This window comes from Schistocerca piceifrons, chromosome 2 (assembly GCF_021461385.2).
Source record: "Schistocerca piceifrons isolate TAMUIC-IGC-003096 chromosome 2, iqSchPice1.1, whole genome shotgun sequence".
Lineage (NCBI taxonomy): Eukaryota > Metazoa > Arthropoda > Insecta > Orthoptera > Acrididae > Schistocerca > Schistocerca piceifrons.
Window position 1 is genome coordinate 1020933947 of NC_060139.1, and position 72089 is coordinate 1021006035.

General features: G+C 41.1%; 2 protein-coding genes across 2 annotated transcripts in view; both read right to left on the reverse strand.

Moving 5' to 3' along the window:
• Positions 1–24316: 24316 nt before the first annotated feature.
• Positions 24317–35257, reverse strand: LOC124777154 (hexamerin-like). Its single transcript, XM_047252456.1, has 10 exons — positions 35101–35257; positions 31487–31620; positions 31240–31398; positions 30304–30481; positions 27206–27513; positions 26952–27110; positions 26702–26866; positions 26484–26612; positions 26080–26395; positions 24317–24831 (listed from the first exon to the last, which is right to left on the reverse strand). Exons 1-10 carry the CDS (start codon positions 35174–35176, stop codon positions 24434–24436), a joined length of 2022 nt encoding a protein of 673 aa, XP_047108412.1. The 5' UTR covers positions 35177–35257; the 3' UTR covers positions 24317–24433.
• Positions 35258–62106: 26849 nt separating this feature from the next.
• Positions 62107–72089, reverse strand: part of LOC124777155 (hexamerin-like) — a 10978-nt gene continuing 995 nt past the window's right edge. The window contains exons 2-10 of the mRNA XM_047252457.1: positions 69332–69465; positions 69085–69243; positions 68111–68288; positions 65014–65321; positions 64760–64918; positions 64510–64674; positions 64292–64420; positions 63888–64203; positions 62107–62621 (exon numbers count right to left, since the gene is read on the reverse strand). Coding sequence (XP_047108413.1) covers positions 62224–62621; positions 63888–64203; positions 64292–64420; positions 64510–64674; positions 64760–64918; positions 65014–65321; positions 68111–68288; positions 69085–69243; positions 69332–69465 — 1946 coding nt within the window. The 3' untranslated portion in view covers positions 62107–62223. The remainder of the gene's footprint in view (positions 62622–63887; positions 64204–64291; positions 64421–64509; positions 64675–64759; positions 64919–65013; positions 65322–68110; positions 68289–69084; positions 69244–69331; positions 69466–72089) is intronic.

Here is a 72089-nt window from a genome sequence, read left to right on the forward strand (position 1 = left end):
ACTAAACTTACACTCAATATCTTAGCGCAACATAATCTGACTTTCAGTAATCTCTACAAAAGAATGGTCTTGACTAACAATAACCTATACCTTTCATGAATCACTTACCTCACAAAAATCTTCGTTACTCGAACTACTGCAATACAGCGAGCGCCAATACTGCCAGCCAAATAAAAGATTCTAACTACTGAAGGCACTAACTACTGATAGGCATAGATAGCAAATGAAAGATTTTGGTAGAGAACACGCAATGTATTTACCTTAATAGAGTTCAAAAGTTCAATAAATATATATATATATATATATATATATATATATATATATATATATATATATATATATATATATATAAGCTCATGGCATCCAGTCTTACAAATTTCGTTTTTCTGACGGACACACGTCCAGATCGACCGCTCTCAAAACTCTCGCATCTCTCTCCCCACATCCAACACTGCTGGGGCCACCTCCAACTGCGCAACGCTACGCGCTGTTCACATCCAACTGCCCAATACTACAATAGCGAATATTCCAAGAATGCCAAGCAGCCACAAATTGCACACAGCACAGTCAGTGATTTTCATACAGAGCGCTACGTGGCGTTACCAGCATAACAACCTAAACAGCCGACTTACATTGCCCACATGCTCCCCACAAAAATTTTACAAATTGTTTTGGGCAGTGCCCAATACATATTTATTAAAATTTTTATATACAATAACAAATATATCAAATGCACGCAATTTTTGTTACAATGTTGGTCAAAAGCAAAAATTGTTCTCATAAAGACAGTCCTGAGCATTCATCACAGTAGTAATTGAATTGCACAATTCTGATCAGTAAAACATAATTCACACGGAAATAGTGTATTTCCATGCAGTCTTGAAGAAGTAGTGTTGTTCTTCCGATGGAAAGACAGTGCTGACTCTTGACATGCAGGCGGGTAATGGGCCACAACAGATCAAACACACAGCAGAGTCAGTCGAAGTTTTGAAGAATATTGGTAGGTAAGTCATCACAGAGCATACCCACTGTATTCCTGGTAGAGATTATGGTATTGGTTTACCACCGCAGGTGCAGACCCACTGTAGTCCTTGTAGAGGCAAAGGTATTGGTGGGCCACCAATGGTGCAGTCCCACTGTAGTCCTTGTAGAGATAATGGTATTGGTGGGCCACCACTTGTGCAATCACAAACAAAATTTTTGAAATGTCCTGAAAACCAGCAGTGCTGTTAACGAGTCCCTTGCTGAATTATCAACATGCGTGCAAGCAGTAACAGTACCCATTTTTAACTTCTCACATATTATGCTTATACTATGACCAACAGAAAAGTGTGTAGTGAAATGAAACTTAATTTGAGGAACTGGTGTCTATACAATTATAAATTTACAACATAAGAATACAATTACAGCCGGCCGCAGTGGTCTAGCGGTTCAGGCGCTCAGTCCGGAACCGCGCGACTGCTACGGTCGCAGGTTCAAATCCTGCCTCGGGCATGGATGTGTGTGATGTCCTTAGGTTAGTTAGGTTTAAGTAGTTCTAAGTTCTAGGTGACTGATGACCACAGATGTTAAGTCCCATAGTGCTCAGAGCCATTTGAACCATTTTTAGCCAATACAATTACAGAGGTACAAAATACATAATTAAAGAACATAATAGTACAGATAATATTTGTAGTAATAAGGGCTTTGCAAAAGAATAGAAATAAACATATACATCAGTGTTACAAGAATTATGACATAATACATAAAAGATCAGAATAGCTTTCGAAACATCAACTTTATGCATGAGCATTGAAACAGAACAGAATAAATAATGCCTAAACATCTTTACAAAGTAAATAATACAGTATTAGAAAGATTCTACAATATAACTTTTATCAGATAAACACATAAAGACAGGATGAACACAAATACACAAGGGTACACAAACACATAGCTGGATAACACAAAAGGAAAGGACAGGGTTTGCTCTGCTGCAATATTTATAGTATTTGATTTGCAAACAAAATTTTCTTTACTTCTTGGAGATCTCCCTTAGATCATGATTATTCCCAAAAAGTCCTATCTATACCTGTTGTCCCTAAACCCTACTGTTTTCTTCATATCCTCTTTCAAAATAATTATTTCTCATTGTACAATATTCCCTTTGGCCCAAATATTTTTCGTATAACTTCTCAATGCGTTTCTTCCCTTTTCTCCATAGTTAGTTTCTTATATAGTATCCCCACCCCCCCTCTTAGGCTAACTTAAATCTACTGAGCTCAGACAGATATACTAAGGGAAGAGGCAATGCAACAGCACGTACAGCAATGACAAAAAATGGAAATTGGCAAAGCTAGCAGAACTATACCTAAATTAGCAAAGCAAATGCAACATTACAACTAATATGAGCCAATGAGCAGCAACAAGAAAAATAAATCAGTAGTAGAACTGGCTTAATACAATATAAATTCAATAGAACTATGCCTGGCAAACAGCAGCAGCAAATGCAATATCTTGTATCTAAACATGACAAAGCTCAAATAGAAAAACTATTACAATAAAGATAGTAAATGTCTAATACCTATGTCAGATCTTAACACTAGAGTGATGCATCACAAAACTCACTCTACAAAACAAGTAACCAAATCGTTGAAAAGATTAGGTACGCAATTCCTGTGAAGGGAAATGCCTATTTGTGCTCTCTTTTTTTTTAGGAAAGTAGATCATAAAGTTATTATTTACTGGGTTTGTAGACAGAAAACGTTTCTATTCGTAAATATATTAAATTTTATTTCAACCAATGCTGCAGTGCAGCTAGAAACTAGATATTAAACAAAATAGTCAAATGTGTACATAAGACAAGGTGTGAAACGTGATTCACTAGCCCTATGGCATCTCCCAAGGCACAAAAAAATCTCTCAACTAGCAAGACAATAGACGTAAAATGTTTCTCATCATTTCGTCAGGTATTTCAGTAAATATCAGAAATTATGAGTTCCAAAGTCTAATCATATGTTTTCAAATATGAGCGTGTCGTATTTGCGATGCTTTCTCCAAAGAAATGTCAATAGCGAGGTTAATGGCTCTCCTTTTTTGTTTTTGTTGTGCCTCTGAAAGGCACGGCTTTTTTTTCCAGGTGACTGTTGCATAGCTGGGCGCCTACAGCGCATTACATCAAGATCACTTAGCTTTCTTACCAAAATATTTATGACAGCAGTTTCCGCTACAGTGACAGTTTGATGCAAATAAAGTTTCACAGGTCGAGAAATTACAGACGAAATGTGTAGAAACGAAATCTCATGAATAGCAGTGTTGTGATACATTCACGCATGGACACACATGTCAAAACTCTTAATTTATGATTCTTGGTTTCCAGCATCCTTTTTCACAAACCAGAGTCTCTAACTTCTATTCATTATTCATATACACATAAACATGTAACAACATTCCTCATATAGCATCATTGATCATAAACATGTCTCACCAGCATAATAAACATTGTCATTGTAATAACATCATCATAAATAAGCAAATACCATATCAGCAAGGGCTCCTAGCGCTTGTCATCCGCTTAATACACAAAGTAGGCGTGTACCCCCTGAGGATTAATGTAACTATTCCCTCAGGTGTTACAGATCACAACAATGGAATGAAATGTATCATGGAAAACCTTTGTATCTTTGTAATTCAGAAATCTTTAAAAATGTTTTAAGTACAAAATTAATTACTCAAATACGTGTACTGTAGCGCTAAACTGTGTGTCTTGTTGTAAGATGACCTCTGTCATAACTTAAGGGTAAAAGTGAGCCAAGTGTCGTAATTATAGTCGCCCATAAGCATAGTTCTGTAGATGTCAATGTACTTACCTCGTCTTAAACAAAAGTGAAATGCTTTGCGTATAGATATCGTAGTTATTACGTACATTACTGTGATCAAGAAAGTACTATACTGTAACGTGTTGTTGTGCTACGGAAAAGGCTGCCTCATTGTAGGTATACCATCAAAATTACTACTAAAACATGTTTTACTTTTCAAAAGAATTCAGAAATACTGTGTAGATATAAAACAGATACAGCACAAAAGCAATAATATAAATTGTATCTCTCATTAGTAGCGTCGTGATATAATCGTATAGCTGTCAAACAGACAAAATACTAAGTCATCTGTAATCTCACAGAAACTACTTTAAATCCAGAATGTATCTTCCAGTAAACCATAATGTTACATTAAAATCTCATTAGCAGTACCGGTATATGCTCTAAATATGTCGTTACATAGTCATGCAACGAACAAGCCAGAATGTACACACAGTAACACAGTGTCGTCGGTTCACTATAACAATGCAATCATAATTACTGTTTAAATAGGTTCTCTAGGTTCTTGATAGGATAATTAAACATAAAGCATAGTTACAAGTTAAAAGTTTCTAAGTGTGACAAAGAGTACTAGTAATGTGAAGTGAAAGATTTTATGGAAAGTACCAAGTTAAAAAGTAGATTATCTCTCAAGAAACGGTTTTACACGTGAAATGTGGTGCAGTCCTTTACTCTTCCTAGTACGCAGAGTTTCAACTTCAACGCAATTGTCATGTGGTATACGTCGGATTCTGTAAGTTCCATTGTAGATCAGAAAGAATTTGTGACTCAAGTGTTTCTTCTTATGTGACAATGAATGAGCTTTAGTGAGAACTTTCTGACCAGTATACTATTTCTTTGCATTTGCTGTACCGTGTAGTTTTCTCCTTTTCTCTGCTGCAGAATTTATATTTTTAATAGCCAAATCAATTATGTCTTTGTGTCGAAGTTTACGTGTATTAGGAAAAGGTACAAGCTCTCTGGTTCTATTCGGTGGTTCTTCATTCTTCAGTACAAGAATACGTGGTAAAGCAGTGGAGTCATGAGGCATTTCATTCAGCACGTTTTGAAATAAGTGTAAATATCTGTCCCAATACTGATGCTTTCTGTGACAATAAAGTCCGCAGAGCTTATTCATTTCTTTCACAATCCGTTCAGACGGTTACAATGTGGTGAGTACAATGAAATAAAAGCAGGTTTGATTTTATGATTCCGAAGCATGCGTGACCAAACAGTAGATCTGAATTGCGGTCCGTTATATAAATGGAAATGTCGTGTGACTAGGGCCTCCCGTCGGGTAGACCGTTCGTTATATGAAATGACTTTACTAATGTGTCCAATTTCAGGTAAGAAATCTTTAACAAACACGTTGGATACAGACCGTCCAGTGGCTTTATGTAACGGTGTGAAACAAACAAATTTTGAAGTAAGTTCAACAGCGACTAAAACGTACGAAAATCCATTCGATGTTCTGACAAGGGGTCCCAAGAGTTCAACATAAGCAAATTCTTTTAATTTAGAAGGAATGATGGGAATCAACGGAGCACGATGTGAGATGGTACATGGTTTAGCTTTTTGACTAAGTTTACAAAGAGACAAGACTCTTCGAATTCTCTTTTCCATATTGTTAAAATAACAAGTCGTCTGAAGAATACGATAACATTTTATTAGACAAAAATATGCGTAGCTGAAATGAATGTACCAGATGAGTTTATTAACAAAATCGTCAGGAATGTAAAGTACCCATACCTTGTCATCAACAGTGCAGCATTTGAAGAGTATGTTGTTTCTAACCAGGTAATAATGCCAAATCTGTGTGTGTGTGTGTATTTTCATGCAATTTACTTTTGATGTCTTTCCAAATCGGATCTTTATCTTGTTCATGAGTAATGTCCTTTAAAGACGTGGTGATGAAGTTTTCAAAAGCGACTTCCTGAATATAAAGAATTCTGAAATTTTTTTCGAGGTTGCCGCCTTCTGTGTTACTTTTCTCAAGCACACCCAATGCACGTGATAGTGCATCTGCAACAATGTTGTCCTTCCTGGGAATGTAGACTATTGTGAAGTGGAATTCTTGCAGAAACAATGCCCAACGTTTTAACCTGTTATGATTTAATTTTGAAGACACAGGAAATAGTAATGCACGGTTATCACGGTATACTTTTACGTGTTTACCAGAAAGAAAGAAATGGAATTTGTTAAATGCCCTAACGATATGTAAAGCTTCTAATTCAGTAACGGAATAATTTTTTTCAGATTTTGTTAGCACTCGGCTAGCAAAAGCAATGGTTTTCTGAACAGTAGTGTCATTTTCTATGGCTTCTTGAAATAAATGGGCACCAAGACCGACTTTAGAAGAATCCGTGCTAAGGCAGAAATCTTGTGACAGATCTGTATGAGCTAGTATTGGCGCGTAAGTGGCACTTCTTTCAAAGAATTGAATTCCAACTGTGCCTGTTCGTCCCAGTTCCAAACAGTATTTTTTCCAGTGAAGAACAATGTTTAGGTGTAACTAGAATTTGCATATTCAGAACACGACAGTAAAAATTTACGAGGCCAAGAAATCTGAGGGCTTGTTTATTTGTGGATGGAACTGGAATCGCTCTGATTGCTTCTAACTTTTCAGGATCCGGCTGAATGCCTTCAGAAGAAATAATATGTCCCAAAAACTTCACCGTTGTCCTACCGAATTCAGACTTTTCCAACTTAACTGTAATTCCAGATTCTGCAAAAATACGTAACACACTGTTGAGGATGCGATTATGTTGTTCCCATTGTAGTGTTGGCAGAAGAGCCAACACTGTTTTTCTAGAGGAGGCCGAAATGCACGCGTTTAATTACACGCTGACTGGCGTGAGGTCTGGAACAGGACAATATCTTGAGAATTGCAAATAAAGTACGTAGTTGATATAATACTTAACTTTAATCCACAATTGTAGAACATCTCTCGTTACGGTACATGCTTCATAATATTAATTATCAATTGAATACGGCGCCTTGGTAGATCGTAGCAAATGTAGCTGAAGGCTATGCTAACTATCGTCTCGGCAAATGAGTGCGTAGTTGTCAGTGAACCATTGCTATGAACGTCGGCTGTACAACTGGGGCGAGTGCTAGTACGTCTCTCTAGACCTGCCGTGTGGTGGCGCTCGGTCTGCTATCACTGACAGTGGCGACACGCGGGTCCGCCGTATACTAACGGACCGCGGCCGATTTAAAGCCTACCACCTAGCAAGTGTGGTGTCTGGCGGTGACACCACACCCATGAGGCTTGTGCTATTAGAATATCGTCCACATATAAGGTGATGTGACGTTTTAAGAACCCAGGTAATATGGAATTTAGCCCACGAATGAATGCTGCCGAAGAAATGTTCAAACCAAAAGGAAGTTTCCGAAATTGATAACAAACGCCGAAACAAAGAAAAGCTGTGTATTTCCTACATTCTGGATGAAGTTCGATCTCATAAAAGCTGGATCTGAGATCAATAGTAGACACCACTTTTACACCATTAAAATTTTGAAGAAGTTCTTCCAACGTTTGCGGCCTGTTTGTTTCAAGAATGATGACACTATTGATTCGTCTCGAATCTAAGACAAGCCTGATCGATCCATTTTTCTTCTCAACAACATGTAATGGATTGTTGTATGAGCCTACTGCAGGCTCAATAATTCCCTCGTCAAGCGTAGATTGTATTTCTATTCTAACACGGTCCCTATAATGTGCCGGAATTACGTATGGTCCAACACAAAATTTAGTATGTTCACAAACACAAAATTGCTATTGAAATCCCTGGGTTGTTCCTGTTTTGTGAGTAAAAACTGTGGAATGTGCTTGTAAGACCTCAAAAAGCTGCTACGTATCAGTGTCATTACATTTCTCAATTGTTTGAATTTTATTCTGAATGAATTCATTAGTATCAAACAAGCCGTCAATATAATCCCTGTCAATACTTGCAGAGTGATTGTTAGTGTCAAGTTCCGTCGAAAATTCCGAACTGTTGTCTAACAGGAGATAAAACCGATTAATTTCCTCGTAATGGTTTGAGAGCCAATCTTAAAATTTCAAAGCTATTGACTTACCTTCTTTCTCTAAACTTATTTCAGCATCGAGAGAATTTAAGATTGCTTTGTATTCATTCACGAAGTCTATTCCCAATATAACTTCTGTTGACAATAATCTGTGAATCTGTGGTTTTGACAAAAGAATTCTAAGTTGGTTTGTTGGCGTACATCTACAGTTTTTCCAAAGATTGCACCTTGTAATTTAATCTTACGTAACGGAAGTGTGCGGCAACCGTTCGATTTGTTGCATTTGCTAAAGGTTGTTTCACTAATTACTGTGATGGGACTGCCAGTCAAGGAATGCCGTAAATTTTACATCATTTACTGTAATGTGAATTATGGGATATGCAATGTTGTTCTGTTTTAGGTCGTGTTCCCGGAGTAAGATGTCCCCAATGTCTTCCATTTTTACATAATTAATAGCCACGGCAGCTGTGTCGTCAGCTTCATAAGTACGTTGTGTTGCTGCCAGTGGTGTGAGTCATTGTCTACTGTCTATCTGTTGTCAAGCATTGTTATTGGGATTTGGATATCTAACCTCTACAACTTAGGTTGTCGAGAGAGCCCTGCCCTGTTTGAATACCGCCAGTTCTGATTAAATTCTGGTTTGTTGTTAAGGTTATATCGTCTGTCGTCATGTCGGTAGTTTCTGTAATTTATTTCTTGTCAGTCACGTGGTGGAGAACTTCTCCCTGAGTCATAACTGCGCGCTGGACTGTTGTGTATGAAATTGTTTCGTCTCCCTTGATAATAATAGTTCTTGTTCCCATATTGTCTGTTTCTATGATTCTCTCTGTTATAGTCATTACAGCGGAGAGGTGATCTTTCCCTGTAATTATTACTACTTTGCCACCGGTTGTCATACGGGTAGTGTCTGTTTTGGTCACGATTTGCGTTGTAAGAATAGCCTTCTCGCGTCCAGTTATTTCAGTCATCACGGAGTTGTGACGGAAGTGACCTGTAATTATTATATTCCTGTTTTCGTGTCCCGCAATTGTAAGTGTCAATTTCCAATTCTTATAACAGTCCCTGAAAAGCTTCGATGTTGTTTTTGCAACGTCCTGCCAAAATAATATGTCATTAATGTTCAGGCAATTTGATTAAGCAAATGCGAATAAGTTCTGAGGGGCTGTATGGGTTTGACAGATATTTATTCTTATGCAACATGTGCTCAAAATATTTGACTAGACTGGAAAATTCAGATAGTTCGAAATGTTTCATCATTATGATGCTATGTTTTACACGATCTTGAGACCAATATGCTGAGAGGAATGCATGATAAAATTCTCCTTTACTGTGATAATCGTGAATCACCGATCGTATTCTTACAGCTAGTTCATTCTGTAATTAGCCACACGTAAATTCTAATCTGTGCTCCAATGACCAGTTGGGAGGAAAAAAATGAGAGAATCGGTGAAGCCATGTTTATGGATTAATGTCGTTGCCGAAATTCTTAAATGTTTTGCATTTACGTGTAGTAATAAATAGCTTGTAGTCAAAGTCATCATGATGGCGAGTCGCATATCGGTCATTGTTACGTCGTGTCGGCGGTTCCGTCTCAAAATTTGGTGTACCATGCCGATTTCTATCATGATTTCCGATAGGCCCTGTGTTTTTTTGTGGCTTTTCCGTATTTCTATGTCCCTCTTCCCGTATTGGAGCGGTAGTGTCATCTGAAATATGTAATTCCTGTGTTACTTGTGCCAACTGATCCTGTACTTCCCGGATTTCTCTTTTGTGTTGCGTATTAATTTGATTTTGATTTTGTTTAAATTTCTTAATTTGTTCATACTCTTCTGTGTCAGTGAAGGCTACGGGTCTTGTGTCATTCAACTCAACATTTACCATTGTATATAAGTTGGTGAACTGATCCGAAAGTTGGGCAACTTTGTCCGATAGTGAACTGATTTCCTTAGTGTGCTTTTCTGAACCAAGTTTCAGAGTGTCCATTTGTGTTGAAATCATGAACAATAGTTTGCAGTTCTTTTATGGCTGATTCGTGATTCTGTAATGCATTATCATGATGCAAAAAAATAGGTTGGAAATGCTCACAAATTTGTGTTTTTACGTCATTTCAGACTTTTTGACATTTATATTCGATTTTAAGTAACTCTGCAGTTAAATCTTCACGTGTTTATTCAAGCGTTTGTTCTATTCAGTCCAAATTTTGTAGCTGTTGCTATGTTTTCTCTGATTTTGTTCCATCGTTTCTAACTGTTGCTTTGTTTGCCTCTGATTTTGTTCCATTGTGTCTAACTTTTGATGCTGTTGTCCCATTTGTTGCATTAATTGTAATAATAATGCTTTGGTGCCTAAAACATGTTCCTCTGTACTTTTCGGCAGTGCATTTGCTCCGGCGCCGGCCAGTGTGGCCGAGCGATTCTAGGCGCTTCATTCCGGAACCACGCGACCGCTACGATCGAATCCTGTCCCGGGCATGCATGTGTGTGATGTCCTTAGGTTAGTTAGGTTTAAGTAGTTCTAAGTTCTAGGGGACTGATGACCTCAGAAGTTAAGTCCCATAGTGCTCAAAGCCATTTGAACCATTTGCTCCGGCGACATTCGCATTTTGAATAGCACAAAATGTGTCTTGACTTGATTGAGAAACGGGTAATGACGCAAAACCTGAATCTACTGTATTTGCAAAATTGTGTTCTGTCATTTTGGGTTCCTGGGGCTAGCTGTTGCCGACCGATCGGTCGACAATACTACCCTGTTCACTAGTTGTTTCACTGTCTATTTTATTGTCTGGTCTATTCCCCTATGTACAATTACCAAGTTACTATGTTGAACCTTAGTTAATTCATTACACGGTGACGCCAACACACTACTTTCGTCTTTACTGTCATTTCTCAGTTTACTTTGGAGTCTAGTATTAAGTTTTTCACACGCCATAATTGTCACAATATTTCACACAATAACACAGAAAAGCACAATTTGAGGAACAAAATAAGAAAACACATTATCATAGCACTGAAAATAATATCTAATTAATTGCAAGCGCAGCTGCGAAATACTTGGTGCAAATCTACATGCATGCCACAACTGTTTTAGTGTACAACAATGAAAACCTATAACCACAAAGGAGATTCTCTCTACAATTACGCGCTAGTAATAAACAATAATTAATTACATAAACTACAAGAAAAAATCAGAAGATTCCAGTGAGGCATCCTCGGCTAAGGGTTGACATATGAAACATCCCCTTAGAAAAATTAAGAAAGATTTTGCCGGTAAAACCTCTTGCGTTATTTGATTTTCAAACAGCTGAGCATAACTGAACGTACTCAGACATTTCTCTCTTTACTTATTCTGATCAACACTAAACTGACACACAATATTTTTAGCGCAACACAATCTGACGTTCAACAATCCCTACAAAATAATGGCCCTGACTAACAATAACCTATACCTTTCATGAATCACTTACCTTACGAAAACCTTCGTTACTCGAACTACTGCAATACAGCGAGTGCGAATACTGCCAGCTAAATAAAAGATTCTAACTACTGAAGGCACTAACTACTGATAGGCATAGTTAGCAAATGAAAGATATTGGTAGAGAACAAACAATGTATTTACCTTAATAGTGATCAAAAGTCATAATCATGACATCCAGTGTTACAAATTTCGTTTCTCTGACGGACACACGTCCAGATCGTCCGCTCTCAAAACTTTCCCATCTCTCTCCCCGCACCCACCACTGCTGGCGGCTCATCTCCAACTGCGCAATGCTACGCGCTGTTCACATCCAACTGCCCTACACTACAATAGTGAATATTCCAACAATGCCAAGCATCCACAGATTGCACACAGCACAGTCAGTGATTTTCATACAGAGCGCTACGTGGCGTTACTAACATAAAAACCTAAAGAGCCTACTTATAAGACCGTGTCCTACGTGAGTGACAGAAGCGACCGACAGCGAGCGACTTCTGGATACGCGACACTCTAGCGACAAGCTGCAACATCGGGAGAAAACCTTCGGTGTCCCGCGTGCGAGCGACCACGTCGCACTTCAAGATCGCTGCTTTGAGCCAACCAGCTGTTTCTATAAAACGGCGCCCCTGAACTATATGATATTGTAGCTGGATTGTAAAGGTAGAAAACCAGGTTTACTAAAGAAAATAAAGCGAAAAGGAATGTTGTGCATGAAATTTACGAAGGGAGGAATCTCCATGGAGAATTCCATAAATATCATAAACTACGAAGATCACCATACAAATTCTTCGAATAATGTGAATATGCAGAGGAGCATTCGACTATCTCATCACTAAATTAATTACAAATGGTTTTTACATGACCAAGAACTTTCAACAGCCAGTAAATGCGGATGATGACTGACTACAGGACTAACTACCCTAAATACATACGTAAATACGCTGGTTGACACAAGGATATAACAGATGCCTGTGGTGTATAGGTAGCGTTAGCGTCTCGTGAATGAGTTCTGTGAGAATGTCGTGTGTTCTATTACTAATTCTTCTTGTAGCTTAACTGACTCAGTTGCAATTCTGTACACTAAATTTTATTTACACGGCATCGCTATGTGTATTTTTAAGGCCTTGCCAAAGAACTTGACCTTTAAGTCCATACATACCTACCCCAGTACATCCCATATATTGAATTCCTAATAAAATACAATAAACCATGAAATTTTACAGATATTTCATGATGCGAACGTAATTCATCAGCAGTCAGTGTTGAGGCCAAGCGTTTCAATTAATCTACATAGTCTGTAAAAGTAAAGCATACAAAATTTTTGAAAAAACAATCAAACGTTTTGTGTAATGATTTGTCTCAAAGTGTGAAATAAAAAATATTAGGGAAACGTTAGGTGCCCTTCAATTTCTATTCATGATTTCGAGCATCATTCAAAGGCCCGTAGAACGTTTCTCTCATCTACTTATCTCTTTTACACAAATCATTTTATAAAATATTTGACTGAGTTATTTGATTTTTTATTTTCAAGTTTTGTTCAAAAAGCATTATCTTACAGGCTTCTCGTTTGCCTTCCTAACGTACATGATTCGAAGGAAGCCTTCTTGACTTTTAAATACCGCACCAATGTATCTTTTTGTGGGCAAAACAGCTAGGCCTTGAACAGATGAAATTTTTGACCCTTCATTTACATAGCTTGGCAGCATCTTTTTCAGTTTTTCCTCAACTCATTAATTAAGTTATCTTAATTACCCCGATTACTTTCAAGCAGTTAAATATTTTAATGCGAAACCAGACCTCACGCTTGTCATTTTGTACCCCGTTCATCTGTTTCTCTCCCCCTGTTTAGCTTTGCAAATTCGGAGAAAACCTCATGGTGTAATTTACAGGAATTTTGTTATCGCACTGCTCACTCGTTTACAAAAACGTATCAAGTATTAATCATACAACAAAAAGTCCATTCTGCGTGCTATCATTACCAAAAATCGTCGTTTCGATGTATTGAATCGGTTATGAGATACGACGGTATTTATGACCACTTGATTCCCGAAGCGCAGGAAATGTTCGGGCGCACCGCGAGCGATCCGTCCGCGGATATAACAACTAATATCTCAAGAATGAAAAGAGATACATCCCGATGTCAACTTTAAATACAATTTAGATATTGTGGTGTCACCGCCAGACACCAAACTTGCTAGGTGGTAGCCTTTAAATCGGCCGCGGTCCGTTTGTATACGCCGGACCCGCGTGTCGCCACTAGCAGTGATTGCAGACCGAGCGCCGCCACACGGCAGGTCTAGAGAGACTTCCTAGCACTCGCCCCAGTTCTACAACCGACATTGCTAGCGATGATTCACTGACAAAATACGCTCTCATTTGCCGAGGCGATGGTTAGCATAGCCGTCAGCTACGTCATTTGCTACGACCTAGCAAGGCGCCATGTTCAGTTACTATTGATATTGTGAATAATGTACAGTCAAGAGCGACGCTCATCATTTATGGATTAAAGTTAAGTATTCCACCAGCTACGTCCATTTTTTTTTAAATTCTAATTTCCTTGACCTGTTCCAGACCTCACGCCAGCCTGCGTGAGCTAAAACGCGTGCCTTTCGGCTTCCTCTAATAACACGGTGTTGGCTCTCCTGCCAACCCACAACATTGGCGACGAGACAATACCGCGTTCGTAACTATACTGCCCTGATTTACTTGTGTAATAGCTTCGCCAACCTCTCCAGATGTACTGTCCGAATTTTATCGCTTACAGAATCAGTAGACGCAGGCCTTACTGGATGCCCTTGGACAGCTTGTCCAGGGTCAACATGCACTGCAAAACGATGCGGCGGCCGTCGCCCCACCGCTAACGCAGCCACAACACGCAGTTGCACCAACTTTTCGTCCTTTTGATGCTGCACTGGAAAGCTGGACGGAGTGGTCATGCCAATTTGGATTCCATCTCCTGCCTACAGAATTCAAGGTAACAAGCGGCAGCCTTTTTTGTTATCATCCGTTGGGGTGACCACGTACCGTGTGATAGTCAAATTATTTCCCCGACGCGACGTAGCAACTCTGTCCTACGAAGAAATTTTGTCTGCATTAGTTGCATATTTCAAAGAATCAGTCAATGTAGTTGCGAAAAGGTATACCTTCTTTCGTGCAAAACGTACAGCAGGTCAGACTAATCGCGAGTGGGTTGTAACCTTGCAAGGCCTTACTAGTGATTGTGCTTTTGAGTGTCAATGTGGACTCCCTTATTCAGATACCATGGTATGTGATGCAACGGCACAGAACGTTTCTGATGTTTGTATATGGGAACAGATTTTGAAACTAGTCAATCCCTCCCTTCAACAAGTGATGGACATATTGGATCGGCAGGACACACTTGACATTGCTCAGGAATCATTTGAAACTTGGCCACCCGTGTGTCAGGTTAACTGGCCCTCCGGGCGAGCTGCACGGAACAGTAAACAGTCCTCGCGCCCGGCCGCGCCGCTGCCGCCAGGCTCTCAGCCACGTGTAGCGCGCCGGCAACCAAATGCAGTGCTAAAATCATGCCCGCGGTGTGCTACTAGACATTCGCGTGAAAATTGCCCGTCACGCCAAGCTATTTGCTTTTACTGTAATAAAAAAGGACATGTTCAAAGTGTTTGTCAGAAAAAGCTCAGATCGGAAGCTCAAAACCATTCCAGGCCCTTTGCTTCGCGCCGGAATCGGAATCAAACCAAGGATACTGAGGCTCGCGAAACTTCGCCCATGGAAATTCATATAGTTCATTCCGCTCCACCCAGTGCCACTCTCTCTAACAGTGACTGTATTCGTCCCAAAAATAGTGTGCGTTGACATCGCTCTTGTCGTCAGCAGGGCAATAAACTTTTTGTGGACTTGGACAATAACGGCAAAGTGACACCATTCCAGCTCGATACCGGGGCTGCAGTTTCACTGATCAATCAAGAAACTTTACAAAGTGCGGGGCACACCTCCGTTGCATGCCGCAACTGTTAAGTTAACTACCTATTCAGGTCACAAGATCCCTGTGTTAGGACAGTGCAGCCTTCTTGCAACATACAAGGGACAAACAAAACTTATGTCATTTTACGTCCTTCGTTCTTCTTCTGCAGCGAACTTGTTTGGTTTCGATTTATTTCAGTTGTTTAACTTGTCTATAGTAAATCAGGTCCTATCAGTGAACCAGACTGTGCCTTCAGACAGTGTTTCTCGTCTATGTGAAGAATTTGCAGACATTTTTGCACCGGGCCTCGGTTGTGCTAAGAACTATAAAGCACATTTGGAACTGAAAGTAAAGGCACAACCGAAATTTTTCAGAGCGACCAATGTTCTCCACGCATTGCGTGATGAGATCGAAAAAACATTACACGATTTGGAATCACAAGGTGTAGTTGAACGTGTGCAGACTTCCCTCTGGGCATCACCCTTAGTAATTATGCCAAAACCTTCCAGAAAATTGAGACTTTGTGTGGACTTCAAGGCAACAGTGAATCCACAGCTAGTGATTTCAACTTTTCCTTTACCCCGCCCAGAAGATCTTTTTGACAAACTGTGCCTGGGTAAATATTTTTCGAAGTTGGACCTAGCAGATGCGTACTTGCAAATACCGGTGGACGAAGAATCCCAACGAGTTTTGGTGGTTACCACGCATCTTGGTTTGCATCGATTCAAACGACTTCCATTCGGGTGTGCATCTGCCCCTGCATTGTTTCAGCAATATCTACAAACTGTTTGTGCGCTGGTCTCTACTGCAGCAAACTATCTGGACGATATTGTGATCTCCGGAAAAATGGAAGAAGAACATTTAGCCAATCTCAGAACATTATTTCAGGTCTTGCGACAAAATGGTCTTCGCCTGTGGAAGGACAAATGTCTGTTTTTTGCTCGTGTCTTACCCTACCTGGACATGTACTCAATGCCCAAGACATACATCCCAGTCCTGAGCACCTCCATGCCATACAAGACTTGCCTTCGCCGCAGAATTTGAAGCAGCTACAGAGTGTGCTGGGAAAAATTAACTATTATCATCGCTATGTTACACAGGCCTCTTCCATTGCAGCTCCGCTTCATCGCTTACGCCGTAAAGGTGTTCCGTTCGTCTGGATGACAGAATGCGAACGCGCCTTTCGCCAGTTGAAATCGGCGTTGCTTTCCAATACTTGCCTTACGCCATTCGATCCCCAGTAGCCCTTTTGTTGATGGTCGATGCATCGGATTTCGGGATCGGATTGCGCACAAAGATGAATCGCACGATCGCCCTATTGCCTTTGCGTCCAAATTTCTCTCGTCTGCGCAGAGAAATTATTCACAGATCGAGAAAGAAGCATTGGCTCTCGTATTTGGTGTTACAGAGTTTCATGATTTCTTGTATGGTCGTCACTCTACCATCATCACAGACCACAAACCTTTGACATCGCTTTTTCATCCAACCAAGCCTGTTCCTCCACGTACAGCGCAGAACTTCATTCACTGGTCTATTTTCCTCTCGCAGCACTGCTACGACATCTTGTATCGGTCCATTGCTAAGCACGGAAACGCCGATGCGTTGTCCCGTTTGCCTGTTGCAGAGGATAGAGCATTCGATTCCTCCAAAGTTGCTTGCATGTTCATTGATTCGGAAACCGATGACGTGGTCGAATCGTTTCCGATTGATTTTCGTCGGGTAGCTACAGCCATAGCTGGCGACCCTGTCCTTACTACCGTTCTGCGTTTTGTTGCTACGCAATGGCCCTTGTCAAAGTCACGGATCGGGGATCCGTTGGTTCGCCGATTTTTTGCTCACCAGGAGAGACTTTTTGTACGACGTGGTGTTATGCTGTTGCGTTCAGATGATGATCAGTCCAGGGTCGTGGTCCCACGTTCGTTACAGTCCTCTGTGTTACAGCTTCTCCACCAAGGACATTGGGGTATAGTGAGAACGAAACAACTTGCTCGTCATTACTATACTGGGTTCGGAATCGATGCCGCGATTGCGAAAATGTGCTCTTCTTGCATGGTGTGTGAAGAACAACAATCAGCACCACCACAGAAATTCTTTGCATGGCCAAAAGCCACTTCCCCTTGGCAACGCTTACACAACGATTTTGCTGGTCCATTCAGGAATGCTCGATGGTTGGTTGTGGTAGATTCATTCAGTAGTTTTCCTTTTGTTGTCCAGATCTCTTCAACGACGTCATCTGCCGCCACCCAAGCGTTATCTGCTATCTTTTGCATCGAAGGTCTTCCACAGACTATTTTTTCCGACAATGGCCCACAATTCATGTCTGCAGAATTTCAGTCATACTGCAAGGCCAATGGTATTCAACATCTGACGTCCACGCTGTTTTCGCCACAGTCAAAAGGTGCCGCTGAACGATTGGTCAGGACTTTCAAGTCACAGATGTTGAAGCTGAAAGAGTTGCAATCTCGGGAGGACGCGTTATTGCTCTTTTTTGTCCTCATATCGCTCTCAGCCCCGAGATGGTCGCTCGTCGGCTGAGTTGCTCCACGGTCGCCCTCATCGAACCTTGATGTCTTTGCTACATCCGCCGCATCAGGTTCCTGTGCAGCGGCAGCCACCTGCTTTTGCCCCAGGCGACGTTGTCTACTACCGCCACTATCGAGGTTCACGGCGTCGGCTCGAAGGGCGCATTCTTCGCTGCCTTGGCCGCGCTATGTATCTGGTTTTGGGGGACTCAGGTGAGGTGCGTCGGCATCTCAATCAGCTGCGCCTCTGTCGTCCCACAGGATCTGCCGCTCCTCGTCTGCTTTCAGCGACGGTGCTGTCCGGTCAGCGCCCTGGGGACCCATCTACCGGCTCGCCTCGGCCCCACGTGTTACCGATGCTGCCTTCCATTTTGCCCCATGGCGACGCGCCGCCGCCGCCGCCGCCCCCGCCGCCTGTTCTCCCGCCGGCGATGCCCGCAGTGGACGCGTCGCTGCAACCGCCGGGCGCCTCCCTGGGTCACGCGCCGCCGATCGTTTCCCATGACCAGTTGTCCTCCGACATGGAACTCTTGACCGCTCCCGACCATATGTCGTCTTCGCCCGTCGAGTGCCCCGGCCCGATGGAGGTCCACCCTTCGGGCCCTCCTGTCTCTCTGCGGGCGCATACACCGCATGTTGGCGTGCACCCTGGAGTGGGTTTTCAGGCGTTTCCTAGCTCCCCGCGGTCCGAATGGCAGGGGCCGGGTGGCACAGCCTCGCCTGTTGTTAGGCTCTCCACCTCGTTGCATACGTGAACATGGGGTCCTCCCCACGGCGGGCGGAAGCCTTATGCCACAACCGTCCGCCGATTTGCGGGGGAGGAATGTGGTGCCACCGCCAGACACCACACTTGCTAGGTGGTAGCCTTTAAATCGGCCGCGGTCCGTTATATACGTCGGACCCGCGTGTCGCCACTAGCAGTGATTGCAGACCGAGCGCCGCCACACGGCAGGTCCAGAGAGACTTCCTAGCACTCGCTCCAGTTGTACAACCGACATTGCTAGCGATGGTTCACTGACAAAATACGCTCTCATTTGCCGAGACGATAGTTAGCATAGCCTTCAGCTACGTCATTTGCTACGACCTAGCAAGGCGCCATGTTCAGTTACTATTGATATTGTGAATAATGTACAGTCAAAAGCGACGCTCATCATTTATGGATTAAAGTTAAGTATTCCACTAGCTACATCCGTTATTTCTAAATTCTAATTTCCTTGACCTGTTCCAGACCTCACGCCAGCCTGCGTGAGCTAAAACGCGTGCCTTTCGGCTTCCTCTAATAGCACGATGTTGGCTCTCCTGCCAACCCACAACAGATATATTGGTTACATTTGATACGCAATAATGTATGGCCTTAAATCTAGTATATAGAAAGTCTACAAAAGTGATTTTACCTCTCCAAATGCTTAATAATTTCGTGCAGCCATGTACTCCATTTCGTGCAGCACAGTAACTAAGTCGAATAAGGAAAATAAATTCAGACCTTTCTCGTTTATAATATCAAGGTATAAGATGCGGAAGAATCATTCTTTTTTTTACCGAACTCTTTTCTTAAAATTGGATGATAAGTATTTCATAGCTGCCATCGCATCCGTTCCATTGCTTTACCGAGCAGACACGTGGCTGTCGCTCTGTGTCGCGCATGCTACAAGATGCAAACACGTTTGAATTCAAACGTCGCCAGTTGCAACGGGAGACAGGCAGCGACATAGATGTCGCTCATGTAGGACATTTACGTAACTATACCTGCGGTTGTGTTTTGTCGCCTGAAGCTATCGCGCGCTGTCGGTCGCTTCTGTCGCTTCTGTCGCTTACGTAGGACACGGCCTAACTGTTTCTCAATCTACACCGTTATTTACTGCCTGGTCCATCTCCCTATGCTCAATTACCAAGTTATTTTGGACATTTATCACTTCATTCCTAGGTGGTGCTAACACGCTACTCTCGTTTTCACTGTCATTTCTCAATTTACCTTGGAGCCTAGTGTTGCGCTTTTCAGATGCCATGATTATCACAGAATTTCACACGATAATACAGAAAAACACAATTTGAAAAGCAAAAAATAAATAAATAAATAAATAAATCAAAAATAAAAAATCAAAAATGAAAGCCAAATTAAAAATAGCACTGAAAAAAATAGCTGATTAATTGCAAATGCGGCGACGAAATACTTGGTGCAACTCCACATTCATTCCACAACATGCTCACTACAGTGTTAAACAACAAAGAAGAACTACAACTGCAAAGGAAATTCTCTTTACAATTAGACACTAGCAGTAACAATAATTTCTAATCATGCACTAATTATTCAAACTACCAGAAAAATCAGAAGATTCCAGTGAGGTATACACGGCTAAGGGTCGACAGATGAAAATTCTTTATTTAAATGTGTTAATCTGTACTTTAATTGCTGAATGACTGAGACCCACAATATCCTAGCGCAACGCAATCTGACTGCTCAAAAAAGATAACCTGACTTCAAATAATTAATTCAAAAGAATGTCCCTGACTAAAATTAAATCCTAACACTGACCTATACATTTCATTAATCGCTTGTCTCACAAAACTTTCATTACGTGAACTGATCTACAAGGAACATTGTCTGAAGCTGAAGCAGAAAGTATCCTCCAGAAACTGCCTTCTTCGTAAACTGGCGGGATCAAACTGGAGTACACATCCACAAACATTAAGAACAACAGCTCTTGCCTAATGCTATTCTGCAGGAGAGTATGCTAGCGCAGTGTGGTACAATTCAGTACATGCAAAGCAGGTCGATGTAGCCTTAAATGACAGGTGTAGGATTGTTACAGGCTGCCTAAGGCCAACCCCCATGGACAAAGTTCATTGTCTCTCTGCGATTGCTCCATGTGACATCAGAAGAGAGGTCGGCGCTAACATCGAGACGCATAAATCAAACACGGTGACCTCACATCCACTCTTTGGACATAATCTGCTAAGCCAAGACTGAAGTCCAGGAAGAGTTTCCTAACAACGTCACACCCCTTAGAAGGATCAGCTGCGGCTACCCGACTCACCAAGTGGAAAGAAAGATGCCAACACTTGTCAAACTGGATGGCACCACAAGAATCCCTGCCGCCTGGACACATGGAAAGGTGGGTCATCTGGAAGTCCTTGAACAGACTACGGACCGAAGTCGCAAGATAGAGGGACAGTTTCCTTAAATGGAACTTCCAACTGGCAAATGCTCACACAACACTGTGCGAATCCGGTGAATTGCAGACAACCCAGCATCTCTTCAAATGTAACTCTTGGCCTACCAGCTGTAGCATGAAGGACTCAACGTCTGCAGCACCCAATGCTACCAAAGTTGCCCAGTTCTGGGTGAAAGCTGTATAATTTTCTTTGTATGTATTGTATATGTGTTCATTTTAGTGCACCTCTGACACGAATAAAGAAGAAATACCAAAGATTCTAACTACTAAAGTCACTAACTTCTAATAGGCATATGGTTAGGAAAGGAAAGATTTTGTTGCTAACCAAATAATGTATATTTTTTACCTCAATAATGTCTCATCCAATTGAAACAGGAAAATAAATCTTGATTCACACCCAATACGATGCTATATAATCATGACTAATATACAATCGCCAAGTCAGATACTTCCAGATCGTTAGCCTACGTTAACGCTTCAGACCTCTACCCTTCATCAATGTAACTTCTCACATCTGACATCCATCGCTGCTGGCTGTTCACCTCCAACTGCCCAACAGTACTTCCATCACTGCTGGCGACTAACTTCGAACTGCCCAACAATACTGGCGATTAGCTTCCAACAACGAGTCCAAACAGCCACAGAGTATCTTACTAAAAAAAATCGCAGTCAGAGATCCAAAGCAAAGTGCTACACACCGCTACCAACACAGAACCAGCCCACTGACATAGTGAGTAGGAGACCCAGGTTTAAATCCTGGCCTTGGTACAAATTTTCATTCATCTCTTCGGTCTGCATATATACATCATGTATGATATGGACATGAAGTGTGTTGTTTGCCATGTCTTTCAATATTTATTCATGTCGGAAATTTACTTCCTTTTAGGTGCTCAATTAACTGAAGTCAGTCATTATATTGCTCATCCAATCCATAAACTGTTTGTTGACTGTAAATTGTTATTTGGTGTGTATTAAGAAGGTTTTCGGCAAGTGTTGCTGATAGTCGGAGGGAGAAGGAACTTAAAGACGTTCTGTAGATCATATCACTTATTCAGACCTCTGTTTCAGACCGAAGTCGATTGTGCCATGCGTTTGTCTTCAAATCTCATTGACTCCGGAATTCACGCCGCCGTTTGCACCGCCGCCACACTGGCTTAGCTGGATGAAGTTCTGGATGACGTCTGGTGCCATGTGCACTCTGAGGACATTGTGTGGTAGAAATCGAAAATGGTGCCCTTTCCAAACTAAAATTAAAGCACTGAATAAAGGACATTGTTTTACCATGACCTACTGTGCCAAAGATAGCTCTGTTCTCCACTTCCCAGACACATTGAATTGGTTTACCCTTATTGGTGGCGCCATCGCAGCAGTCGTACCAACAACAGCTCTTATGTCATTCACACATACCTGTTCAGTGCATTTGATGAGACGCTGATGATAAGATACTGATGATAAGATACTGAATATGAAGATAACAATATGTGTTCTGTAATGAATGGTAATATAGGATTTGTGATATCCGTAGAACAATATTGAAACGAATATTATATACGAAGAGTGTGTATGGGGCTAGGAAGAAACAGGACGAGGACATCGCTAAGTGAGTAGGGTGCCAGGAATTGGAGCCTTCAGCTGGGAAGGGATGCGTAGGTTAGATTAGCCTTGATTGCCTGGTGTGGGATATGTTGATACATATGTGGCAGCAGGTTGGAGTTTTCGAGGATGGGTAACTCCTTGCTGTGAGATATAGAGAGGTGGATATGGAAAGCAACGTGCCGTGGTGATGCGAGCGAGGAGGGGTGTTCCAAGCTAGCTGAGGAGTGGTGAGAATGAGATGGAAATGTGTTATGATCTGCCGCAGAGTAGAGTAATGCGCTTTGTTTTTGATAGGTAGTAGCTAGGGATTCTTAACAGGTTTTCCATCAGACTAGTAAAATTATGCGTTGATGACAGGAAATGGAATCATAGATACGTAATCTGTATTGTCATATTGGGCGACAGTGGTACTGCCGGTGAGACCGAATGGTTGGTTGGTTGATTTGGGTGGAGCGGACGAAACAGTGGAGTCATTTGTCCTATCAGAGTAGGGAAGGATGGGCAAGGGAGTCGTCCATACCACTTCAAAGGAACCATCCTGGCATTTGCCTCAAGCAACTTAGGGAAATCATGGAAAACCTAAAGCAGGATGTCCAGACTCGGGTTTGAACCGTCGTCCTGCCGAATGTGAGTCCAATGTGCTACCAACTGCGCCACCTCGCCCGGGGATCTGTATTGTGCTAATAATAAAGCGTCACTCTGTTCCCCGGTGCTATTCAATCATACACCAGATGACTTTTATCAAGCCAATCACAAAGATATCTGCTGTGTTCTCAGTTATAGTAGATAGCTGCTTTTTGTCTCCTATTATTAGTTTAAAATTTACTTATGTAGGTATTCTGCACAGAAAAAATTTACCTACACTGTGAATAATGAGTCCTATATGCAGCACATTATCATCACGCAGATTTACAACGAAAACTGATACTTGCTCTTGACCTAGCAGGGCTTTTCAGTCCTTGAATCTAGATATTCAGAAAATTTGTAGAGAGAGTAGATAATTAGCATTTTTGTAATTTTTCTTCGAAGGGGTACGAATTCTGAATCTCTTGCTTTGTATTAATTGAGAGGTTTTTGGATACCTTCCCAACAGCGAATATGACTCTAATTTGAGCTATAGACAAGAAAAAAAACTTACACTAGTGTCTGTCCGTAGTATTTAGTGAGGTTATGAAAGCAGCTGTAGGTAGGTGGATGCCACAGGGGAGGCTTTTAGATGGCTTTTCCTGTGATTATTGACTAGATTAAATGAGAGATATTTCCTTCTATATAGCTTGTTAACTCTCGGCCGATCGGCAACATGCACCTGAATCGGCTGATAGTCAATTTGTCTTCGGATGTAGCGGCCGTTATCCTACCAACACTTTTGCGTGAGGTACCCATTTCTGTCTGTTGTATAACAGTTCTGTACTCCACTCCATTTGATACGGCTTTATTTTCTTGTGATGAGTATATTAATTTACATGATTATATGTAAGACGATGTCAGTTTTAATTACGAAAAATGTCTAGCGATTTTGAGCTCTGTGCATGATTTCGGGTCTCGTGGACGCATAAACCACTGGTTAACGTCCTATCCTGCAGGCGATAGCCACGGCTTTTCACCCAACATTGGTTCTGGGTGTACATCCTCTGTTGCCCTCCGTCCATTCATCCAATTGGCCAACTTACAGTTATCACACAGTACATTCTTCTTGTCGTTGGTAGTTGAGTGAGAACGTAAAAGAACAAAGACACAGTGTTTTAGGTTCAAATTTTTATTTTTTGCGAAAAAGTAAAAAAGGCATGTAAAAGAGCGAGTGATAGTCGATGAGCAAGTAGGTCAGTCTGATGGAGATGCTCGAGGAACTCTGCCAATTCAAGCGGTGGCGTTGATGTCCTCCTCGCGGCGGTGCACGACGAACGTCTCGTCGAAGTGCGCGTTGGGCACGTCGAACTCGAACTCGACGACGCGCCTGTCGAACGGGAATCCGGCGGGGTGGTTGTCGCCGTGCTCCAGGATGGGGTGCTTCTCCTGGGAGACGGCAGGGGTGACGATGGCGAAGACGCTGAGTGGCAGCCCACTGCGGGTCCCGCGGGGCAGCGCCAGTCGCTGGGGGAAGCCGAAGTGGGAGCGGAACTCGTCCAGGAAGAACTTGCTCTCGCCCTTGATGGCGGCGAGGGTCGACTGGTGCAGGTCAGAGTAGCTCGGCGCCTCCTTGCCGTACAGCGAGAAGTCTCGGGAGCTGCGCTTGATGTCGTTCTCACCAACGGACACTGCAAAAGGCGAAGGGTACTGTCAGCACCAGTTATCAACTGATTCTAATAGGGCAAGCTTCATGTTATTGGCTTTGGGGAGGGAACTATTCAGCCATCTCAATAACGAAATGTCAGTTACTAGGATATGAATATATGGACAATGGACCCTGATCAGAGAAATCTCCTAGCGAGCCAGGAATCGACCACAGGTCTCTTCGCATAGGGATCCGGTCAAGAATATGTATCGTCTAAGAGTAAATTTTAATGTACTGGCCCCACTGGGCAGGAAACTGGACTGGATGCCCAGTGCTGCAGAGTGTAATGACGTTAGGACCAAACTTTTCGTGTTTTTTTCTCGGTATTTAGGGAAGAAAGTGGGACTAGCTGAAGCATTCTGTTTAATTTTGACATCTAAGAACCAAAAATGTCACTTTTCACCCCAACCTAGATCTTTGGCCACGCTACAGTACACTAGGTAAGTTCCTCGAAGAATTTGTTTTCATGAACTCACAACCAAGCTGTATCCTTACACCATCACAAAGACCTTAGGATATGCTACAGATGAATATACCACCACAAACCTACATTCCAAAAAATAATATATAGTGTCATACCCAACTTTTCATGTATTATACAGAGTGTAACCCGTATAAGTGCAGGTATTTTTAAGTGTAGCGGCTTAATACATACACAAATCTGTGTATTTTTTTTCTCTCTGTGTCGAACAGTCCTGCTACAAACAAATCAAAAACTTTACGACCTGATGTTTTATGCATGATCGTAACTGCCCCACTAAGTAGACTTCAACTGTCAGTATAGACTAAACGTTTTGTGCCAATGCATCCACACTTCAACACATGACTTGCTGCCCAGGGGAAAATAAGCATTACTACCTTGCTCTTGACACACGTGATTGAAGGTACTAACCAACCTAAAAACATGCAGTTAAATAATAGCTTTAATTACGTGTCAGCAAATGATGTAAATACTGATGTTATATTATTCAGGTGCCGACCTCAGTTACCAACGGAAATATCTACCTTTACACCCGTTAAATCTTGTATAATGTCAGTGCTCTGTTATCCCTCTGTTTGCACATTATGGAGTCACATGCCACATAATCATTACAGTATGCGTCGAAGCTGACATGTGCGACTGGTAAGCCACCGACAACAATCTCGCCTAATCTGGCTCTATCTTTCGTAGATCTGCTTAAAAGGAATACGGATTCTGTTGCCAGTAAGAATTATTCCAGTCATGACTTACGCTTCTGGTTGAAGATGTCCAGGAGAACGTAGTACTGCTTTCTCTCCTCCAGGCTCAGCTCGCGGCCGAGGACGTCGTACTTGGGACCAATGAAGACACGGACGACGGAGTCGACTTCCTTGTCGCTCTTAACCTTGATGTGGTAGAAGAACGGCTTGTGGTTCAGGCGACCCTGGCGAGCCACAAATTTGAACTTTTCACCGTCTTCAGGCTTGGAGAAGGTCAGAGCGTTGCTGATGTCAAAGTCGAAGCTGTCGAAGTATGTGACGAGTTTGTCGAAGGTGATATCTTCAACGGTTACGCCTGGCAGGAGCAGCTGAAATACAAGATTCAGTTTAGTTCACGACTCATGTAGTACTCTACGAGAAACGGTATATTTTTATATCAGAGGTTTCATTACTTACCTCCTCGTGAGTGTAAGGCTTCAGAAGGTTCTTGTAGTGGTAGAAGATGGAAAGAACGCGCTTCGCGATCCTGTAGAAGAGTGGGTCCCTCAGCTGGGTTTCTGGTAGTTCAAGGACGCTAGCAGGAACCTAAAACGGAAGTAAGTAATGTACCCTCGCATCAAAATACAAATAAGACCAGTGTAACGTCAGAGAGAGTAGACATCATGCGGACATACTCCGTATCGGTGAACGGGGTCGACAATGTGGCCGAAGAGGGAGATGAGGTTCCTGAAGTATGCACCATAGTACTCCCAGTTGATGTTCTCGTAGTTGCCCTCGACGATGTTTCCAAGGATGTTGGTGAGGTCCTTCTCTCTCAGGTTGTACTTCTCGTAGTTGTACTGTTGTTTTAGAAACATAAGCAGTAATGATGGACGCATTTCGTATAAAATCGTATTAGAGACAAATCTGCGAGGACACACTTACGCCTGACAGGTAGCCGTAGTCGATTCCGTCGCGGATCCTCCTCTCGTAGTTCTTGATCTCTTCCACGTATAGGATGTCGACGTTGCGGGGGAAGACTCCCTCTGGGCGCGCTGGGGCCTCGAGTCCGTTCTGCAGCCTCAGCTCAGGGTAGTAACCGACCTGCAAACGTAATACACAATTTAGTGTCGTCGTTCAGAAGGTGTATTCTCCACTGTCGTTGAGGAAAGTGAAACTGGTGCCGAAATGGGACGTACCAGCACAGGGTGGTTGTAGTCGATGGCCTTGACGTCAGGCAAGTAGTTGGACAGCCTCTCCAGGTAGTAGCGAGCCAGGAGCTGCTGCAGGACGAAGAAGAAGCTCTCGCCGCGGTACTTGTACTCGGGAAGGCTGTAGTTGGCGGGGTTCAGCCAGAAGGGGTACTTGTAGCTTAGGTATGCGTAGAAGGAGTTGAGGCCGACGTCTTCGGTAAAGTAGGAAACCAGCTGCTCGGGGTTGCTCGGCACGGGGTAGCCGGTGTGGTTGGAGTAGAATATGTAAGGAGCCTCCTTAGAGCTGACTTGACCTGCAGAACGGAACACGTGGTTTTGATTAGCGATTGTGTGATGTAACGTGTTGCTATAATTAAAGTGCAGCTACTTGTTGATGTCCATTGTGGGTTGTAATTATCGTATGGCAGCGAAATTAGGTACATATGCTAACACGTTATTTCTGAACGCTGAAAGAAAGCTTAGTTCCAATTTCGGCCACCTAGTGCAAATCTAGCGCTGTGCAATATCTCGTCGACTTCTTCGGTGCTCCTATTGAACAAATTGTGTAGGCAGCTGTTGATAATAAAATCAACATTATGCCTATCTCAGTTGTTTGGCGTTCCCCAAAGTAGTGTTATAGCTCCTTCGTTGTTACTTATCTATATAAACGTTTTCGGAGACAATCTGAGCAGCCGTCGTAGGTTGTTTGCAGATGACGCTGTCATTTATCGACTAATAAAGTCATCAGAAGATCAAAACAAATTGCAAAACGATTTATAAAAGATATCTGAACGATGCAAAGATTGGCAGTTGACCCTAAATAACAAAAAGTGTAAGGTCATTCACATGAGTGCTAAAAGAAATTCGTTCGGTTACACGGTAAATCAGTCTAATATAAAGGTCGTAAATTCAACTAGAGACCTAGGAATTACAATTACGAACAACTTAAATTGGAAGGAACACATAGAAAATGTTGTGGGGAAGGCTAACCAAGGACTGCCTTTTATTGGTAGGACACTTAGGAAATGTGACAGATCTAGTAAGGAGACTACCTACACTACGCTCGTCCGCCATCTTTTAGAATACTGCTGCGCGGTGTGGGATCCTTACCAGATAGAACTGACGGAGTACATCGAAAAAGTTCAAAGAAGGGCAGCACGTTTTGTATTATCGCGAAATAGGGGAGACAGCGTCATTGAAATGATACAGGTTTTGGGCTGGACAGCTTAAAAAAAGGCGTTATTCGTTGCGACGGAATCTTCTCACGAAATTCCAATCACAAACTTTCTCCTCCGAATGCGAATATGTTTTGGTGACACCGACCTACATAGGGAGAAATGATCATCAAGATAAAATAATGAATTGAGAGATCGTATGGAAAATATAGGTGTTCAATCTTATCCGCGCGCTATACGAGATCGGGATACTAGATAATTGTGAAGGTGGATCGATGAACTCTTCGCCAAGCACTTAAATGTGCGTTACAGAGTATCCATGTAGATGTAGATGTAGATGTTATGCCAACGTCTCATTCGTAAGCCGTTACAAGAAACATTGCTAAACGTCTTTCTTGCTTCACAGCGGCAGATTCGCACCTGGTTGCCAAAGTTGGAACTAATAGTTATCCTGCAAAAATCGTTTCCGCATTAACGAATCACAATGTGCACTAAGTTTCACTACCATACAACTGTTAAAAGGCACAGAGGACCACTGTGTGATGCAGACCTTAACTATAACCACCCGGTAAACGTTTAGCTCAAGTACTTTTTGTTATGAAGGAACCATGACTTCAACAGTTCTATGTAAACGGGCGCAATTATTTTAGGCAATTACAAGTCACCCCACATAAAACACCATAAATTCTCCGAATACGTGACCATGCGATTTTGTTATTATACAGAGCAACGTCTTGGTCACTTCATTAGTATTACATCTACATCATTACATTTACATCACCATGATGAAGGTCGTTTGCAGCTGGTGGCGAAACTTTGATTTATACAACAACGTGATTACGCGATCACATCCGTTTAAAAATCTATTTGAGCTACAAGGGGCTTCACTGCACATGAAGCAATAACGATCTGCAGCGCTATTTGGTAGTATAACAGTGGTTGAGAGAGAAGTGAGGCCGAAAGGGTCCTTGTAGTTCACGTGGGCGCAGGAGGAGTTCAGTGGATGTATTGATCATGTTGTGAATAACATCAAAGAGAAATTTGGAAAGGGAAGTAAAATTCAGGAAGAAGAGACGAAAGTTGTGAGGTATACTGTTAACGTATAAATTTTGTATGACACGTCAACTGGCTTGGAATGGATAGTGTCTTGAAGCGAACTTATAAGATCAAGAAAAACAAAAATAAAACAACGGTAATGGTATGTGGTCAGTTACAGCAGTCGATGTTGAGGAACCTACATAACGAAAGGAGACACTAAAAGTAAGTAGATGATTTATGCTATCTGGGCCGAAAAGTAGTTGATGATGCGCGAAGCAGGGAGCATAGAAAATGCTGACAAGCATTTGTGAAACGTATTTCTCTGGGGGGTAGTTTTTTACTGGTGTGTACTGTGGACCGTAAAGAGTTCGCACAAGAAGCGAATGCCGATTATTAGACTGACAGACCGAATATGGGAGAAATGAAATTTATGGCCAGAATTCGATTAAAAGAGTGAAGCAGTTGATAGGTGGTGGGGAATGTTAGGGAGGGGAGAGGTAAAAATTGTTGAGTGAGACCATGGTTCGTATGGATGTAGGTTGGAGTAGTTCTGCAGAAATGGCGAGGTTTGCAGAGGACAGAGTAGGGTGGACAGCTGCATCATACCTGTAATCGGATGGAAGACCACCACCATGATGACAAGGACAACAACTACATGAGTCCTATACGGGCGGATATGTGCTCAACAAACTAGTGGATAAGTATTTACGTTTGATTCTTAGACGTAGTACACATTAAGAATCCTTCTGACATTCAGTCACTGATGAAGTGGGTAACAACGATTGTTGTATAGAAAATATTTTACTTATAGTTGATCTGGTTGTCGATTTACTTTGCACAGTTGGTGGTGGCTCCGGAAATGACACGTGCACATAGTTTGTTTGTACACACCTTGTAGCTGGGCGTCATATGCCTTCTGGATGACCTCTGCGTTGACGAAGAGCTGCGGGTAGATCTCGTAGGGAGCTGGCAGTGTGACATCCTTGGTATCCTCGCGATGGAGCACAGCGACAGTCAGTGAGTAGACGAACAGTGCCTCGTTCAGGTGTTCCCGCGCCCAAATGGCCGTCTGGAATCAAAAGGACACTCGTTATACAGAGGAATGTTTCGGGGAGATGCAGTGCTAGCTACGACTTACTTCCTAGTGTCCAGACACAGGTGACAATTTAGATGAAGACACAATTTGACCAGTACCTTCGTGTATAATCTGACTTCACACTGCGCATTCCTTCATAACGATGTAACCCTTGCCTGGAATATAGAAGAGTCTTGCTCAGGAACGCGGAGCCCTAATTTCTGCGGATTATTTGTGAATTTCATGAAGTTTGATGGGGAGTAGGCGGATTTGGGACAGATTTGCCAATGACAATTTTCATGTCTTAGTTGTAAAAAATTATGTATGATCTTCCTCCCAATGCTAACAGAAGATACTTCATTTGCACTGGATTCATTAAGAACTTTGAGGCCTGTGAAATTTGGTTTGGGTGAACGTCCCAGATGTTTTGGCATCTTTATGAGGACTGCCTATGTTGGAGCACCACATGGAAGACATTATACATATTGTGAGCTGAACATGCCTTAATTGTGCGCCCACTTGTTAAATTTGGACATAGTGGTGAACGGATATTATTCGATAAGCTGCTTCACGTTGGTGTTACGCAAATAAGCTGAAGAAGAAATTGCCAACGAAAAAATTGAAGGTATGTTATTATTTGCAAATAGTTAGGTATGGTCAGAAATTAAGAGGAACGTTTGCTAATAACTTGCTGGTTCAAGCAAAATGAAAAAATCAAAGCTGAGTAGTATTTTGTGTCGAAGTGCTCGTACCTTGATGAACGTCTCAAAGTCCTTGGCGAAGTAGAACAGCTCAAACAATGCCCGGGCCTGGTAGTAGTGCTTCTGGTAGTAGATGGAGAACACTTCTCCTTTGGGCAGGAAGCCAACGTCGACGTAGTACTTCCAGAAAACTTCGACCTTCTCCTTGAACTGTAAAGATAAAGAAAACGGAAGTTCGGTACAGTTGTCTGGCCGTCCAAGAAATCGGATCCTGGTTTCTAACGTCACGTATTTATACCTGGTAGTTGTCGACGTGTTCAATAGGTTTGTAGGTCTTTGCAATTTCCTGTTCTTCTTTGATGAGTGATGGCTGCTGTACGTGGTAGAAGAGCGCCAAAATCTTGTTCTGTTTCTCCAGAAGTTCCTTACCGGCTGGAATAACAATTAACAAAACATTAGATACAATAGGAACTCTACACAGTATATATATATATATATATATATATATATATATATATATATATATATATGTGTGTGTGTGTGTGTGTGTGTGTGTGTTTTATACAAGCTCAACATGCGACTGTAGCTTGTACGTTAACTATAATTTTATATTTGTCTTTAAATCACTCCAACATACAGGAAATTTTCTCTTTCCTTAATGCATTTTTATTCATCATTTCGATTCCTATTTACTTACATAGGCACTTGCAGGACAGCGCAGTTCCGCTTATAACAATACGCATACGAGGTTTCCTGAATGCAATGTTCATAGGTGTCTCAACGATGGTTTCTCTTTTACATCTAATTCACTGACTTTTACTCACTTACTAAATTATGCATCTTTCCTCAAAATCGACTCAGGCTACTACGCACATTAACAAAGGCAGAGAAGGTTAGACAATGCGAACGAGAGAAGGTAATGTTTACTTCATCTGCCCGCTGGAATCATTTATTATGTAACAAATGTTTCGAAACTTACTTGGTGAAGTTGTTTATGTGCGTCCATCGTAAAAACACCATTTATTTCGTATATCTGTTTTGGTTGGTGTAATTGTACACGCTTTAAGTATTTTTTGTGCTGAAGAAATCCTTATGTTGTCTGGTCAGAAACGGTCTGAAATGCTTGTAAGTGCTTTACAGCGGAGGCTGTGCTGACAAATGACTGGTAATAAAAACGATAGGTTGTGCTGTTTACCAGTTATTCAGAATAGAAGTTAGACGATCATGTCGTAGTGCGCAGGATCAAGCACATGCACGCGCTAAAATGGTGTAATGCGCAAACATCTGTGGATCCGTGAGTTACCACCTGATGAAATGCTAATTACCAGTTAAAATGTCTTTTTCGGAAGTAATAAATTTAAGTTAGATGATCAAAAGCTACATTTGCTCGGTTTGAAGAAAACAAACAAAGAACACGTTTGGCGACGTAGACTGCTTCAATTTGCGCGGACGACAACCTCATTGGGTAATTCAGTGCTAAATAACTCGGAAATGGCGCAATGCATCGAATTTTTTTCTGAACAATTGCTCCTCAGGTCCGCCTACAAGCTTTTCACACTGTTTGTGACGACCCTGCGTGTTGAAGCGTGTATTGAATTTCAAAGCTGTTGGCAAATAACTTTGCCTAGGAAAAAAAAAAAATGAAATTTCTTAACCGGTGAAGGCCTCTGACATCTAGGTAAAAAGGTTCTTTCATGCAAATCATAACGAAAGCTACAATATTCCTACAGCTCCTGTTAAGTCGCTAGTGTGTTTTCCAGGCCCCAAATATCAATGTACACTACTCACAGACAAACAGTAGAAAAGCAGAAAATGACGCCAAAGCTGAAGTACGAACAACATCGAAACGTCAGCCACAGTGCAGCGAGATGGTCTACCTACACCATTATCAAATAATCTTTTATCTTTTACGAAACAGCCATAGAAACATTTTACACTGCAATTTGTTTCACCTGCCAGTGGTCATCAGCAGTGTACAAGCACATGATGAATACGCTGACTGGCATTGTTGAGTAGCGTTAATAATTACGTTTACAACGGAAATGAAAATTTACGACAACGCATGCAGCATATGATGTTAGATGGCTTGTGCGTGTTATCTCCTGGGGGTTATAACTTTTTTTTGTCCCTTGTGCTAAAGTAATTATGGAAGTGAAGGTTGACTAAATTTGTGTTCTGACTATTGGCGACGCTAGTTCCATGATCTGCTCCAATGGCAAACGTTAAGTGCTACTACGAATTATTCAAAGATTTCAGAAGAAACGGATTTTACTAGTTTTAGGAGCAAAAGAGTTGTGTAAGATGACAGTTCAGTGCTGTATTTTTCTCTTTTGTTCATGGAAGGTTTACGTTCACATTATTCACGAAAAAGACTAATACTAATGCCTCCCTATTATACATTATATATGCAGCAGGATTTTGGAGTGTATTGACAGAACGCTTAGAAGAAGCATAAGGGCTACGAAACACAGCCTAAGGGATCCTTACCAGATAAGGTTGAGGGAGGACATTGAAAAAACTAAAGAAGGACAGTTCGTTTTTTAGTATCCCGAAACAGGGGCGAATTTGTCACGTATATAATACGAGAGCTGGACTGGCAATCATTAGCACGAAGTGTTTTTCGCTTTCGTTTCACGAAATATTAGCAACACTTTCTCCACTGAACGCGTCCGCTTGCTTATCTTTGTGGCAATATGCCTGCCTCCCATGGAACGGTCTCGGGTTCTATTCCCGTCCAGGATGAGGATTTTCTCCGCTCGTAGACTGGGTGCTGTGTTGTCCTCATCGTCATTTCATTCTCATCGTCGGCAGACCAGTCACCCAACTTGGTGTCAACTGGAATAAGACTTGCATTTGGCGGCCGAACTTCCCCGGATGGCGCCTTTCGGCTAACTATGACATACGCTCATTTCATTTTTTCCTATGAAGGCGAAAATAGATTATTGCCGATTACCTTGTGTAGGGAGATATGATCATCGTAATAAAATGAGAGAAATCAGATCTCCTACGGAAAGATTTAGATGTTAATTTTTTCCAAGCGCTGTTAGAGAGTGGAATGGTTCAAAACAACCCTCTGCGCGGCTCTTCAGTGTCGACTGAGACTAGACATGTAGATGCGGATGTAGCTTGCCATACCGCCCTGTTCCTCACACTGAGAGGTCCAGTATTCGTCTACATGCGTTCTCTGCAAGCTACCTACTGCGTGTGTATGTGGCGCAGGGTACTTCAGGGGCCATCGTCAATACCGTCCGTCTTGGCTATGCTCTCTTTTTCTCGTAGTGGTCCTTTGCGATACATGTGTGGCACGAAGTGATATTTTGCCCGCCTCTTTTTCGAACACACGCTCTCAGAATAGCACCAGGAAACGTCTCTATAATACGTAATGCAAAACCGGCCATGAAGGATTGATTTTCGCCAAATTGAGTCAACCAGTACCTACATCTGCGTAGTACTAAACTCTGTACCGCTTACGCAAGTGTCGGTTCACCACTTACGTAGAGGCTGTGAACAAGTAGCAGAGTGACGACGTATGGCGAAAGTATAGTCCACCCACAACGATCCGAAAGAATTCGTAGGGCGACGTGGGGAACGGAGAAAGCAAGCTCCACCCACCGATTTCCATCACGTTTGAAGCCGAGGGTGGACAGGCAGTGCGGGGGAATAACTCGCGCTACAATCACGCAGTGCTGACATCACGCATGTGCTGACTGGTTTGGCACGACAATCGCCTCGTAACGCCTACAGTTCACATGGCTACTGTATTTTAGCTCGCCAATGTTGGCACCATCTGGACTCAAGAGCATTAGCGGGCTGACATCAACTGAGGTCTACCGACTTCTGGCTTCCCAGAATTCGGCTGCCATGGTTAAAGTCACTGAGAACAAATAGTGGTAGGAGGAGCGACTGACTTACCCTCGCTGTGCGGTACAACCGCGGCGGCCGCAAGGGCTGCCAACAGTGACAGGACGACAACGGTCGCAGTCCTCATGTTGCTCGCAGAGGATGTACGAATTGTGTGCCGGCTGGCGGGCTTCTTATAGCGGATGAGGTGTGCGATAAGCTGGCGTATCTGCGCACTTGGTGGGGGAGGCAGCGACCCCGCGACCTGCCAACGGTAAAACGCCCGAAGATGCGGCTTATGTAACAATCGACATTACAGTTCCCTGCCCCCTGCTATCGCTCGTGGTAGCCCAGTGGTCGGGGCACAGACTGGTTTCACAGAGCAGTGGGGTTAAAATCCCAACGCGATCATCCAGCTTCGATTTGACAGAATTTAACAAGGTTGCAGTAGCATCCAGACGCAAAGAGAAGCACAGTTGTTACTTTCCCCATACAATACTAGTGTTATAAATATCCCATTATGCAGAAGACATTGTTATTAGCGGTTTTCCATAGAATCCAGAGACTGGTTTGACGCAACTCTCTGCGCTACTGTATCCTGTGGATGCGTCGTCATCTCCGAATAACTACTGCAACTTAAACCTTTCTGAATCTGCTTAGCGTATTCATCAATTGGTCTGCCTCTTCGATTTTTACCGTCCGCCCTTCCCTGCAGTACTAAATTCCGTGATCCGTTGATGCCTCGCGACGTGTCCTACCAACCGACTGATCCTTCTTGTCAAGTTGTGTTACAAATTCCTCTTCTTCCCAATTGCATTCAGTACCTCCTCGTTAGTTATGTGATATAGCCATCTAATCTTGAGCATTCTTTTGTGTTTACTAATGCATAGCAACTATGACTACTAAACGGGTACATAGTAATATCGGTATTATGTAGGTAACCAACTCTGCTATGCATTTGGTTTTTCATTAGTAGCCTGTTGTGACCATTGAACCTATGTATTTATCAATGCCAGTAGGTGTTTGTCATTGTCTGAAGTGGCGTACACTGACTGCCTGGGTAGAATTACCGACTGTATGGTACCGAATGAAACTAAATGGTTCCAGAGGCGTTTTAAAGTCTCAAACATGCATGACGTTTATACTGGGTGTTTCTGTAAGGACATGAAAAAATGTTACGCAGAGAATGCTCCACTGAACAGTTTTAGGTAGGGAACTTGGTGTCAGAGAAGCTGTCTTAAGGAGATATGGAAGTAAACTTGTCTACCGCTTTGTCTAGCACTACTTTTTTCCAGCTTATTTACAACTGACATGCGTACACGTTTACACGTACTTTCCTGCTGATTTACATGTAGACTCTTTATTTCCTGCAAAAAGACAAGGAGGACGAGCCTCATTACCAGGAAGTCATGATACAGGTTTTGATTGCTTCATTTCCCATAAGGTGGCTCTGTTTTTACATGAGAAATGTGGTGTAGTCTTTTATTTTCCTTAATAAGCTGAGTTGCAACATCAACACAATTATCATGCGGTATACGTCGAATCCTATAAGGTCCATTGTAAGTTAGAAAGAATTTATGACTCAAATGTTTCTTCTTATGTGACAATGAATGGGGTTTCATGAGAACTTCCTGACTAATATGTAGTTTCTTTGCATTTGTCCTATAGTGTAGTTTTCTCCTTCTGTCTGCAGCAGAATTAGTATTTTTTATAGTCAATTATGCCTTTATGTCGAAGTTTACGTGTATTCGGAGAAGGTACAAGTTCTCAGATTCTGTTCGGTGGTTCCTCGTTCTTCAATACAAGAACAGGTGGTAAGGCAGTGGAGTCATGAGGCATTTCGTTCAGTATGTTATGAAATAAGAGTAAGTATCTGTCCCAGTACTGATGCTTCCTGTGACAATAAAGTCTGCAAAGCTTATTGATTTCTTTCATAATCCTTTCAGACGGGTTACAATGTAGTGAATACAATGAAATAAAACAGGTTTGATTTTACGATTCAGAAGCACGCGTGACCAAACAGCAGATCTGAATTGTGGTCCATTATCTGAAATGACTTTGGTAAAGTGTCCAACTTCATGTAAGAAATTTTTAACAAAGGCCTTGGATACAGACCGTCCAGTGGCTATGCGTAACGGTGTGAAAGAAACAAATTTTAAAGTAAGTTCATCTGCGACTAGAACGTACGAAAATCCATTCTGTGTTTTGCCAAGGGCTCACAGAAGATCAACAGCAGGAAATTCTTTTAATCTAGTAGGAATGATAAGGAAACAATGGGGCACGATGTGAGATGGTAGATGGTTTATCTTTTTGACAAAGTTTACAAACAGACAAGACTCTCCTAATTGTCTTAGTCATTCGAAGAATATGATAACATATTCGTGTACCAAAGGGTGCGTAGCTGAAATGAATGTACCAGATGAGCTTATTAACAAATTCGTCAGGAATGCAAAGTACCCATAACTTATTATCAACAGTGCAGTGTTTGAAGAGTATGTTGTTTCTTACCAGATAATAATGACGAATCTGCGTGTGTGTCTTTTCATGCCATTTACTGTGGATATCTTTCCCAGACGGATCTTTGCTTGTTCATACGTAATGTCCTTTAATGATGCAGTGATAAAGTTTTCAAAGGCTACTTTTTCAATGTAAAGAATTCCGAAATTTTTCTCAAGGTTAGCTTCTCTGTTGCTTTTCTCAAGGCCAGCTGGCGCACGTGGCTTCCTGCGGTGTGAGTCATTGTCTATTACCACTTTGTGGTCACGCGTCGTTACTGGGATTTAGAGATCTAATTTCCACAATTTCAACTTGTCGAGAGGCCCCTGCCCTGTTTGAATCCCGCCAGTTCTGATTAAATTCAGGTCTGTCGTCATGATTATATCGGCTGTCGTCATGTCGGTAGTTTCTTTCTTGTCGGTTCTGTGGTGGAGAATTTCTCCCAGTATCATAACTGCGAGGTGGTCCGTTATTCTGTTTTCCTTAATAATAATTATTCTGGTTCCCATATTTTCTGTTTCTACAATTATCTCTGTGTGCGAAATAAAAAAATTTAAATTTATTGATTTTTTGAAAAGAATTAAATATGGATATGGAACTTTAAAGTCCGAATTTTTGAAAGGCTTTTATACAGACTGTATTGACCGGCTAGAATGCGGACAAATTCGGTGCTGCGTGAAATGTGCCTGAAATATAATTTACAATTACGATTAATAATATTTTTGAATTCTGCGTCATTGTTGATTTATACAGAGTTCTCACCTTAAACGTAGAATTAGTCCTTCTGCCTCTATATTAATTCATTAGTCGCCATCGATGTTATTCTCTTTGTTGACAGTTCGTATCTTCCTAAGTCGGCATCGGTTTACTTTACCAAGACGGTGGAAATAAAGGAATACAATGCTACGACGCTTTTAATTATTCCCGTAAAACTTAGATACATTTCACTATTTTTTTATTCACAAGACAATAAGACTTGCTATGCTCGTCGGACAAATCATAAATACTAACAAGAAGGCTGCCTTTCAGCACACACCAAAACTTACGTCTATCCCCTACAAGGTAACAATTGAGAGAGTATCTTAACTCCTTCTTGGATTATGAAACAAAAGAGAATCCAATATGAACATTACAGAGATTATATTCTACATTCCTCGCAATTAAATCTTTGGCGCAGACTTCAAGGTAATGTATCTCTCAGCGTCGTAATGTGTCACTACAACTGCCCCCCTACTGTATACTGTCACTAGAAATTTTATTTGGTTGACAGGATACAGTAGTCGACCTTGCAGTTGATAGGTTTGGGGTCTTTTATTTACAAATTTAATTTTTACTGTCTCATTTTCATGGCACTGTGAATCCTTTTGTATTACTGAGTCAGTTTTATTTGGCATTCTTATGCTAATATTTACAAACCTTAATCCTAATATACAAACTTTTGATTTATACTGATAAATCAACATAATATAGTAAAGTTTATAAAATCAAATATAAAAGAATACAAGGTTATTTACAAATGTTTCCTTCCTCATCAGAGGTGAAAATTAAGTCCATGTATTGCTTTCCGTTTTATTCTGGGGCGGCAAGCTTTGTTCGCTGGCCCCACTGTTGAATATGGGCGGGCGATATGCGCTCCTGATTGTTTAGTTGTTCGTTAGTGGGCGACGTTGGCTGATTGCGCGCCAGTATAGTAAATTTCCAGTGTCCGAGTACTGTCTACACTTCAGAAACTCAGTATGCGTGAGCTTTTTGTAGCTCCCTCCATTGCTTTGAGCGGATACGTTGTGGTACATTTGAATATGTTCCCCGAAGAACACACCACTCTATAGCCTAGGCAGGGGACGGTCCCGTGGATGCACATCCAGGTAAGAAGCGTACCATGTGAAACTTGTATGGCATTGTCTTCTGTTATTATGTCGCCATGGTCGTTTGACGATACAAGATTCAATTTTCGATGTCACTTGTTTAGGATCACTGACACTTCCAACGTAGCACTGTGCGTAGGAAACTGAGGTTCACAATCCCAGTTGGTAATTCAGAGCATACTCTCTGAGCTCAAATGGTTCAAATGGTTAGGAGTACAATGGAACTGAACATCTGAGGTTCAAAAATGGTTCTGAGCACTATGGGACAACAGCTGTGGTCATCAGTCCCCTAGAACTTAGAACTACTTAAACCTAACTAACCTAAGAACATCACACACATCCATGCCCGAGGCAGGATTCGAACCTGCGACCGTAGCAGTCGCGCAGTTCCGGACTGCGCGCCTGGAACCGCGAGACCACCGCGGCCGGCACATCTGAGGCCATCAATGCCCTAGAACGTAGAACTACTTAAACCTAACAAACCTAAAGACATCACACACATCCATGCCCGAGGCAGGATTCGAGCCTGCGACCGTAGCAGACGCACGGTTCCAAACTGAAGCGCCTAGAACCGCTCGGCCACTCCGGCCGGCACTATTTTGCACAATTTTGATTTCTATACACCACTTTGATCGTGAATAATGCGATCGAAACTTTCTTTTTCACTACACTTTTTTCTTCACATTACCCATTTTACCTATCGTATCGACATTCATTCCCCTCGATACTTCTGGTCAATGCACATAAGTGTTCACAAAAATGTAAGTCACGGAATTTGGCATGAGATACAAAATACATCACATACAATGGAATAACATGTAACACATACAATAAATTGTTTACATTAATTGCAGGAAAAATTATCGACGAAAATTGTAAAATTTTTGACCGCTCATAGTGGCGATTTTCTCTTGTATTTTACTGTCACACACCCTTTTCCATTAATTAGTTGGAAGAAACAAGTCCTTTGTTTTCATTCTTGAACTCGTGTGTAAGTTAAGGTTTACCTCACGTTACGCATTCTTCATACGAAACGACATGCATCAGCGTGCAGAGAATACACCTGTAGCCGCTGCACTGAAGTTTGGGAAGGGAATTTTCTACCTTCTACGTAAGTTAGTGGCAACGACTACGTGTATTCTATGGTTTTTACTTATAAAATCTGAAAATATATGAAATAATCATTTATATGTAGCTTAACCCTAATATGTATAGTGTTTCGTGCTTCAGCACGTTCTGGTGTGTTTGGAAATCATTCTAATAAAACTTCTTACACTAACATGGACATATAAACATAAAATCATTAATTTCAGTGTGTAACTACTATTACTATGTACAGTGTTTCATAATAGCGGCACGCCCTTGCTTGCGTGTATCATCTCCAATTAAAGTGCGCCTATAGGCGTCCTGTGTAATCATGAGAAAAAATATAAACATTTTAATGCATCGGTTGTCATGAGCATCTATGTACACGAATAATCCGACTTTCATAACTCTAATCCAGCATATAATTCTGTGTGACGGTTTTTGTTTATAGTTTATAAGCGATTCCTTTCGTTTACAGGTCGTCGATCACATTACTTACCTGTTCTCGTATAGCGGCGATATCATTTTCATTCTTTGTGACTGTAAATCGTGATACGTGTGAAAGATACAATTTTGGCATGACTTATCATTTCATGTTTCAAGTGTGTAAAGTAATTCATAACTTCCTTCTGTATACATCAATGAAGTGTCGCTAATGTTGCACCGTGTATCAGGTTTTTAGTATTTTCTCGTAAACTCGCAGAGTCTTACGGTTTTAATTACGTTGCTTCTTGACGTTTGGTATACATTTTTATACGAGGTTGTCTTAGAATTTAATTTTTCCTTATACACTTCTATGTTGTGAAGGTTCCGTACACATACAGTGCTTCTTTCGCCTTTCACATATTCATACATACATTTATACACACAAAGAAAACTACCACTAAAATGTACACTTTACTGGTGGGGCCCTTTCTCCTTACCCTGCACCATTCCCTCAATATTCCAAAATAATTCAGGATGTGCTGAGTATCGTCCCCTCATACTAATAATACTTACAACAAAATATTTCTTCTTACATGCATAACTGACTTACGATCCGTTAATGCGCAATCATTCCATATTTTCCTCCCTTACACTTTCGCTTTCGTACATGTACCCTCGTGTATAGCTTATGTATTCTACATAGCTGGATTTGCTAAGTGCTTTAGATGTTTCCTAACGTTAATATGTTTCTCTCTCTATAAAGCCTAGGTATTTGTTTTGAGAGCGATTCACGTTCATTACTCACGTTGCGTAGATATGTTATTATTTTCCTGTTTTAAAGCTTCTGTCATTCGCTTCTTTAGTCACAAAAATTCACGCGTTTATCTTGTTGTTCCTTCTGAAAATCGCTCGCTACTGTGTAATGTAAATGTATGCGTTATCTCTTTGCTTTCCTCTTTGCTGCTAGCTTTTCCCTGTATGTAATTGTGTGTTGTTCTCGTGTGCATAGCCTTTCTTCCGGTTATATATCTGGATTATTATTTTCTATTGTGCCATTTTCTTTCTCCTTCCGTACAACTAGTCTTACCTCTAACATTTTGCTCATTATAATATAATATTAAAATACCATCCATAACCAGTATCTACTTGTATGTTCACTTAATACTACGTAGTACCAGCTTATAAATAAATTCTCTAAGCTACAAGACTTATTTGCCCTTTCTTTCTTGTTTTTGAATGTCCTTCGTCACTGTGTCTCATAGTAAGCGTAGTGTCAAAACTTTTATTAAACGTTCCGCGCATGCGAGCTTTTGTACCACGGCTGGAACGCAGCCGCGGGGAAAACTCCGCATTGTTGGTGAATATTACTTGTGATAGCCGCCATCGCGTAGTATGGGTCACGTGTCGTCTGGACTCGACCGCGCATGCGCCTTCGCGCATTGTATACACTCAGCTGATCGCACTGTGGAGGGGGGAAGATTTCTCCCCGGCTGCCTGCAGCGCGTCCAATGCCCTCGTCTTGCCATGTAGCTATCGCGTGCTAATCAGCTGAGCGTGAGATTCCAACTTTGATGCGGTTTGTTGTTCGTTTCAAGCGAACAAACTCTGACCTTCGCGCTAATTTGTCATTGTTCCTCGCTCCTAAATAACTGAGTTGGACTACAAAAGTACTGTATGGTTTATTTTACAGTGTTAAGACTAACAGTAACAAATGTTTCGTTAGGTGTGCTTAACTATGCGTTTTAAAGCTGGCATATGCCCCCAAGTTGGTTACTAGTTTCGATGTTTAATTGAAACTACAGTTACGTTTTCTGCTTTAATGCATGTTTTTCACTGACAGTCTTTTTGAATGTACTTTTTAAATTACAGACACAGGACTTAGAATATTTTTTCCGTGTTCGCAAGTTTCTTATGCTACTGACAGCAATTTTACTGTGTGATAAAATGTATTTTTTCTGTTTTAATAATACGACATATGACATTTAATGGAAAAATTCCCTGATATCTTTGTGAGGGTATAACCCTTTCACCTTGCCCGTTCGTGCGTTAACAGATAACATCCTGGGTGAGGTTTGTCTATTATAAAGAAAGGGCTATCATACAACTGCCACTTTTATGTAATGCCTTAATTTTACAGGTTTATGGGTGGGTACATGATAGTACTTCCTGTCCGATGTTAAATTGAGTAACCTTTCTTATCTTTTTGTTGAACTGTTATCTCGTTATTTCTGCTTGTTCTTCTATCTGTTGTAATGTTTGTCGTACCTTTTCGTCTAGTGTCATTTCAGTTGTGCCTAACATAGATAAAGGATTAGCCCATTCGTCAAGTTCTGTGCCTTGAAACATTAACTCTGTAGGTGTAAAGCCTGTTATTTACAATATGTTTAAATGGGGCTAGGTATTCTACCCATTTTGTCTGTTTACTTGGTATATAACTTCTTATAAAGCGATTAAATTCATTAAAATGTCTCTTAATCGGGCTCGATTCTGGGTGAAATTTGGACACTAATATATTTTTATGTTTTCAGATTCGAGAAATGTTTTCCATTTATTACTAGTGAAGTTTTTTGCATTATCAGTAAGTATAATTTTCGGTTTTCCTACTCGTGGTATGTAATCTTCCATCATGCATTTGATTATTGGTCCCGACATTACTGCTGTTGTAGCAGACATTTTTAAGTTTTCTGTGAAGACATCATAAAATGCGATCACGTATCTAACTCCTCCCCTAGCTCCTGGATATGGTCCTGCTTCGTCCACGGAAACTAGTTCTCTTGGTTTAGTTGAATTGATGGGGTGTAATACGTCCAAACCAGATCTGTTAAGATGTTTAACCTTCTGGCATATTGTACACTTCCTTATTATTTGTTCAATCTGCGGGAAGTAGCAATAGGTTGATATTTTCAATGTACATTTTGATACACCATAGTGTCCCCATACTGTATGTGTGGGTCTTATCAAATTGTCTATGTCTTCTTCTGGGATGCATACACACCAGGTGTTGGGTTGTTGATTGCGCCTGTAGAAAAGAACATCGTTTGACAGTGTGTAATATTGTTTCAGTCTACTATTGTCACCTGCCTGCAGTTTTTGTATAACTTGTCTCCATCAGTTGTCTTCCTTTTGTAGTTTGCTGATGTCTTCACACATCTTTCTGTAATGTGGTTGAAATGTGCCATCACACTGCTCGATCAATTCACTGAACTCGCTGAAGCCTTGTGGCAAGCGCGATAATGCGCCGGCAATTACATTTTGTTCACCTCGAAATCAACTCCCTGGAGGAATAAACACCAACGTGCAATCCGTTTGTGCAGCAAATTACATGTGAGTAAAAACGATAACGCTTGATGATCACAAAACACTCGTGAATGCCTTCCCCACAGGTAGTACTGGAACTTGCGGACAGCCCACACTACAGCTAACGCTTCAAGTTCCGTTGCCGAGTAGGTCCTCTCGCATTCCGTTAAAGTTCTACTGGCAAAGCTAATTATGTTTATGTTCTGTTCTCCATTGTCGTTTACTGATTGGTACAGACAAGAGCCTAATCCCTGACATGAGGCGTCCGTGCTCAAACAAAAGTTTCAGTTCATGTCAGGATGTTTCAGAATGGGTGCATTTATGAGTGTCTGTTTGATGTTTACGAAATCTTCCACACATTTTTCTGTCCACAGCCATGAGTGGTTTTTCCTTACAATGTTGAGCAGGGAATCACTATTCAATAACTGTTTGGGTAAGAATTTTCGAAAAAAATAACGTGACCCCTAGATAAGCTTTCACCTGTTTACGTGTTTGTGGTGAGGGGAAATATTTTATGGCATCAAGTGTTTCTGGATCTGGTAAAATTCCGTCTCGTGAAATAATGTGGCCTAAAAATTTTATTCGATCTCTTCCGAATTCGGTCTTTTCAAAATTTGCTGTGACGTCATATTCTCGGAACTTTTGGAATACCTTGTGTACCAATTCTACATGCTCTTGCCAGGTCTCCGTGACTATTAATAGATCGTGTACATACAACGTCACTTTGCTAATCAGTTCTGGACCCAATACTCTGTCTAAAGCCTCTATAAACACACCAGCACTCACACTGAGACCGAATGGCAGTACCTGGAACTGATATATTCTGCCAGCATGAATGAACGCAGTGTATTTTCTGCTATCATTATGTAGGGCTATTTGCCAATACGAAGCCTTCATGTCAACGGTTGTTAAATGCTTCACTCTATGGAATTTAAGCAATTGCTCATCTACGTTTTCTGGCCTAGTGCGTATTGGTACGATGATCTTATTAATTTCCCGCGCATCAAGCACTAATCTGACTGATCTGTCCGGTTTACTAACTGCTAGAATGGGACTGCAGTATGGTGAATACGAAGGCTCTATCACCTTCCACAGAACCATCCTACTTACCACCTTGCGAACCGCTTCCTTCTTTGCCTAGGGTACCGCATAAGATATATGGCAGTACGTTTTCTGTGGGTAGACTTCCATTTTGTAATCATAATTTTTGATTACTGTCGGAAGTTTTCAAAAAATGTCTCGGTATTCAAAAATAAGGTCTGCTAATTCATTTTGTTGAGGTTCTGAGAGACAAGTTGATTTTCCTACCTTCTCGTGGGCTGCCTGTTCTTTAATTATTTCTGTGCCTATTTGTTCGGGGAAAGGAATATCTATCAATAACACTTATGAGTAAACTAATTTTACTTCAGCTTGTTTCTGTAATTTGCCATTACGCTCTATTGTTGACTTTACAAAATTGCCCTTCACACTACGACTGCCCACTCGGAAATAGCAACGTGCACTGCCTATGTCGGTGTTTACTTTATACTGCCGGAAAACTTCGATACCTAAAATACAATTGAAGATTAACTTGTCAACGATTGAGAATGTACAGTTTATCGTGACGTCGCTAATGGTAAGAGGTATTTGAGTCAGCCACTTAATACTTTTTGACTTGTTACTTATAGCTCTCAAGATTTTACAAATTTCCGTTGGCAACACTGGAACTATTAATGTTATCGAAACCTCTTTAAGTAAATTGTTAGAAATAATATTCGTAGATGCGTTTGTATCTACAATTTCGTTGGTAATTATACTCCCTATCTTTGCTGTTATATTACAGCCGGCACGACGTTACTTACTTTGTTCGGTGCTTTCATCTCTTCTTCACATAGATCTTCATCTACGGTAGCATCCTGATCATATCTTAAAAATAATTGTTTAAGATGTAATGTGTGTATGCCTGTGCCCCCCTGTTATTAAATCGGTCGGCCGGTGGGGGCTCATTGCGACCGATTGTTGTCTACTGAGGGAGACAACGGCGTTGCTTGATTACTGTCCGTTACCTCTACGATGTGTACTGAGTGGTTATTCTGTCGCCAAGTAGTTTCCGGACCTCTGCGTGCAATATTTTCTTGCGGCCGCTTGTCGCTGTTTCTCCTTGGTCGGTCATTCCCAGGATTCGAACCTGCGATCGTAGTGGACGCGAGGTTCCAGACTGTAGCGCCTAGAACCGCTCGGCCACATCAGCTGTCTCTGATCTGGTAATCGATGCTTTATCGACTGTGTACAAGGTTTCATTTGCAAGTGGTTCGTTAATCACTGTGGAGTGCAATTGAATTGTATTTACTTCTACATTATGTTGTGCTGAAAATCTATTTGTGCAACCATTTACATCACTATTGTCAGAATCGGTGACGTGTCCATGAACATTTGTCAAATTAAAATTCTCTGATTCCATTGTGAAGATATTACTTTTGTCTGGTCTTTATTGTTTATCGAAATCTTTAAATTCCCTTGCAAATGAATTAATAAAAATATCTCGCGATAGTTATTTGGTGCAAATTTACAAGATGGCGCACTACGTCTTCTAATTCTACGATTGTTGAACAACAAAATGTAATAATCAATGTGTAATTGTGCGTTGCCACAGAGACTTCCAGGATTTTAATATGGAAAGGAAAAAGTTCTGCTTTAAGTGGAGCTAAGCGAAGGCGCAGCCGCTGAACGCGTTGGCACTTTCCTACCTTAATTCCGGCTGAGCTGCATCACTCACGATTACGTTAGTTTTGTAAAGCCTTGTCCTTGTTCCTTCTGGTTATTGTGCCATCCGTTTATACAGTTAGTATTGTTTCATCTTATTCGTCATTTTCCATGTGTGTCATGTAACAGAGAAACAGTAGTTAGTACAACTACAATTGTAGTGCAACAATCAAGTACTTACTCTTTGTTCCACCAACACTGTCCCTGTCAGCGGTCGCTAGTGTGGCGAAATAATTAATAAATTTAAGTTTATTGATTTTTTGAAATGAATTAAAATGTGGATAAGGAACTTCAGAATTTTTGAAGGGCTTTTATACGGACTGTATTGACCGGTTTGAATGCGGACAAATTCGGTGTTGTGTAAATTTTGCCTGTAACATAATTTACAATTCCGATTAATAATTTTTTGAATTCAGACTTCTCATCTTAAACGTAGAATTAGTCCTTCTGCCACAAAATTAATTCATTAGTCGCCATCAATGTTCTTCTCTTTGTTGACCGTGCGTATCTTCCTAAATCGGCATCGGTTTACTTCACGAAGACGGTGGAAATAAAGCAAAATAATGCTATGTCGCTTTAAAAAATTCTCGCAAAACTTAGATACTATTCACTATTTCCTTATTCACAAGACAATAAAACTTGCTAAGCTTGTCGCACAAATCATAAATACCAACAAGATGGCTGCCTATCAGCACACACCAAAAATTACGTCCATCATCTACACGGTAACAATCGAGAGAGTATCTTATCTCCTTCCTGGAGTATGAAAAAAAAAGAGAATCCAATATGATCATTACATTGATTATATTCTACATTCCTCTCACTTTTAATCTTTGGCGCAGACTTTAAAGTATTGTATCTCTCTGTGTCGTAACGTGTCATTACATTTGTTATAATCATTACCACGAAGAGGTGGCCTTTCCCTGTAACTATTGTTATTCTGCCAACGGTTATTGTACGGGTGGTGTCTATTTTGGTCACGATTTGCGTTATGAAAGTGGTCTTATCGCGTCCGGTTATTATTTCTGTGAAATGGTTTACATGGCTCTAAGTACTATGGGACTTAACATCTGAGGTCATCAGTCCCCTATACTTAAAACTATGCAAACCGAACTAACCTTAAGACATCACACACATCCATGCCCGAGGCAGGATTCGAAGCTGCGACCCTAGCAGCTTCGCTCTGAAGTGCCTAGAACCGCACGGCCACTGCGGCCGGCTTATTTCTGTCGTCACGGAATTGTGACGGATGTGGCCTGTAATTGTTGTTTTCCAGTTTTCGCATTCCGCTACAGTCTGTGTCAATTTCCAATTCTTGTAAAAGTCCCTGAAAAGCTTCGATGTCGTCTTTACAACGCCATGAGGAAATAATATGTCTTAAATGTTCTGGCAACTTAATTCAGCAAATGCGGAAGAGTTCTGAGGGGCTGTACAGGTTTGACAAATACTAATTTTTGTGCAACATATCCTCAAAATATTTTACCGGGCAAGAGAATTTAGGCTGTTCAAAATGTTTCATCATTATAAAGTGACGATAGAAATCTCCTTCACTGTGACAATGGCGAATGACCGATTGCATTCTTACAGCTGGTTCATTTTCTAGATAGCCACACATAAATTCTAATCTGTGCTCCAATGACCATTTGGGAGGAAAACAATGAGCAAACTGATGAAGCAAAGCTTGTGGATGTATATCATTACAGGAATTTTTGAATGTTTTAAATTTACGCATTGTGATGAAGAGCTTATAGTCAAATCACCGTGAATCCCTCTTCCCCTGTTGGAGCGTGGTGTCCTCTGAAATATGTAATTCTTGTACTACCTGTGCCAACTGACGTAGGCCTACTTCCTGGATTTCTCTATTGTACTGTGTATTGATTTGATTCTAATTTTGTTTGAATTTCCTAATTTGTTCGTACTCTTCTGTGTCAGTAAAGGCTACCGGTCTTGTATCATTCCGATCATCAACTACCTTCGTATATAAATTAGTTACCTTGTCCGAATGCTCAACTACTTTTTTCAATAATGTACTGATTAACTCCATGTGTTTTTCTGAACCAAGTTTCATAGTGTCCATTTGTGTTGAAATCGTATCTACTGTGTCCTTTAGGTTTTCCTGATTTTGTACAAGTTGCGTGACCGTATCGGTAAATGCAACTGAGTCAATTATAGCCAGCAAGATGTGATTTTCGTGATCAATAGTCTTCAGTTCCTTTATGGCTGCGTCATAATTCTCTAAGGCGTTTTCATGTCGCTCATGTCGCAAAAAATTAGTCTGAAAATGCTCACAAATTTGTGTTTTTACATCTTTACAAACTTTTTATCAAAAAAAAAAGGCTAAAATGACTCTGAGCGCTATGGGACTTAATTCTGAGGTCATCAGTCCCCTAGAAGCTTAGAATCACTCAAACCGAAATAACCGAAGGACATCACACACATCCAAACCCGAGGCGGGATTTGAACCTGCGACAGTAGCGGTCGCGCGGTTCCAGACTGATGCGCCTAGAACCGCTCGGCCACACCGGCTGGCAAACTTTCTGACATATCGATTCGATTTTAAGTAACTCAGCAGTTAAATCTTCACGTGTTTGCCCTAGCGTTTTCTCAATTTTGTTTAACTTTTGAAGAATTTGTTCCACTGTGTCTAACTTTTGAAGCTTTTAGCCCATTTGTTGCAATAATTGTAGTAACAATATATTAGTGTCTGGAACATGTTCCTTTGTGCTTTTCGGCAGTGCATTTGCACCGGCGACATTCACATTTTGAAAACCAGAGTGTGAGTCTTGGCTTAATTGAGAAAAGGGAAAGGACGCAAAACCTGAATCTACGGTATTTGCAAGTGTTTGTTCTGTCATTTCGCATTCCTGATGCGAACTATTGCCGACCAATCTATCAACAATGCTTCCCTGTTCACTAGCTGTTTCACTATCTACACCGATATTTACTGCCTGGTCCATTTCTCTATGCACAATTACCAAGTTATTTTGGACATGTGTCACTTTATTCCTAGGTGGTGGTAACACAGTACTCTCGTCTTCACTTTAAATTCTCAGTTTACTTTGGAGCCTAGTGTTGCGCTTTTCACACGCCGTGATTATCACAGAATTTCACACGATAACACAGAAAAACAATTTGAAAAGTAAAAAAAAAAAATAATAAAACAAGAAGACACATTCAAAATAGCACTTATAGTAACTTCTAATTATCTGGAAAAGCTATTGGGAAATACTTGTGCAACTCCATATGCATGCTGCAACTGCTTTGCTCATTACAATATTGAACAACAATGAAAATCTACAACTACAAAGGAAATTCTCTATACAACTACACGCTAGTAGTAACAATAATTTCTAACCATGCACTAATTATTCAAAGTACCCGAAAAATCGGAAGATTCCAGTGAGGTATATTCGGCTACTGGCCGACAGATGAAACTTCTTTATTTAAACGTATGAATCTGCACTTAAATTGCTGAATGACTGAGACCCACAATATCCTAGCGCAGCGCAATCTGACTGCTCAAAAAAGATAATCTGACTTCAAATAATTAATTCAAAAGAATGACCCTGACTAAAATGAAATCCTAACAATAAATTATACTTTTCATTATTCACTTACCTCACAAAAATCTTCATTACGCGAACTACTGCAATACAGAGAGCACCAATACTGCCAGCTAAATAAAAGATTCGGTAATTTCCAAGAATGATTGCCTATCGAAGTCGCTGGGATATATATATCGAACGTGCGATCGAAAAGCGATCATGCGGTTCTACCGGGATCGTGGGTATGTTTACGTTTGTCGCTACAGCAACGACAAAAGAAGAGCATTACAGAAGTACTCGTAACTGCAAAGGAGACGACTTACCTTACTCGTCGTCGGCTTCGTCGTCATATGAAAGCCCATTACGGTGGTCTGAATGGATAATTTGGAAGAGTCGAACCATGTATTCTTCCTGATACTCGTTCGTTTTTCGCCATGAAATCGTAACGGTATTTCACCATCGAAACAATTTTTACGAAGTTGCACACACGTCGCACCACCACAGTCTACACAGTCCTTTCTTTCGTCGTCCGGTAGTACTCAATATTTTGTACAAAAAAGTCGAACAATTTTGTACGCAGCATAAACATGGAATTAGATTCTTCCATGTGAGAGAATCCACCGAAGAAACGCCAGGAACACCAGACATCCCACTCACTAACGACATAAATCGTCTGGGTTTCCCTAGCAACTCGCAAATAATTTGCGGGGATATGTAATTTAGAGCAAGTAAGGGAACGACGGAAAACAGATAAAAACGACGATCACAAATAACTCATCACAACCCCGCCACCGGCGTCGCGTGATCGATTTCCGATCGCACGTTCGATACGTAACGTTTCGACCCAGCGACTTCGATAGGCAAACATTCTTGGAAATTACCGAAGATTCACTATGACCTACAAGGAACAAGGCGGCTCACCTCCAACTGCGCAACGCTATGCGCTGTTAACAGCCAACTGCCCAACACTACAATAGCCAACAACAATGCAAACCAGCCACAGACTGCACACAGCACAGTCAGTGTTTTTCAAATAGAGTGCTACGTGGCGTTACCAACATAAAAACCTAAGCCCCCATGCTCCCCACAAAAAATCTTACAAATTGTTTTGGGCAGTGGCTAATAATGATTTGATAAAATTTTTCATAATTACAATAACAAAGATATGAATTGCACACACTTATTAATGTAATGTTGGTCAAAAGCAAAAATTGTTCTCATAAAGACAGTCCTGATCATTCATCACAATAGTAATTACAGTTTTTTTTTTTCAAAGTCTGAGCAGTAAACGATAAGCACACAGAAGTGGTGGATTTCCATGCAGTCTTGAAGAAGTAGTGTTGTCCTTCCAACGGAAAGACAGTGGTGTCTCTTGACATGCAGACAGGTAATGGGCCACAACAGAACAAACCCACAGAAGAGTCAGTCGAAGTTTTGAAGAATATTGGTAGATAGGTCTTCACAGAGCAGACCCACTGTAGTCCTTGTAGAGAGGGCCAGCAGCCATCTGTTGCGACTGTGCCGGTGCACAATCATCATCGAAGAGTCTTGCTGACAATATAGCAAGTCCATAAACCACCACTTGTGCACTCACAAAGTGTTTGGAATTGTCCTTACAACCAGCAATGTTGTTAACCAGTCCCTTGCTGAATTATTAACACACATGCAAACACTAACAGCCCCAACTTCTCATGTATTGTGCATATAGTATGACCAACAGAAACGTGTGCAGAGAAATGAATGCTTACAAGTTACTTAATTTGATGAACTGGGGTCAATTACAATTTTACAACATGAGAATACAATTACAAAGGTACAGAAAACATCATTAAAAACATAATAATACAGATAACATTTGTAGTAATACAGGGTTTACAAAAGAATAGAAATAATCATGTACATCCGTGTTACAGGAATTATGACATAAGTAAATAAATAAAATTATGAGAATAGCTTTTGAAACATTAATTTCACACATGAGCGTTAAAACAGAACATAATAAATAATGTCTAAGCACCTTTACAAAGAAAATAACATATTATTAGAAAAATTCTACATATAACTCTTATCAGATCAACACATAAAGACAGGAAGAACACAGATACACAAGGGTACACAAACACATAGCAGAATAACACAAAAGCAAAGGACAGGGTTTGTTTTACTGCAGTACTTTGCAAACAAAACTTTCTTTACTTCTTGGAGATCTCCCTTCATTTATCATTATTACCAAAAGTCCTATCTATACCTGCTTTCTGTATTCTATTCATATCCTCTTTCAAAATAATTGTTCTTCATTGTACAGTACCTTTTTCTACAAACTTTTTTCGTATAATTTCTCAATGCATTTCTTCCAATTCATCGCAACTCATCCTCTTACGCAGCCTATCCCCTCTTAAGCTAACTTAAATCTACTGAGTTCAGACGCATAAACTAAGAGACGAGGAAATGCAGCTGCACAAAACAATTAACACAAACAGCAATGACAAAATAATGCAAATTGGCAAAGCTAGCAGCAATAAATATAAATTAGCAAAGCAAATGCAGCAATACAACTACTATGAGCCAATGTGCAGCAACAAGAAAAATAAATCAGTAGTACAACTGGCTAACAGAGTAACACAAAGTGAAATTCAGTAGCACTATGCCTGGCAAACAGCAGCAGCAAATGCAATAACTTATATATAAACATGACAAACCCACAAGCAGAAAAAATAGTATACTTAAGACAACAATGGAAATAAGGGAAATGTCTATTCATATCTTAATGTCTATGTCATTAAAGTGGTGCACCACAACAACTTATTCTCCAAAAAAATTACCAAGTACTTGAAAAGAAAATAATGTATGCAGTTACTGTTATCAGTCCCTTGTTATTGTTCTTTCCTTTCCAAGTGCTCCTTTTTCGAAGAATATGGATCATAAATTTATTATTTAATAGATCTGTTGACAGAAAGTGTCCACATTAGCAAATGCATTTAATTTAATTTTATAAAACCAATGCTGCAACACAGCTGGAAACCAGATATCAAATGAAATAAGCAACTATATATAAAGCAAAGCATAAAAACATCATTCAGTAGCCATTTGGCATTTCATAAGTCAGTAGAACTTCTCTCAACTCTCGTAGAAAGACAATTGTCATAATCGGGTGTGTAGATGCAAGAAGATTTCCCAACAATTCATAAGCATTTCAGTAAGTAGCACAAAGCACGAGCTCCACAGTATAATCATATGTTCCCAGGTAATAGCGAGTCATATTTACGATGCTTTCTACAAAGGAATGTCAATAGCGACGTTATTGGACTCTTTTTTTCTCCACCTATGGGCTTTTTCTCCAGGCGACTGCCCCAGTTGGGCAGCCACAACGCATTACGCCAAGATCACTTACCTTCCTTACCCAAAAATTTACGAAAGCAGTTTGCACTGCTGTGATAGTTTGATACCAATAAAATATCACAGGTCGAAAAATTACAGTAGAAATGTGTAGGAACGAAATCTCATTAATAGCAGTGTCGTAATACATTCATGCATGGACACACAAGTCGTAACTGTTAAAATATGATTCTTGGTTCCCAACATCCTTTTTCACAAACCAGAGTCCTAACTTCTATTCATTATTCATAAACATATCAACACGTAATCACATTCCTCATATACGGTAGCATCAGCTTATTGATCATAAACATACCTCAACAGCATAATACACATTGTCGTCACAATAATATCGTAAAACCTCAGCCAAATCTCAAAAGTGTAGTAGCTTTCTGCAATAATTTCATAACCTAAAAATATTCTCTGTTCATTACAACAGTGTCATCTACCTCAAACGTACTTTAAAAATCATGATGCCATACCAAATACATGATTCAAAGCTCTCATAGTGTGACAATGGGTCTGAAAAAATATGAAGAGTTCACAAAGTACAGACAAAATACAATTTCATAAGTGTGAAGTTATCCAACTGTGTAATTGCGTAATCATGTGTCACTGACGTAGTAAAAAAAATTGTATCTCTCAGTTAAATGATCAGATAGCTGATCAAGGTACCGCTGTGTAAAGTTGTATAAGCAAATACCATGTTAGCTAGGGCTCCTTGTGCTTGCCACGCACATGGTACACAAAGTAAGCGTTTACCCCCATGAGGATAAATGAATTTATACGCTCACATGTTGCAGATTACAGCAATGGAATGAAATGTATCACGGAAAACTTTCTTTGTAATTCAAAAATCTTTAAAAATAAATGTTTTAAGCACAAAAATTAATCACTCAAATGCGTGTCCTGTAGCGCTAAACTGTGCGTCTTGCTGTAAGATAATTCTGTGGAAGTGTCGTAGTTATCGTCCTCCGTAAGCAAAGTTCTGCAAAAGTCAATGTACTTACCTCATCATAAACAAAAGTGAAATGCTTTGCGTATAGATATCGTAGTTATTACGCTTATTGCCGTGATGAAGAAAGTACTGTACTGTAACGTATTGTTGTGGTACAGAAAAGACTGTCTCATTATAGCTACACCACAAAGTTACTAATAGAGAATGTTTTACTCTCCGGAATAATACAGAAAAACTGTGCAGATTTAAAACAGATACACCGCAAAAGCAACAATGTAAATTGTGTCACACATTAGTAGCGTCGTGATATAATCGTGTAGCTGTGAAAGAAACCAAGTACTAAGTCACCTTTAATCTCACAGAAAGTACTTTAAATAAAGAATGTCTTTTCAAGTAAACCAAAATGTTACATCAAAATATCATTAGCAGTATATGTTCTAAGTATGTACGCCTCATAATCGTTACATAATCGTGCAACTAACAAGCAAGAATGTACAAACAACAACATTGTGTCGTCTGTTCACTATAACATTCCATTCTTAATTACTGTCTAAATATAATCCCTACGTTCTAGACTGGATAGTTAACTTCAAAACATTGTTCCATGTTAACACTTTCTATGTGTGACAAAGCGTACTAGTAACATGAAGTGAAAAATTTTATATTAAAGACTAAACGGTTTTACATGTGATATGTGGTGTAAACCTTTTACCCTTTCTAGTGTGCAGAGTTTCAACTTCAAAGCAATTATCATGTTGTATACGTCGCTAAGAAATGCTAACATTTTTCTCCGGCGCACGTGGCTGCCTTCTGTGCGAGTGATTGTCTGTCTCTTTGTTGGTGTGTGTCGTTATTAGGATTAGGAGACCTAACTTCAACAAATTCACCTTGTCGAGAGGGCCCTTCCCTGTTTGAATCTCGCCAGTTCTGATGAAATTCAGGTGTTGTGTTATGATTATATCGTCAGTCATCATGTCGGTAATTTCTGAAATTTCTTTCTTGTCGGTCACGTCGAAGAGCACATCTCCATGAGTCATAACTGCGTGCTGAACTGTTGCGTCTGAAGTTATTCTGTTTCCCTTGATAATAATTGTTTTGGTTCCCATATTGTCTGTATCTATGGTTGTCTCCGTCACATTCATTACTATGGAAATGCGATCTTTCTCTGTAATTATTTTTACTCTGCCAACGGTTGTCATACGGGTGGTGTCTGTTTTGGTAACGATTTTCGTTGTAAGAATAGCCTTGTCATGTCCAGTTATTATTTCTTTCATCGCGGAATTCTGACGGATGTGACTTGTAATTGTTGTGTTCCCGTTATCCCGTCCCGCGATTGACAGTGTCAATTTCCAATTCTTGTAACAGTCCCTGAAAAGCTTCAATGTCGTCTTTGCAACGTCCTGCCAAAATAATATGTCGTAAATGTTCAGACCATTTGATTAAGCAAATGTGGATGAGTTCTGAGGGGCTGTATGGGTTTGCAGATACTGATTCTTATGCAACATGTCTTCAAAATATTTCACAATACTGGAAAATTCAGATTGTTCGAAATGTTTCACCATTATGATACTATGTTGTACTCGATCTTGCATAGCTTGAGACCAATATGCTGAGAGGAAGGCATGATAAAATTCTCCTTCACTGTGACAGTCGCGAATAACCGATCGCATACTTACAGCTGGTTCATTCTCTAAGTAGCCACACATAGATTCTAATCTGTGCTCTTAATGACCAATGGGGAGGAAAACAATGAGAGAATTGATGAAGCCATGCTTGTGGGTGAATATTGTTGCACGAATTCTTAAATGATTTGAATTTATGTGTAGTAATGAACAGCTTACAGTCAAAGTCATCGTGTCGGCGAGTCGCATATCGGTCACTGTTACGTCGTGTCGGCAGGTCTATCTCAAAATTCAGTGCACCTTGACAATTTCTCTCATAATTTCCGAAATGCCTTGTGTTATTGTTTTGTGGCTTTTCCGTATTCCTAAGTCCCTCTTCCCGTGTTGGATCGCGAGGGTCCTCTGAAATATGTAATTCTTGTATTACTTGTGCCAACTCATCTTGTACTTCCCGGATTTCTCTTTTGTGTTGAGTATTAATTTCATTTTGATTTTGTTTAAATTTCTTAATTTGTTCGTACTCTCCTGTGTCAGTGAAGGCTACGGGTCTTGTGTGATTTAGATCATCATCTACCTTTGCAGATAAGTTAGTGAACTGATCCGAAAGTTCGGCTACTTTCTCCGATAATGAACTAATTTCCTCAGTGTGTTTTTCTGAACCAAGTTTCAGAGTGTCCATTTGTGTTGAAAACGTATCGACTGTGTCCTTTAAGTTTTCTTGAGTTTTTGCAAGTTGCGTAACCGATAGATGCAACTGCGTCAATTTTAGCTTGCAAGGTATCGTGATTTTCATGAACAATAGTTTTCAGTTCCTTTATGGCTGCTTCGTGAGTCTGTAACATTTTCATGACGCGTAAAAATAGGTTGAAAATGCTCTCAAATTTATGTTTTTATGTCATTACAGACATTTTGACGTTTCGATTCGGTTTTAAGTAACTCAGCAGTTAAACCTTCACGCGTTTGTTCAAGCATGGTGTCTAACTTTTGAAGATTTTGTTCCATTCTAACTTTTGAAGCTTTTGTCCCATTTGTTTCTGATTTTGTTCAACCATTGTGTCTAACTTTTGAAGCCTTTGTCCCATTTGTTGCATTAACTGTAATAACAATGCACTGGTGTCTGAAACATGTTCCTCAGTGCTATTCGGCAGTGCATTTGAACCGGCAATATTCGCATTTTGAAAAGCAGAAAATGTGTGTGTGACAACATTGTGTCCTGTCATTTCGGATTCCTGAGGCAAGCTGTTGCCAACCGATCATCGATAATGCTTCCCTGTTCACTAATTGTTTCACTGTCTACACCATTATTTGCCGCCCGCTCCACTTCTCTATGCACAATTACCGAATTACTACTTTGAATGTCTGTTAATTCATTACACGGTGGTGCTGATAGGCTATGCTCCTCGTCACCATCATGTCTCAGTTTACTTTGGAGCCTAGTGTTACGTTTTTCACACGCCATAACTATCATGTATTTCACATGATAAAAAGAAAATCACAATTTGAAGAGCAAAAATAAGAAAACACATTAACATAGCACTGAAAATAATATGTAGTTAATTGCAAGTGCAGCTGCGAAATACTTGGTGCAAATCTGCATGCATGCCACAACTGTTTTACTGTACAACAATGAAAAACTACAACTAAAAAGGGGATTCTCTCTACAATTGCACTCTAGCAATAAACAATAGCTACACTAATTACACAAACTACAAGAAAAAATCAGAAGATTCCAGGTTCGAATCCTGTCAGGGTCGCCATATGAAACCTCCCCTTTAAAAAAATTTTGAATGACTGTGCTGGGAAACCTCAAACAGCTGAGCAGAACTAAACGTACTCAGAGATTGCGCTCTTTACTTATTCTGATCAACATTAAAAAGACACACAATATTTTTAGCGCAACTCAGTTTGACTTTCAATAATCCCTACAAAAGAATGGTCCTGACTAATAATAACCCATAACTTTCATGAGTCACTTAACTCACAAAAATCTTTGTTACTCGAACTACTGCAATACAGTGTGCGCCAATACTGCCAGCTAAATAAAAGATTCTAACTACTGAAGGCAGTAACTACTGATAGGCATAGTTAGCAAATGAAAGATTTTGATAGAGAACAAACAATGTATTTACCTTAATGATGTTCAAAAGTCATCATATACGTATCAGTTCATTATATCCAGTGTTACAAATTCACTCATTCTGATGAACACACGTCCAGATCGTCCGCTCTCAAAATTCTGCCATCTCTCTCCCCACATCCACCACTGCTGGCGGCTCACCCCCAATTGCCAACGCTATGCTCTGTTCACATTCAACTGCCCAACACCACAGTAGCAAATATTCAACAATGCAAACCACCCACAGACTTCACACAGCACAGTCAGTGATTTTCATATAGAGCGCTATGTGGCGTTACCAACATAAAAACCTAAACAGTCTACTTACAGACTTAACGTCTGCAGGACCCAATGCTATCAATGTTGCCCAATTCTGGGTCCATACTATATAGTTTTCTTTGTATGTATTGTATATGTGTTCATTTTAGTGTACCTCTGACACTTATAATGAAGAAAGACCAAAGATTCTAAGTGCTAAAGTCACTAACTGCTAATAGGTATATGGTTAGCAGAGGAAAGATTTTGTTGCAAACCAAATAACGTATTTTTTTACCTTAATAATGTCTCATCCAGCTCAAACACGAAAATAAATCTTCATTGACGTCCAGTACAAAGCTATATAATCATGAATATTATACAATCACCTTGTCAGATACTTCCAGATCGTTAGCCTATGCTAACACTTCAGACCTGTACCCTTCATCAGTGTAAATTCTCACATCTGACTTCTATCACTGCTGGCTGTTCACATCCAACTGCCCAACAGTACTGCCATTACTGCTGGCGACTAACTTCCAACTGCCCAACACTACTGGCGATTAACTTACAACAACGAGTCCAACCAGCCGCAGAGTCTCTTACAAAGAAAGGGCTGTCAGAGATCCAATGCAAAGCGCTACACAGTGCTGCCAACACAGAGGTAGCCCACTTACATAGTGAGTAGGAGACCCAGGTTTAATTCCTGGCCTTGGTACAAATTTTCATTCATCTCTTCAGTCTGCATTATACATTATGTAATATGTCGACTTGAAGTATGTTGTTTGCCATGTCTTTCAATATTCATTCATGTCGCAAATTTACTTCCTTTTAGGTGCTCAATTAACTGACATCAGACAATATATTATTCATCCAATCCATAAACTGTTTGTTGTCTGTATCTTGTTATTTGGTGTGTTTTAAGTAGGTTTTCAGGCAGTATTGCTGATAGTCGGAGGGAGAACGAACTTGAAGGCGGTCTGTAGATCACATCACTTGTTCAGACCTTTGTTTCACAGCAATGTCGATTGTGCCCTGCGTTTGTCTTCAAATCTCAGTGACTCTGGAATTAACGTCACCGCTTCTACCGACGCCACAGTGGTTAAGCTAGTTGAAGTTCTGGATGGCGTCTGGTGCTGGGTGCACTCTGAGGACAATGTGTCGTCGACATCGAAAATGGTGGGCTTATCAAAACTAAAATTAAAGCACTGAATAAAGGACTTAGTTTTACCATGACCTACAGTGCCAAAAATGCCCTGTTCTCCACTTCCCAGGCACATTGAATTAGTTTACCCTTATTGGTGCCGCCATCGCAGCAGTCGTACCAACAACAGCTCTTATGTCATTCACACATACCTGTTCAGTGCATTTGATGAGACGCTGATTATAAGATACTGATTATTAAGATGACAATGCGTGCTCTGTAATGAAGGGTAATAGAGATTTTTTGATATCCATAGATAAAAACAGAAACGAATATTATATACGAAGAATGTGTATGGCGCTAGGAAGAAACAGGACAAGGACGTCACTGACTGAGTCGGATTCCAGGTACGCAACAGGAAGAATGACTGGAGCCTTCAGCTGGGAAGGGGTGGGTAGGTTAGGTTAGCCTTGATTGCCTAGTGTAGGATATGTTGATATATATGGGGCAGCAGGTTGGAGTTTTCGAGGATGGGTAACTCCTTGCTGTGAGATATAGAGAGGTGGGTATGGAAAGCAACGTGACGTGGTGATGCTAGCGAGGAGGGGTGTAACGAGCTAGCTGAGGAATGGTGAAAATGGGATGGACATGTGTTATGATCTGTCGCAGAGTAGACTAATGTTTGACGGGTAGTAGCTGGAGATTCCTAACAGGTTTTCCATCATACTGGTAAAAATATGCGTTGATGACAGGAAATGGGATCGGACATACGTAATGTGTATTGTCATATTGGGCGACATCGGTACTGCCAGTGACACCAAATAATTGGTTGGTTGATTTGGGTGGAGCGGACGAAGCAATGAAGTCATTTGTCCCATCAGAGTAGGGAAGGATGGGCAAGGAAGTCGTCGATACCCCTTCAAAGGAACCATCCTGGCATTTGCCTCAAGCAACTTAGAGAAATCATGGAAAATCTAGAGCAGGATGTCCAGACTCGGGTTTGAACCGTCGTTCAGCCGAATGTGAGTCCAGTGTGCTAACAACTGCGCCAACTCGCCCGGTGACCTGTAATGTGCTAATAATAAAGAGTCACTGTGTTCCCCGGTGCTATTTAGTCTTACACCAGACGACTTTTATCAAGCCAGTCACAAAGCTGCTGTGTCCTCAGTTATAGTAGATATCTGCTTTTTATCTGCTATTATTAGTTTAAAATTTACTTAGATAAGTATTTTGCACAGAGAAAATTTACCTACATCTGCGAATAATGAGTCCTATATACAGCACATTATCATCACGCAGTTTTACAACGAAGACTGATACTTGCCCTTGACCTAGCAGAGCTTTTCAGTCCTTGAATCTAGATATTCAGACAATTTGTTGAAAGAGTAGGTAATTAGCATTTTTGTAATTTTTCTTTGAAGGGGTACAAATTCTCAGTCTCTTGCTTTGTGTTAATTGAGACGTTTTTGGATATCGTCCCACCAGCGAATATACTTCTAATTTGAGCCATAGGCAAGAAGAAAAACTTACACAAGTGTCTGTCCATAGTATTCCATTATTTAGTGAGGTTAACAAAGCAGCTATAGGTAGGTGGATGCCACAGGGGAGGCTTTTGGATGGTTTCTTCTGTGATTAGTGACTGATTATTGACTACATTAATTGAAAGATGTTCCCTTCTATATGGATTCTTAACTCTCTGCTGGGCGACCAACACCCATCACCTGAATCGGCTGGTAGTCATTTGCCTTTGGATGCAGCCGCCGGTATCCAAAGAACACTCTTCTGTGAGGTACCCATTTTTGTCTGTTGTATTACAGTTCTGTACTCCACTCCATTTGATACGGCTTTATTTTCTTGTGATGAGTATATTAATTTACATGATTATATGTAAGACGATGTCAGTTTTAATTACGAAAAATGTCTAGCGATTTTTAGCTCTGTGCATGATTTCTGCTCTCGTGGACGCATAAACCACTGGTTAACGTCCTATCCTGCAGGCGAAAGCCACGGCTTTTCACCCAATATTGGTTCTGGGTGTACTTCCTCTGTTGCCCTCCGTCCATTCATCCAATTGGCCAACTTACAGTTATCACACAGTACATTCTTCTCCTTGGTAATTGAGTGAGAACGTAAAAGAGCATAGACATAGTGTTTTAGGTTAAAATTTTTATTTTTTGAGAAAAAGTAAAAAAGGCATGTAAAAGAGCGAGTGACAGTCGATGAGCAAGTAGGTCAGTCTGATGGAGATGCTCGAGGAACTCTGCCAGTTCAGGCGGTGGTGTTGATGTCCTCCTCGCGGCGGTGCACGACGAACGTCTCGTCGAAGTGCGCGTTGGGCACGTCGAACTCGAACTCGACGACGCGCCTGTCGAACGGGAATCCGGCGGGGTGGTTGTCGCCGTGCTCCAGGATGGGGTGCTTCTCCTGTGAGACGGCAGGGGTGACGATGGCGAAGACGCTGAGTGGCAGCCCACTGCGGGTTCCGCGGGGCAGCGCCAGTCGCTGGGGGAAGCCGAAGTGCGAGCGGAACTCGTCCAGGAAGAACTTGCTCTCGCCCTTGATGGCGGCGAGGGTCGACTGGTGCAGGTCAGAGTAGCTCGGCGCCTCCTTGCCGTACAGCGAGAAGTCTCGGGAGCTGCGCTTGATGTCGTTCTCACCAACGGACACTGCAAAAGGCGAAGGGTACGGTCAGCACAAGATATCAAGTGATTCTAATTGAGCAAGCTTCATGTTATTGGCTTTCGGGAGGAAACTAAACATCCATCTCAATAACGGAATGTCAGTTACTAGGATATGAACATATGGACAACGGACCCTGATCAGAGAAATCTCCTAGCCAGCCAGGAATCGACCACAGATCTCTTCGCATAGCGATCCGGTCAAGAATATGCATCGTCTAAGAGTAAATATTAATGTGTTGGCCCCACTGGGCAGGAAACTGGACTGGATGCCAATTGCTGCAGAGTGTAATGATGTAAGGACCAAACTTTTCGTGTTTTTTTCTCGGTATTTAGGGAGGAAAGTGGGACTAGCTGAAGCATTCGGTTAAATTTTGACATCTAAGAACCAAAAATGTCACATTTCATGCCAACCTAGACCGTTGGCAATGCTACAGATCACTAGGTAAGTTCCTCGAAGAATTTGTTTTCACATTCGTTGACTGTGATAACTCACAAACAAGCTGTCACGTTACAGCATCACGTAGACCTTGGGATATGCTATAGATGAATATACCACCACAAACCTACATTCCAAAAAAATTATATACAAAGTGTCATACCCAACATTTCATGTATTATACAGAGTGTAACCCGTATAAGTGCAGGTATTTTGAAGTATAGCGGCTTAATACATACACAAATCTGTGTATTTTTTTTCTCTCTCTGTGTCGAACTGTCCGCCTACAAACACATCACAAACTTTACGATCTGATGTTTTCTGCATGATCGTAACTGCCCCACTAAGTAGATTCCAATGTCAATATAGACTAACCGTTTTTTGTCGATGCATCCACACTTCAACACATGACCTGCTGCCCAGAGGAAAATAAGCATTACTACCTTGCTCTTGACACACGTGATTGAAGATACTAACCAACCTAAAAACATGCAGTCAGTTAATAGCTATAATTACGTGTCAGCAAATGATGTAAATACTGATGTAATATTGTTCAGGTGTTGACCTCAGTTACTAACAGAGTATCTACCTTTAGACCCATTAAACCCTGTATAATGTCAGTGCTCTGTTATCCCTCTGTTTGCACATTATGGAGTCACACGCCACATCATCATTACAGTATGCGTCGAAGCTGACATTTACGATTGGTATGCCATCGACAACAATCTCGCCTAATCTGGCTCTATCTTTCGTAGATCTGCTTAAAAGGAATACGGATTCAGTTGCCAGTAAGATTTATTCCAGTAATCACTTACGCTTCTGGTTGAAGATGTCCAGGAGAACGTAGTACTGCTTCCTCTCCTCCAGGCTGAGCTCGCGGCCGAGGACGTCGTACTTGGGACCAATGAAGAGACGGACGACGGAGTCGACTTCCTTGTCGCTCTTAACTTTGATGTGGTAGAAGAACGGCTTGTGGTTCAGGCGACCCTGGCGAGCCACAAATTTGAACTTTTCACCATCGTCAGGCTTGGAGAAGGTCAGAGCGTTGCTGATGTCAAAGTCGAAGCTGTCGAAGTATGTGACGAGTTTGTCGAAGGTGATATCTTCAACGGTTACGCCTGGCAGGAGCAGCTGAAATACAAGATTCAGTTTAGTTCACGACTAATGTAGTACTCTACGAGAAACGGTATATTTTTATAGCAGACGTTTCATTACTTACCTCCTCGTGAGTGTAAGGCTTCAGAAGGTTCTTGTAGTGGTAGAAGATGGAAAGAACGCGCTTCGCGATCCTGTAGAAGAGTGGGTCCCTCAGCTGGGTTTCTGGTAGTTCAAGGACGCTAGCAGGAACCTAAAACGGAAGTAAGTAATGTACCCCCGCATCCAAATACAAATAAGACCAGTGTAACATCAGAGAGAGTAGACATCATGTGGACATACTCCGTATCGGTGAACAGGGTCGACAATGTGGCCGAAGAGGGAGATGAGGTTCCTGAAGTATGCGCCGTAGTACTCCCAGTTGATGTTCTCGTAGTTGCCCTCGACGATGTTTCCAAGGATGTTGGTGAGGTCCTTCTCTCTCAGGTTGTACTTCTCGTAGTTGTACTGTTGTTTTAGAAACATAAGCAGTAATGATGGACGCATTTCGTATAAAATCGTATTAGAGACAAATCTGCGAGAACACACTTACGCCTGACAGGTAGCCGTAGTCGATTCCGTCGCGGATCCTCCTCTCGTAGTTCTTGATCTCTTCCACGTACAGGATGTCGACGTTGCGGGGGAAGAGTCCCTCTGGGCGCGCTGGGGCCTCGAGTCCGTTCTGCAGCCTCAGCTCAGGGTAGTAGCCGACCTGCAAACGTAATACACAATTTAGTGTCGTCGTTCGGAAGGTGGATTCTCCACTGTCGTTGAGGATAGTGAAACTGGTGCCGAAATGGGACGTACCAGCACAGGGTGGTTGTAGTCGATGGCCTTGACGTCAGGCAAGTAGTTGGACAGCCTCTCCAGGTAGTAGCGAGCCAGGAGCTGCTGCAGGACGAAGAAGAAGCTCTCGCCGCGGTACTTGTACTCGGGAAGGCTGTAGTTGGCGGGGTTCAGCCAGAAGGGGTACTTGTAGCTTAGGTATGCGTAGAAGGAGTTGAGGCCGACGTCTTCGGTAAAGTAGGAAACCAGCTGCTCGGGGTTGCTCGGCACGGGGTAGCCGCTGTGGTTGGAGTAGAATATGTAAGGAGCCTCCTTAGAGCTGACTTGACCTGCAGAACGGAACACGTGGTTTTGATTAGCGATTGTGTGATGTAACGTGTTGTTATAATTAAGTGCAGCTACTTGTTGATGTCCATTGTGGGTTGTAATTATCGTATGGCAGCGAAATTAGGTACATATGCTAACACGTTATTTCTGAACGCTGAAAGAAAGCTTAGTTCCAATTTCGGCCACCTAGTGCAAATCTAGCGCTGTACAATATCTCGTCGACTTCTTCGGTGCTCCTATTGAACAAATTGTGTAGGCAGCTGTTGATAATAAAATCAACATTATGCCTATCTCAGTTGTTTGGCGTTCCCCAAAGTAGTGTTATAGCTCCTTCGTTGTTACTTATCTATATAAACGTTTTGGGAGACAATCTGAGCAGCCGTCGTAGGTTATTTGCAGATGACGCTGTCATTTATCGAGTAATAAAGTCATCAGAAGATCAAAACAAATTGCAAAACGATTTATAAAAGATATCTGAACGATGCAAAGATTGGCAGTTGACCCTAAATAACAAAAAGTGTTAGGTCATTCACATGAGTGCTAAAAGATATTCGTTCGGTTACACGGTAAATCAGTCTAATATAAAGGTCGTAAATTCAACTAGAGACCTAGGAATTACAATTACGAACAACTTAAATTGGAAGGAACACATAGAAAATGTTGTGGGGAAGGCTAACCAAGGACTGCCTTTTATTAGTAGGACACTTCGGAAATGTAACAGATCTAGTAAGGAGACTACCTACACTACGCTCGTCCGCCATCTTTTAGAATACTGCTGCGCGGTGTGGGATCCTTACCAGATAGAACTGACGGAGTACATCGAAAAAGTTCAAAGAAGGGCAGCACGTTTTGTATTATCGCGAAATAGGGGAGACAGCGTCATTGAAATGATACAGGATTTGGGCTGGACAGCTTAAAAAAAGGCGTTATTCGTTGCGACGGAATCTTCTCACGAAATTCCAATCACAAACTTTCTCCTCCGAATGCGAAAATATTTTGGTGACACCGACCTACATAGGGAGAAATGATCATCAAGATAAAATAATGAATTGAGAGATCGTATGGAAAATATAGGTGTTCGATCTTATCCGCGCGCTATACGAGATCGGGATACTAGATAATTGTGAAGGTGGATCGATGAACTCCTCGCCAAGCAGTTAAATGTGCGTTACAGAGTATCCATGTAGATGTAGATGTAGATGTTATGCCAACGTCTCATTCGTAAGCCGTTACAAGAAACATTGCTAAACGTCTTTCTTGCTTCACAGCGGCAGATTCGCACCTGGTGGCCAAAGTTGGAACTAATAATTATCCTGCAAAAATCGTTTCCGCATTAACGAATCACAATGTGCACTACGTTTCACTACCATACACCTGTTAAAAGGCACAGAGGACCACTGTGTGATGCAGACCTTAACTATAACCACCCGGTAAACGTTTAGCTCAAGTACTTTTTGTTATGAAGGAACCATGACTTCAACAGTTTTATGTAAACGGGCGCAATTATTTTAGGCAATTACAAGTCACCCCACATAAAACAACATAAATTCTCCGAATACGTGACCATGCGATTTTGTTATTATACAGAGCAACGTCTTGGTCACTTCATTAGTATTACACCTACATCATTACATTTACAATACCATGATGAAGGTCGTTTGCAGCTGGGGGCGAAACTTTGATTTATACAACAACGTGATTACGCGATCACATCCGTTTAAAAATCTATTTGAGCTACAAGGGGCTTCGCTGCACATGAAGCAATAACGATCTGCAGCGCTATTTGGTAGTATAACAGTGGTTGAGAGAGAAGTGAGGCCGAAAGGGTCCTTGTAGTTCACGTGGGCGCAGGAGGAGTTCAGTGGATGTATTGATCATGTTGTGAATAACATCAAAGAGAAATTTGGAAAGGGAAGTAAAATTCAGGAAGAAGAGACGAAAGTTGTGAGGTATACTGTTAACGTATAAATTTTGTATGACACGTCAACTGGCTTGGAATGGATAGTGTCTTGAAGCGGACTTATAAGATCAAGAAAAACAAAAATTTAACAACGGTAATGGTATGTGGTCAGTTACACCAGTCGATGTTGAGGAACCTACATAACGAAAGGAGACACTAAAAGTAAGTAGATGATTTATGCTATCTGGGCCGAAAAGTAGTTGATGATGCGCGAAGCAGGGAGCATAGAAAATGCTGACAAGCATTTGTGAAACGTATTTCTCTGGGGGGTAGTTTTTTACTGGTGTGTACTGTGGACTGTAAAGAATTCGCACAAGAAGCGAATGCCGATTATTAGACTGACAGATCGAATATGGGAGAAATGAAATTTATGGCCAGAATTCGATTAAAAGAGTGAAGCTGTTGATAGGTGGTGGGGAATGTTAGGGAGGGGAGAGGTAAAAATTGTTGAGTGAGACCAAGGTTCGTATGGATGTAGGTTGGAGTAGTTCTGCAGAAATGGCGAGGTTTGCAGAGGACAGTGTAGGGTGGACAGCTGCATCATACCTGTAATCGGATGGAAGACCACCACCATGATGACAAGGACAACAACTACATGAGTCCTATACGGGCGGATATGTGCTCAACAAACTAGTGGATAAGTATTTACGTTCGATTCTTAGACGTAGTACACATTAAGAATCCTTCTGACATTCAGTCACTGATGAGGTGGGTAACAACGATTGTTGTATAGAAAATATTTTACTTATAGTTGATCTGGTTGTCGATTTACTTTGCACAGTTGGTGGTGGCTCCGGAAATGACACGTGCACATAGTTTGTTTGTACACACCTTGTAGCTGGGCGTCATATGCCTTCTGGATGACCTCTGCGTTGACGAAGAGCTGCGGGTAGATCTCGTAGGGAGCTGGCAGTGTGACATCCTTGGTATCCTCGCGATGGAGCACAGCGACAGTCAGTGAGTAGACGAACAGTGCCTCGTTCAGGTGTTCCCGCGCCCAAATGGCCGTCTGGAATCAAAAGGACACTCGTTATACAGAGGAATGTTTCGGGGAGATGCAGTGCTAGCTACGACTTACTTCCTAGTGTCCAGACACAGGTGACAATTTAGATGAAGACACAATTTGACCAGTACCTTCGTGTATAATCTGACTTCACACTGCGCATTCCTTCATAACGATGTAACCCTTGCCTGGAATATAGATGTCTTGCTCAGGAACGCGGAGCCCTAATTTCTGCGGATTATTTGTGAATTTCATGAAGTTTGATGGGGAGTAGCCGGCCGGAGTGGCCGTGCGGTTCTGGGCGATACAGTCTGGAGCCGCGTTACCGCTATGGTCGCAGGTTCGAATCCTGCCTCGGGCATGGATGTGTGTGATGTCCTTAGGTTAGTTAGGTTAAGTAGTTCTGAGTTCTAGGGGACTGATGACCACAGCAGTTAAGTCCCATAGTGCTCAGAGCCATTTGAACCATTTGATGGGGAGTAGGCGGATTTAGGACAGATTTGCCAATGACAATTTTCATGTCTTAGTTGTAAAAAATTATGTATGATCTTCCTCCCAATGCTAACAGAAGATACTTCGTTTGCTCTAGATTCATTAAGAACTTTGAGATCTGTGGAATTTGGTTTGGGTGAACGTCCCAGATGTTTTGGCATCTTTATGAGGACTGCCTATGTTGGAGCACCAGATGGAGGACATTGTACATATTGTGAGCTGAACATGCCTTAAATGTGCGCCCACTTGCTGGTTCAAGCAAAATGAAATAATCATAACTGAGTAGTATTTTGTGTCGAAGCGCTCGTACCTTGATGAACGTCTCAAAGTCCTTGGCGAAGTAGAACAGCTCAAACAATGCCCGGGCCTGGTAGTAGTGCTTCTGGTAGTAGATGGAGAACACTTCCCCTTTGGGCAGGAAGCCAACGTCGACGTAGTACTTCCAGAAAACTTCGACCTTCTCCTTGAACTGTAAAGATAAAGAAAACGGAAGTTCGGTACAGTTGTCTGGCCGTCCAAGAAGTCGGATCCTGGTTTCTAACGTCACGTATTTATACCTGGTAGTTGTCGACGTGTTCAATAGGTTTGTAGGTCTTTGCAATTTCCTGTTCTTCTTTGATGAGTGATGGCTGCTGTACGTGGTAGAAGAGCGCCAAAATCTTGTTCTGTTTCTCCAGAAGTTCCTTACCGGCTGGAATAACAATTAACAAAACATTAGATACAATAGGAATCATTCAGGTGGTGAGATCACAACAAAATTGTTATACGAAGTATTGTACGTTTACTCTACACAGTATATATATATATATATATATATATATATATATATATATATATATATATATATATATATGTGTGTGTGTGTGTGTGTGTGTGTGTTTTATACAAGCTCAACATGCGACTGTAGCTTGTACGTTAACTGTAATTTTATATTTGTCTTTAAATCACTCCAACATACAGGAAATTTTCTCTTTCCTTAATGCATATTTATTCATCATTTCGATTCCTATTTACTTACATAGGCACTTGCAGGACAGCGCAGTTCCGCTTATAACAATACGCATACGAGGTTTCCTGAATGCAATGTTCATAGGTGTCTCAACGAAGGTTTCTCTTTTACATCTAATTCACTGTCTTTTACTCACTTACTATATTATGCATCTTTCCTCAAAATCGACTCAGGCTACTACGCACATTAACAAAGGCAGAGAAGGTTAGACAATGCGAACGAGAGAAGGTAATGTTTACTTCATCTGCCCGCTGGAATCATTTATTATGTAACACATGTTTCGAAACTTACTTGGTGAAGTTGTTTATGTGCGTCCATCGTAAAAACACCATTTATTTCGTATATCTGTTTTGGTTGGTGTAATTGTACACGCTTTAAGTATTTTTTGTGCTGAAGAAATCCTTATGTTGTCTGGTCAGAAACGGTCTGAAATGCTTGTAAGTGCTTTACAGCGGAGGCTGTGCTGACAAATGACTGGTAATAAAAACGATAGGTTGTGCTGTTTACCAGTTATTCAGAATAGAAGTTAGACGATCATGTCGTAGTGCGCAGGATCAAGCACATGCACGCGCTAAAATGGTGTAATGCGCAAACATCTGTGGATCCGTGAGTTACCACCTGATGAAATGCTAATTACCAGTTAAAATGTCTTTTTCGGAAGTAATAAATTTAAGTTAGATGATCAAAAGCTACATTTGCTCGGTTTGAAGAAAACAAACAAAGAACACGTTTGGCGACGTAGACTGCTTCAATTTGCGCGGACGACAACCGCATTGGGTAATTCAGTGCTAAATAACTCGGAAATGGCGCAATGCATCGAATTTTTTTCTGAACAATTGCTCCTCAGGTCCGCCTACAAGCTTTTCACACTGTTTGTGACGACCCTGTGTGTTGAAGCGTGTATTGAATTTCAAAGCTGTTGGCAAATAACTTTGCCTAGGAAAAAAAAAATGAAATTTCTAAACCGGTGAAGGCCTCTGACATCTAGGTAAAAAGGTTCTTTCATGCAAATCATAACGAAAGCTACAATATTCCTACAGCTCCTGTTAAGTCGCTAATGTGTTTTCCAGGCCCCAAATATCAATGTACACTACCCACAGACAAACAGTAGAAAAGCAGAAAATGACGCCAAAGCTGAAGTACGAACAACATCGAAACGTCAGCCACAGTGCAGCGAGATGGTCTACCTACACCATTATCAAATAATCTTTTATCTTTTACGAAACAGCCATAGAAACATTTTACACTGCAATTTGTTTCACCTGCCAGTGGTCATCAGCAGTGTACAAGCACATGATGAATACGCTGACTACCATTGTTGAGTAGCGTTAATAATTACGTTTACAACGGAAATGAAAATTTACGACAACGCATGCAGCATATGATGTTAGATGGCTTGTGCGTGTTATCTCCTGGAGGTGATAACTTTTTTTTGTCCCTTGTGCTAAAGTAATTATGGAAGTGAAGGTTGACTAAATTTGTGTTCTGACTATTGGCGACGCTAGTTCCATGATCTGCTCCAATGGCAAACGTAAGTACTACTACGAATTATTCAAAGATTTCAGAAGAAACGGATTTTACTAGTTTTAGGAGCAAAAGAGTTGTGTAAGATGACAGTTCAGTGCTGTATTTTTCTCTTTTGTTCATGGAAGGTTTACGTTCACATTATTCACGAAAAAGACTAATACTAATGCATCCCTATTATACATTATATATGCAGCAGGATTTTGTAGTGTATTGACAGAACGCTTAGAAGAAGCATAAGGGCTACGAAACACAGCCTAAGGGATCCTTACCAGATAAGGTTGAGGGAGGACATTGAAAAAACTAAAGAAGGACAGTTAGTTTTTTAGTATCCCGAAACAGGGGCGAATTTGTCACGTATATAATACGAGAGCTGGACTGGCAATCATTAGCACGAAGTGTTTTTCGCTTTCGTTTCACGAAATATTAGCAACACTTTCTCCACTGAACGCGTCCGCTTGCTTATCTTTGTGGCAATATGCCTGCCTCCCATGGAACGGTCTCGGGTTCTATTCCCGTCCAGGATGGGGATTTTCTCCGCTCGTAGACTGGGTGCTGTGTTGTCCTCATCGTTATTTCATTATCATCGTCGGCAGACCAGTCACCCAACTTGGTGTCAACTGGAATAAGACTTGCATTTGGCGGCCGAACCTCCCCGGATGGCGCCTTTCGGCTAACTATGACATACGCTCATTTCATTTTTTCCTATGAAGGCGAAAATAGATTATTGCCGATTACCTTGTGTAGGGAGATATGATCATCGTAATAAAATGAGAGAAATC

Bases quoted from the DNA above. Each gene is read 5' to 3' on its own strand.
- LOC124777154 (XM_047252456.1), bottom strand. From the start codon at position 35,176: ATGAGGACTGCGACCGTTGTCGTCCTGTCACTGTTGGCAGCCCTTGCG. The intron at 27,514-30,303 runs GTGTGTACAAAC...TCCGTTCTGCAG, and splicing joins ATATGACGCCCAGCTACAAG to GTCAAGTCAGCTCTAAGGAG. The intron at 26,867-26,951 runs GTAAGTGTGTCC...CTAAAACAACAG, and splicing joins ACTACGGCTACCTGTCAGGC to TACAACTACGAGAAGTACAA.